General features: G+C 46.5%; 1 long non-coding RNA gene across 1 annotated transcript; it reads right to left on the bottom strand.

Moving 5' to 3' along the window:
* Window positions 1–11,917: 11,917 nt before the first annotated feature.
* Window positions 11,918–46,255, bottom strand: LOC149467726 (uncharacterized). The gene is made up of 3 exons (XR_016311858.1): window positions 45,826–46,255; window positions 33,463–33,535; window positions 11,918–12,115 (listed from the first exon to the last, which is right to left on the bottom strand). It is a non-coding gene; the product is annotated as an uncharacterized LOC149467726 (long non-coding RNA).
* Window positions 46,256–72,089: the final 25,834 nt, after the last annotated feature.

The raw sequence follows: 72,089 nt of genomic DNA, 5'->3' as shown, positions 1-72,089 counted from the left end.
ATCATTGCATGTAAGGGGGCACTCCGATGGTATCAGTGCATTTAAGGGGGCACTCCGATGGGAACAGTCCATGTAAGGTGGCACTCCGATGGGAGCAGTCCATGTAATGGGGCACTCCGATGGGATCAGTCCATGTAAAGGGGCACTCCGATGGGATCAGTGCATGTAAAGGGGGCACTCCGATGGGAACAGTCCATGTAAAGGGGGCACTCCGATGGGAACAGTTCATGTAAGGGGGCACTCCGATGAGAACTGTCCATGCAGAGGAGCAAACCGATGGGAACAGTCCATGTAAGGGGGCACTCTGATGGGAACAGTCCATGTAAAGTGGGCACTCCGATGGGATCAGTGCATGTGAAGGGGCACTCCGATGGGATCAGTGCATGTAAGGGGGCACTCCGATGGGATCAGTGCATGTAAGGGAGCACTCCGATGGGAACAGTGCATGTAAGGGGGCACTCCGATGGGAAAAGTGCATGTAAGGGGGCACTCCGATGGGAACAGTCCATGTAAAGGGGGCACTCCGATGGGAACAGTCCATGTAAAGGGGGCACTCCGATGGGAACAGTTCATGTAAGGGGGCACTCCGATGAGAACAGTCCATGCAGAGGAGCAAACCGATGGGAACAATATATGTAAGGGGGCACTCCGATGGGAACAGTCCATGTAATGGGGCACTCTGATGGGATCAGTCCATGTAAAGGGGCACTCCGATGGGAACAGTCCATGTAAAGGGGGCACTCCGATGGGAACAGTCCATGTAAAGGGGGCACTCCGATGGGAACAGTTCATGTAAGGGGGCACTCCGATGGGAACAGTCCATGTAAAGGGGGCACTCCGATGGGAACAGTTCATGTAAGGGGGCACTCCGATGGGATCAGTGCATGTAAAGGGGCACTCCGATGCGATCATTGCATGTAAGGGGGCACTCCGATGGTATCAGTGCATTTAAGGGGGCACTCCGATGGGAACAGTCCATGTAAGGTGGCACTCCGATGGGAGCAGTCCATGTAATGGGGCACTCCGATGGGAACAGTCCATGTAAAGGGGGCACTCCGATGGGAACAGTCCATTTAAAGGGGGCACTCCGATGGGAACAGTTCATGTAAGGGGGCACTCCGATGAGAACAGTCCATGCAGAGGAGCAAACCGATGGGAACAATGCATGTAAGGGGGCACTGCGATGGAATCAGTGCATGTAAGGGGGCACTCCGATGGGAACAGTCCATGTAAAGTGGGCACTCCGATGGGATCAGTGCATGTAATGGGGCACTCCGATGGGAACAGTCCATGTAAAGGGGCACTCCGATGGGATCAGTCCATGTATGGGGACACTCCGATGGCATCAGTGCATGTAAAGGGGCACTCCGATGGGATCAGTGCATGTAAGGGGGCACTCCGATGGGATCAGTGCATGTAAGGGGGCACTCCGATGGGATCAGTGCATGTAATGGGGCACTCCGATGGGATCAGTGCATTTAAGGGGGCACTCCGATGGGAACAGTCCATGTAAAGGGGGCACTCCGATGGGAACAGTCCATGTAAGGGGACTCTCCGATGGGAACAGTCCATGTAAGGAGGCACTCCGATGAGAACAGTCCATGCAGAGGAGCAAACCGATGGGAACAATGCATGTAAGGGGGAACTCCGATGGGAACCGTCCATGTAAGGGGGCACTCCGATGCGATCAGTGCATGTAAGGGGGCACTCCGATGGCATCAGTGCATGTAAGGGGGCACTCCGATGGGATCAGTGCATGTAAGGGGGCACTCCGATGGGATCAGTCCATGTAATGGGGCACTCCGATGGGATCAGTGCATGTAAGGGGGCACTCCGATGGGATCAGTCCATGTAAAGGGGCACTCCGATGGGAACAGTCCATGTAAGGGGGGCACTCCGATGGGATCAGTGCATGTAAGGGGGCACTCCGATGGGAACAGTCCATATAAGGGGGCACTCCGATGGGAACAGTCCATGTAAAGAGGCACTCCGATGGGATCAGTCCATGTAAAGGGCACACTCCGATGGGATCAGTGCATGTAAAGGGGCACTCCGATGGGATCAGTGCATGTAAGGGGACACTCCGATCGGATCAGTCCATGTAAGGGGGCACTCCGTTGGGAACAGTCCATGTAAAGGGGGCACTCCGATGTGAACAGTCCATGTAAAGGGGCACTCCGATGGGATCAGTGCATGTAAGGGGGCACTCCGATGGGAACAGTCCATGTAAAGGGGCACTCCGATGGGATCAGTGCATATAAAGGTGCACTCTGATGGGATCAGTGCATTTATGGGGGCACTCCGATGGGAACAGTCCATGTAAGAGGGCACTCCGATGGGAACAGTCCATGTAATGGGGCACTCCGATGGGATCAGTCCATGTAAAGGGGCACTCCGATGGGATCAGTGCATTTATGGGGGCACTCCGATGGGAACAGTCCATGTAAGGGGGAACTCCAATGGGAACAGTCCATGTAAGGGGGCACTCCGATGAGAACAGTCCATGCAGAGGAGCAAACGGATGGGAACAATGCATGTAAGGGGGCACTCCGATGGGAACAGTCCATGTAAGGGGGCACTCCGATGGGAACAGTCCATGTAAGGGGGCATTCCGATGGGAACAGTCCATGTAAAGGGGCACTCCGCTGGGATCAGTCCATGTAAGGGGACACTCTGATGGGAACAGTCCATGTAAAAGGGCACTCCGATGGTATCAGTGCATTTAAGGGGGCACTCCGATGGGATCAGTGCATGTAAGGGGGCACTCAGATGAGAACAGTCCATGTAAGGAGGCACTCCGATGAGAACAGTCCATGTAAGGGGGCACTCCGATGAGAACAGTCCATGTAAGGGGGCACTCCGATGGGAACATTCCATGTAAAGTGGGCACTCCGATCGGATCAGTGCATGTAAGGGGGCACTCCAATGGGATCAGTCCATGTAAAGGCGCACTCCGATGGGATCAGTCCATGTAAAAGGGCACTCCGATCGGATCAGTCCATGTAAAGGGGCACTCCGATGGGATCAGTGCATGTAAAGGGGCACTCCGATAGGATTAGTGCATGTAAAGGGGGCACTCCGATGGGAACAGTCCATGTAAAAGGGGCACTCCGATGGAACAGTTCATGTAAGGGGGCACTCCGATGAGAACAGTCCATGCAGAGGAGCAAACCGATGGGAACAATGCATGTAAGGGGGCACTCCGATGGGATCAGTGCATGTAAAGGGGCATTCCGATGGGATCAGTCCATGTAAAGGGGCACTCCGATGGGATCAGTCCATGTAAAAGGGCACTCCGATCGGATCAGTCCATGTAAAGGGGCACTCCGATGGGATCAGTGCATGTAAAGGGGCACTCCGATAGGATTAGTGCATGTAAAGGGGGCACTCCGATGGGAACAGTCCATGTAAAAGGGGCACTCCGATGGAACAGTTCATGTAAGGGGGCACTCCGATGAGAACAGTCCATGCAGAGGAGCAAACCGATGGGAACAATGCATGTAAGGGGGCACTCCGATGGGATCAGTGCATGTAAAGGGGCATTCCGATGGGATCAGTCCATGTAAAGGGGCACTCCGATGGGATCAGTCCATGTAAAAGGGCACTCCGATGGTATCAGTGCATTTAAGGGGGCACTCCGATGGGAACGGATCATGTAAAGGGGGCACTCCGATGAGAACAATTCATGTAAGGGGGCACTTCGATGAGAATAGTCCATGCAGAGGAGCAAACCGATGGGAACAATGTATGTAAGGGGGACTCCGATGGGAACAGTCCATGTAAGGGGGCACTCCGATGGGAACAGTCCATGTAAAGGGGGCACTCCGATGGGATCAGTGCATGTAAGGGGGCACACTGATGGGAACAGTCCATGTAAAGGGGCACTCCGATGGGATCAGTCCATGTAAGGGGACACTGTGATGGGATCAGTGCATGTAAAGGGGCACTCCGATGGGATCAGTGCATGTAAGGGGGCACTCCAATGGGATCAGTACATGTAATGGGGCACTCCGATTGGAACAGTCCATGTAAAGGGGGCACTCCGATGGGATCAGTGCATGTAAGGGGGCACTCCGATGGGAACAGTCCATGTAAAGGGGCACTCCGATGGGATCAGTGCATGTAAGGAGGCACTCCAATGGGAACAGTCCATGTAAGGGGGTCCACTCCGATGTTATCAGTCCATGTAAAGGGGCACTCCGATTGGAACAGTCCATGTAAGGGGGGGCACTCCTATGGGATCAGTGCATTTAAGGGGGCACTCCGATGGGATCAGTGCATGTAAGGGGGCACTCTGATGGAAACAGTCTATGTAAAGGGGCAATCCGATTGGATCAGTCCATGTAAGGGGACACTGATGGGATCAGTGCATGTAAAGGGGCACTCCGATGGGATCAGTGCATGTAAAGGGGGCAATTCGATGGGAACAGTCCATGTAAAGGGGGCACTCCGATGGGATCAGTGCATGTAAGGGGGCACTCCGATGGGAATAGTCCATGTAAGGGGGGCACTCCAATGGGATCAGTCCATGTAAGGGGGGGACTCCGATGGGAGCATTCCATGTAAGGGGGGCACTCCGATGGGAGAAGTCCATGTAAAGGGGCACTCCGATGGGAGCAGTTCATGTAAAGGGGCACTCCGATAGGATCAGTCCATGTGAGGGGACACTCCGATGGGATCAGTGCATGTAAAGGGGCACTCCGATGGGATCAGTGCATGTAAGGGGGCACTCCCATGGGATCAGTGCATGTAAAGGGGCACTCCGATGTGAACAGTCCATGTAAAGGGGCACTCCTATGGGAACAGTCCATGTAAAGGGGCACTCCGATGGGAACAGTCCATGTAAAGAGGCACTCTGATGGGATCAGTGCATGTAAGGGGACACTCTGATGGGAACAGTCCATGTAATGGGGCACTCCGATGGGATCAGTGCATTTAAGGGGCACTCCGATGGGATCAGTGCATTTAAGGGGGCACTCCGATGGGATCAGTGCATTTAAGGGGGCACTCCGATGGGATCAGTCCATGTAAAGGGGGCACTGTGATGGGAACAGTCCATGTAAGGGGGCACTCCGATGGGAACAGTCCATGTAAGGGGGCACTCCGATGAGAACAGTCCATGCAGAGGAGCAAACCAATGGGAACAATGCATGTAAGGGGGCACTCCGATGGGATGAGTCCATGTAAAAAGGCACTCCAATCGGAACAGTCCATGTAAGGGGTAGAGGCGGCTTCATGTCGGTCAATCAGATAACAAATGGCTGAGGGTCCGGCAGTCTGTGTTCTTTATCAGAGGGGTCACCTCTATGCTGCAGATTCAAAGCAGGGAGCCGGCCTGTGCAGATTGCCAGTGACCTCTGACCCCCAGGTCCCATTAAGGGAACCTGCCTACAATACAGCCGCCATTACTAGGTGGTCCTGGATGTAATAGAAAGGTCAAATTGTGGAGGATTGTATGAGCACAGCACACATTGTCAGATCGGATTGGTGGAGATCGCTGTTCAATCATGTCTGACTTTCGCCCAACACCATGATGGTCACATGATTGCTTGGGTGGGCGCTAACCATGGCGGATCGTCATACAACTCACTGTTTATGTCTTACAGAGCCCCTCCCCCATGCTGGCAATCTGATTGGACGTGAAGTACCGTCAGCCTCATAGTGGAAGAGCCGTGAGCCGCCAACATGGACGCCAAATGCGTAAAGGTGGTGGAACGATGTCGGCAAGTGAAGGGCGAGGGGACGGACATGAAGTATCAGATGATGGGTGCAGTGAGCAGCAGGCGCTGTCAGTACTTCATCCAGAAGACAGGTGGGTGGGTGAGGATGGGAGCAAAGGGGTCCTCACTGGGGGAAGGAATGGTGTGTCACCCATATACAGAGAGGGCTCCCCATACTCATGTATGAGCTGGAAGTTGGAGGAGATCAGTGCTGGTAGTATCCATCACAGACAACACTGACCCATCCTCCCATCCACCACATACTGACCCATCCCTGCAATCCCCACATACTGACCCATCCCTGCAATCCCCACATACTGACCCATCCTCCCATCCACCACATACTGACCCATCCCTGCAATCCCCACATACTGACCCATCCCTGCAATCCCCACATACTGACCCATCCCTGCAATCCCCACATACTGATCCATCCCTGCAATCCCCACATACTGACCCATCCCTGCAATCCCCACATACTGACCCATCCCTGCAATTCCCACATACTGACCCATCCCTGCAATCCCCACATACTTACCCATCCCTGCAATCCCTACATACTGACCCATCCCTGCAATCCCCACATACTGACCCATCCTCCCATCCACCACATACTGACCCATCCCTGCAATCCCCACATACTGACCCATCCCTGCAATCCCCACATACTGACCCATCCTCCCATCCACCACATACTGACCCATCCCTGCGATCCCCACATACTGACCCATCCCTGCGATCCCCACATACTGACCCTTCCCTGCGATCCCCACATACTGACCCTTCCCTGCAACCCCCACATACTGACCCATCCCTGCAACCCCCACATACTGACCCATCCCTGCGATCCCCACATACTGACCCATCCCTGCGATCCCCACATACTGACCCATCCCTGCGATCCCTACATACTGACCCATCCCTGCGATCCCCACATACTGACCCTTCCCTGCGATCCCCACATTCTGACCCATCCCTGCGATCCCCACATACTGACCCGTCCCTGCGATCCCCACATACTGACCCGTCCCTGCGATCCCCACATACTGACCCGTCCCTGCGATCCCCACATACTGACCCGTCCCCGCGATCCCCACATACTGACCCATCCCCGCAATCCCCACATACTGACCCATCCCTGCGATCCCCACATACTGACCCATCCCTGCGATCCCCACATACTGACCCATCCCTGCAATCCCCACATACCGACCCATCCCTGCTATCCCCACATACTGACCCATCCCTGCGATCCCCACATACTGACCCTTCCCTGCGATCCCCACATACTGACCCATCCCTGCAACCCCCACATACTGACCCATTCCTGCAACCCCCACATACTGACCCTTCCCTGCAATCCCCACATACTGACCCATCCCTGCAATCTCTACATACTGACCCATCCCTGCGATCCCCACATACTGACCCATCCTCCCATCCACCACACACTGTCCCATCCCTGCGATCCCCACATACTGACCCATCCCTGCAATCCCCACATACTGACCCTTCCCTGCGATCCCCACATTCTGACCCATCCCTGCAATCCCCACATACTGACCCATCCCTGCGATCCCCACATACTGACCCTTCCGTGCAATCCCCACATACTGACCCGTCCCTGCGATCCCCACATACTGACCCGTCCCCGCGATCCCCACATACTGACCCGTCCCCGCGATCCCCACATACTGACCCGTCCCCGCGATCCCCACATACTGACCCGTCCCCGCGATCCCCACATACTGACCCATCCCTGCGATCCCCACATACTGACCCATCCCTGCGATCCCCACATACTGACCCATCCCTGCGATCCCCACATACTGACCCATCCCTGAAATCCCCACATACTGACCCATCCCTGCGATCCCCACATACTGACCCATCCCTGCGATCCCCACATACTGACCCTTCCCTGCGATCCCCACATACTGACCCATCCCTGCAACCCCCACATACTGACCCATTCCTGCAACCCCCACATACTGACCCTTCCCTGCAATCCCCACATACTGACCCATCCCTGCAATCCCCACATACTGACCCATCCCTGCAATCCCTACATACTGACCCATCCCTGCGATCCCCACATACTGACCCATCCTCCCATCCACCACACACTGACCCATCCCTGCGATCCCCACATACTGACCCATCCCTGCAATCCCCACATACTGACCCATCCCTGCAATCCCCACATACTGACCCATCCCTGCAATCCCTACATACTGACCCATCCCTGCGATCCCCACATACTGACCCATCCTCCCATCCACCACACACTGTCCCATCCCTGCGATCCCCACATACTGACCCATCTCTGCAATCCCCACGTACTGACCCATCCCTGCGATCCCCACATTCTGACCCATCCCTGCAATCCCCACATACTGACCCATCCCTGCGATCCCCACATACTGACCCTTCCGTGCAATCCCCACATACTGACCCGTCCCCGCGATCCCCACATACTGACCCATCCCCGCGATCCTCACATACTGACCCTTCCCTGCGATCCCCACATACTGACCCATCCCTGCAATCCCCACATACTGACCCATCCCTGCAATCCCCACATACTGACCCATCCCTGCAGTCCCCACATACTGACCCATCCCTGCAGTCCCCACATACTGACCCATCCCTGCAGTCCCCACATACTGATCCATCCTCCCATCCACCACACACTGACCCATCCCTGCGATCCCCACATACTGAACCTTCCCTGCAATCCCCACATACTGACCCATCCCTGCAATCCCCACATACTGACCCATCCCTGCAATCCCTACATACTGACCCATCCCTGCGATCCCCACATACTGACCCATCCTCCCATCCACCACACACTGACCCATCCCTGCGATCCCCACATACTGACCCATCCCTGCAATCCCCACATACTGACACTTCCCTGCGATCCCCACATTCTGACCCATCCCTGCAATCCCCACATACTGACCCATCCCTGCGATCCCCACATACTGACCCTTCCGTGTAATCCCCACATACTGACCCATCCCCGCGATCCCCACATACTGACCCATCCCTGCAATCCCCACATACTGACCCATCCCCGCGATCCCCACATACTGACCCATCCCTGCGATCCCCACATACTGACCCATCCCTGCGATCCCCACATACTGACCCATCCCTGCAATCCCCACATACTGACCCATCCCTGCAATCCCCACATACTGACCCATCCCTGCAGTCCCCACATACTGACCCATCCCTGCAGTCCCCACATACTGACCCAACCCTGCAGTCCCCACATACTGACCCATCCCTGCAGTCCCAGCATCGACCCTCCGCATAGTAGTGTATTTTACTTTTTTGCTGCCCTAGGCAAGACTAAAATCGACCACCCCCATCTACATTTATCTCTCCTTTTGCTGTTTAAGATCCACCTCTTCAGTACAGGAGCATGATGGAGGGCAGTGTGACATGGCAGGGGGAGGTCGTGGGACAGGAGGGGGTCAGCGTGATGGGGGCAGCAGGACAGGAAGGAGGCAGCAGGAGAGGAGGGGGGCAGCAGGAAGGGGGAGATCAGGACAGGAGTAGGCCATCGAGACAGGTAGGAGGGTAGCAGGACAAGAGGGAGGCATCATGACAGGGGGAAGGCGTCATCTGTTTTCACAAGTTGCCTTGTGTTGATGTAGGTGCTACTGCCATTGATGAAAACTGGTGACTCTTCCTTACCTCCTCCTAGAAACAACAGGAGGAGTTCTTCACTGCCAAATAATAGGATAATGTAGCATTCAACAGTGGGAACAGATCAGCATTGGCAAAACTGTAAAAGGGACCTAACTCCACTATGGAAGCTATTATTATATTAAAAAAAATAAATTTTGAGTTACACTACCAGTGACACCAGTTTTGTACCTAAATTCTCAACTCTGCTTACCCACCAGAGCCATTATCAGGAGGTTCCCTGTTCACCTGTGGAATATTCCATTTATACTTTATGTACCGTTGAATGCAGCAGAAGTGGTGAGACTTAGTGGAGGGGGGAAAACTGGGATCTGTAAAGAGGAGATTTTGCCCTTGCTGTCAATAAAAAATGTAATAAACCAGCAAGTTGGTTAAATTGACCTTTTCTCATCATCAACATTATCATTATCAATGTTTCTGTGATGGCCAGCTCTGCAACAATTATTCTTTCTTTTCTTTTATCTTCAGCTATTCAGTGCTATAGAAAAATATTTGTCATCTTTGGTTTCACCTGTAAGTGCTGAAGCTGTAATCACTACATGGAAATACCAGCATCATTTCCTTCTGCCTTTGTAAAGTTCCTCTTTTTGGGTCTATAAAAGAAGATGGCTCCATGTGGCTATCAGTACTCAGCAGCTCTGCATACAGGAGAAGACAAGAGCCCTAAAGGTCAAAGATACCCCAACATCATGTGCTCCATGAAGACCATGCTGTGTATGGCACTCCTTGCAGTTGCAGTAGTCACCGTATCTGCTGGTAAGTGGCGACAGAAGAACACACAGTAAGCAGATAGATAATATGCAGGTGGAAGGATGTATGGTTACATGTGAACTGATTTATGGAACAAGTGGGTCAGTAAAGATTTTTCCTACATAAACTAGTGAGTTTTTTACTTCAGCCTCTAATATACACAAGGAAACTAAGCAAGGACAATGGGAGGAATCTGTGAGAAAATCTCCCAATTTGTATCACTTTTTATAAAATGACTTAAATGTTTGGCACGGTTTAAGGAGAAAGAAGAGTAGAAGACAATACAGTGTTATAACTATTTATTGGGCAATATTTTCCCTGTTTGTTTCTGCATCCCATCTTTTATTAATAGATTTTTTGCAACACTGAATGTATTTAATCATGCAGCCATAAAATGACGATTTTCATATGACTGACTGGTAAAGACTACTCAGGACCTCTTCTGAAGATTTTTATATACAGATCCTTCACCATTTTTTTTTAAAAGGCAATCTTGCCATTAGTAAAATATTCCCTCTAAATTCTCAATTTGGACCAATTGGCAAAGCCATTATCCACTAGCTAAATTGATGTGTCATGTTATGTAGCAGATTCCTCATTTGAAAGAACAAACAAATATCTTGGGAATCTGGATGTAAGAAAGTGATACCTTTTATAGGCTTGCTGTTGTAGACTAAGGCACAAAAGCAAGCAAGCAACCAACCAACCCAAAAGCTGAATTGGTGGGGATTTCTTCATTTTGGTGGAGATATTGCTTTATGAAATATCAAATGGTATGTATATGAAATGCAGTTTGCTGTCACCTTACATTTTGTTTTAATAACATAGAATTTCACGTGATGGTTAATTCTCTACACTTGTTATTATTTGCAGACACTGATAAATTTAGCACCTGCTGCACCAAGGTCTCCTCAGCTAAATCCAAAGTTCCTATAGTGGACTTCCTCCTACAGCAGCTCCTCCTTGTGTTGAAGCTGTGATGTAAGTATTAAGATTAGAATTTATTTACTATTTGTTACAGGTACTTGTATAGGGTCCTCAATTTACGCAGCGCTTTACATTTATATTGTACATTCACATCAGTCCCTGCCCTGAAAGAGCTTACGCAGGCACAGGGAGAACATGCAAACTCTATGCAGATAGTGTCATGGTTGGGATTCAAACCAACGACCCTAGTGCTGCCAGGCAGGAGTGCTAATTACTTAGCCACTGAGCTGGAAGAGAATGGAAGTGGGGCAAAAATACCCATTATTGGGGATAATTGCACCCCATGTGATTGTACTGGATCCTGGTGATGGGCTGCTGAGGTCCTAAGTGGTGCATTGTGGGGAGGGTAGGTGCTGTGCTTTGTGCTATATTCATACAGTATATTTGTAGAATTAACTTTTAACAAATGTTTACATTGATATGAGCAAAAACTAGCCAGTTTCTGATTATATGCATATCTGCTGTTTATATCTTAATGCTAATAAACACTTATGAAGTGTTCTCAAATACTATGTATTTCTTCCAGGTTTATCACAAAAGAAGGCAAGATTCTTTACTCCAGACCTAACTTGCCCTGGTTTATTCAGAAGGTGAAGGAGATTGGGTAAGTTAAGACGATTTAAACCTCAGATTCAAATGCTTAGATTCCAACTTAAAGTGGAACTGCACTGCATCTGAGCACCACAAACCAAAAATGCTATACAATTCATTTTTAATATTCAAAACAAACTCCTCCATCCATTCATGCCTCCATGCTTTATTTTGCTAAGAAAACATTTTGAAAAACACCTCCTGGCATTTCTGGCAGTGGTCATCTTGAGTAAGGGCAGATGTTTCACATAGCAGTTACTTCCTGGAATCCATCTGTCCTTCGCTCAGGCATTGGCTGAGCTCCTTCCCCTCCTGAAGACTCCTGGGATGCATGACATCATTTCCTTAGGCACGGAAACCAGGAAGTTAATGAAGGAATACAAAAAAAGAAAAGGTTAAAACAAGTAAATATGATATACTTTACTAATGCTAGCAGCATAAGGATTAGAAATAGTCCATGCTGATTGAGAGAGTGAAGTTTCGTTTTAAGTATTTAAAAAGCCTCTTGTATGTGCAGATGATCACAGGGAAAGCTCATTTTAGGCCCTCTGTCTTTAACTGGTCTATTTGTAGGCTAATGACTGCTTTTCCAGGGCAAGAGCTTGCCACGCAGATACAGAACTGTCTGAATAAATTATTTATGGCTAGAGGGCATCCAGAAACGTCTGAACGAATGTAGACTCTTGGTAGCCTCCTGGCCTGTCTACATCTACCTAACTTGGCTATTGCCATGAATGGCCAGATTTGTTACACACTGAGTACCTGTAGCCTAGACGAAAGTCAAGTGGTTCAATATGTATGCTAGCCAAAGTGTTGCCCTAATTCATGTCTTACACCAATGCCAAGGCTTCTGTAGTGAGAGAAAATAGAATAGAACAGGGGTGTCTAACCGCATCAGCATGTCTAGCTGCATCAGCATTATGGTTGCCCTCAAAGGGCCAGTTGTACCTGTAAGACTAGATGTCCAGAGCTCCCCACCCTCCCTTACATCAGATGTCAAGAGCCCCCCACCATCAGAAGTCAAGAGTCCCCCACTCTCCATTGCATTACAGTGCACCCCCCTTACTGCTGCTGCAGGGAATAAACTTGGGGCAGAGCTTGGAAGCAGAAAGGGTAGGGTCTGGAGAAGGACTGGAGTCTGCTGAATGCTGAGACCAGGGGAGGCAGAAACGAGGGAATGCTGCAACTGCACAGAGAGGCACAGCATATGTAGGAGATCTGTCATCCTCTCTACTGTGGACTGCTGAGATGGGAAAGGGGGTACAGAGACGATCCTGTCCATGGCTGCATGGAGAAATGCAGGATCTGGCAAAGAAGGTCTGTACTCCTCTCTGCTGCTGAATGCTGGGACAGAAAAGGGGGTGGGGGGTGGAGATGGCCTGTCCTAAGCTGCAAAGAGAGACACAGGATCTGTAGGAGGAGCTCAATCCTCTTCTTTGCTACTGACTGCTGAGACAGGAGAGGAGGGGATGGAGATGAGCCTGTCCCTGGCTGCACAGAGTGACGGAGGATCTGGCTGAGGGGTTCTGTCTCCCTTCCAGTTACTGACTGCTCAGGCAAGGTGGGGGCAAAGACTAGGGGGGTGCTGCAGCTGACGGCCACATGAAATGACCTGGAGGGATGGATTCGGCACATGTGGAATAGAAGTTGGGGCTTATTTAGACTGTGTCAAACACACTGCAATTATAAATATGATTCAAACATGGCGTTTACAAACAAGTCTCCCAAGATGCATTATGTCATATTTATATTTTAACCTTTGGTTTTTTTTTGGTTTTTTTTTAGAGGTAAAGAAAAGAAGCACAACAAAATAAAGAAAATGATGACCATGACAGAAACACTGGGTATTCCCATGCTAATTAGTATGAACAAAACTAAGAAGAACCTCAATGACAAAAGCGACGTCTCTAGTTGAACTATGTGGCGTTCAATTAATAGATATTTGACTTTAATTCTAGTAATATATTTGTGTGATTTAAATGAGTGCAAAATTAATTGTATGTACGTGTAGTTAGAGTTGTGATTTATGAATGTGTATTATTTTTACAGTATCATGTACTGTAAAATAGTTTAGCTCTGAAACCACTTAAAATGGTCCTCGTGTATAAAAATGTGTATGTCACCCAGAGCAATTTGACATATTTTTCTTTCAGCGGCACTAAAATATGAAAATATATTTTTTTACCATAATTCAGACCCTTGTACTTTCATTCTTTTTTTACTTTTTCTCCTGGTTTAATGTAATTTTTCCTGAGTATTTTGCTCATCATAATTAGCAAATGAATCTGTTAATTTAATTGTGAAATGTATTTAGTTGCAGCAAGATATGAATAGTGCTATGCCTTCCTGAGCATGTCACTTATTAGGGTAATATCCCAACAACCAGACTGCTGTAGTGATGGTAAGAGGATGCCAATACTTTGTAAGCATTGCCGTCCTAGCTCATGGTATGCTGTCCTGCCCTCGGTGCCTCTAGCAGTTAGTAATGTTTCCAATGGAATTGGGAGGGGCCAAAGCATAATAATTCATTTATCACCTAGCACTTTGCACATTCCCCTCGCCATCATAGCTAAGTTAGTTCAGCATTCTTTAATCACTTCATATGACACTTTAATGAAGTTGTTTTACATCATTTTACCATTTTGTGTACCGAAACATCTTTATTTTTATTGAAACTACCTTTTTGTCTGTTTTAAGACATGAAAAATCAACTGGAGAATCAGCACACAGAAAGTTGATATTGTTACAACCAATTATGATTTTTGTTAATTTGTTATTCTCTCTATTTAACTCCACCATTGATTTTACCCAGCTTAATTACAACTCAAAACAGGTTCAAAGTATCTCTTGACAATAGCCTCTGTATGGCAGTTGTCAGAATTCCCCTTGCATTTATTGTTTAATTCCCCTTGCCTGAATAGTTTAATTGTCAATCTATTGTGATGGGCTGTTTTATAATCCTAGTAAAAATTACAAGGCAGTTGAGAAAGCCATCGCAATTTAGTAAGCAAGATATACACGTGTTGGCAGTCAACATGTATGAATCAATTTGCTGCAACGTAGATGCATTCATTTTTTTGCACTGTGGTAAAAAAAAGGTATTGTCATTTGAATGCATGCTGGGATTGTATCTGTACTGCAATGCAAATGTAATTCCTTACTCGATTTTTTGAGTTTGTTTTTGTTAATGAATGTATGTATTTTGTCATATTTATAAAGACATATTTATATAAGACCTTATTCACTGGTTCAAGATAAAACTGGATGATTTATTAACCTCTTGCCGACCGCGCATAGCCGAATGACGGCTTCACCGCGGCCGGCCAGTTCTGACGTCCTCCCAGAACGCGCTCTCCTGCGCGCCCCAGGGGGCGCGCACCCGGCGATCTCCGTGATCGCTGTGTCCTACGGACACAGCTGATCACGAGATGTGGTAAAAGGCCGATCATACCGGCCTTTTACCACGTGATCAGCGGTGTCCAATGACACGCTGATCACATGGAAATGCAAGTGCCGGTTCTCGGCTGCACTTTCCTCACGCTGTCAGATCGTGAGGAAAGTACTGCCGAGAACCGGCAGTTGTCAGAGCGGGGATCGGCACCGATCATCAGGGCACTGATGATCAGTGCCCTGATGATCGGTGCCCAGCAGTGACACCCGCAACTTCCGCCCAGCAGTGCGCCCACTAGCTCCGCCCACCCGTGCCCAGCAGTGCACCCACCTGTGCCCAGCAGTGCCCCCACCTGTGCCCAGCAGTGCACCCACCTGTGCCACTCTGCAGTGCCACCTACCTGTGCCCAGAAGTGCCACCTACATGTGCCCAGCAGTGCCACCCACCTGTGCCCACCCACCTGTGTCCACCAGTGCCACCCACCTGTGCCCACCAGTGCCACCCACCTGTGCCCACCCACCAGTGCTGCCCACCAGTGCCACCCACCAGTGCAGCCCAGCAGTGCTGCCAGTCAGTGCCACCAGTCAGTGCCCAGGGGTTTTGCCAGTCAGTGCCGCTAGTCAGTGCCCAGCAGTGATGCCAGTCAGTGCCGTCTATCAGTACCCATAATCAGTGTCACCTATCAGTGCCGCCTATCAGTGCTGCATATCAGTGCCGCCTATCCGTGACCCCTAATTAGTGCTGTCTATCAGTGCCGCCTATCCGTGCCACCTCATTAGTACTGCCTATCAGTGCCCTTTAGTGCTGCCTATCAGTGCCCATCAGTGCCGCCTATCAGTGCCCATCAGTGCTGCCTCATCAACGCACATCAGTGAAGGAGAAAAAATACCTGTTTGAAAAATTTTATAAAAGAAACAAACTTTTTTTTTTTTTCAAATTTTTTGCACTTTTTTTATTTATAGCACAAAAAGTAAAGCGCCCAGTGGCGATTAAATACCACCAAAAGAAAGCTCTATTTGTGAGAAAAAAATTATCAAAATTTCATATGGGTACAATGTTGCATGACCGCGCAATTGTCAATCAAAGTGCGGCAGCGCTGAAAGCTGAAAATTGGCCTGGTAAGGAAGGGGGTATAAGTGCCCGGTAGGCAAGTGGTTAATACTTTAATTAATACTTCAGTACTTTAATGGAAAGTACAGAGAAAAAAATGATGTTTTGTTATTTCAGTATTTCATTCTATAAGATGAATTGTTATATGCAGTGATGTACTTTGGTTTTGTGTTGCCCTAGGCAAGACTAAAATTGGGCGTCCCCTCCTTCCCCAGAAAGACTAAAATCGGGCAACCCCCACCATCTGAATTTGTCCCACTCCAGTCATGGTATACCATTTGGTGCCAAATTATGGTACCTAAAAATCTCCATAGGCAAAATTTAAAAGCCTTTACAAGTTACCTGTTTAGAGTAACACAGGAGGTCTGGTGCTAGAACTCTCACTTTGACTTTCATGGCAGTACCTCACATGTGTGGTGCGAACTCCATTTACATATGCGTGAGGGACCTATGTGCCTGTGAGCATGGGGGAACGGGGGTGCTTTCATTTTTTTTTAATTTTATTTTTTCTTTATTTACATTTTTTTTGTACACTGTACCTTTTTAACTTTTTTTTGATCAACTTTATTTCTATTACAAGGGATGAACAACATCCCTTGTGATAGCATACGCCATGACAGTTCCTGTTTATGGAGAGATCTAGGGTCTATTAGACCCCAAATCTCTCCTCTGGCCTCCCAATGCATGCGATCAGACACAGATCAGTCTGATCATTTGCATTGGGACTGCATGGTAGAGCCTGGTAAAGGCGTCGGTGGCAGGAGGGGGAGGGACACCCTTCCGCCGCCTGTAAAAGTAATCCAGAGGCTTGTTAGCCCCCAGACTACTTTTATCTTGTGCAAAATGAGAGTGAGGAGAAGAGAGAGGGAGGGAGGGAGCGACAGGGAGAGAGAGGGAGAGACAGGGAGAGAGAGGGGGGAAGAAAGGGGGATACAGGGAGAGAGAGGGGGAGACAGGGAGAGAGAGGGGGGAAGAAAGGGGGAGACAGGGAGAGAGAGTGAGGGAGAGAAGAGAGGGGGGGGGAGAACATAGAGGGGGGGGAGAACAGAGAGGGGGGAGAAGAGAGAGGGGAGGAGAGAGAGAGGGGGAGACTCTCTTTGACAAGTAAAGGGGCCCTTATCTGGGGTCCGTGGTGTCTGCGGCTGCACTGATACCTGCCATGCAGCGATGGTCTCCTCTTCTGCACCCCCTCTGCACTGTCAGCTGACCTCTAGGCTCCGCCCTCCGGCCCTATGCAGTGAATGGAATAGACAGCCGGCTGGCTGCAGAGAGGCCGGGTAAGCGGAGCATAGCTGCAATGGTCAGTCCGGCTCTGGGCTTCTTGCCGGATCTTAATGATGGCAGTGGGTACAACAGGGAATCAGAGCTCCGGGAAGGCACAGAGAGGGTAAGACAGCTGGCTTGCCATTAACTCAAGATGACATAAGCCGAGCCCACCTTCCCCTGCTCAAAACTTGCTGAGCCCACCCCTGTCTAAACCCTGCCTTCCACCTGAGCCTGCCTCCCGCCCGAGCCCTGCCAAGCTCTCCTAACCTGCCAAGCCCTGGTCCTTTGTCCCTTCTGCTTGGGGGCAGGGCCTCCCCCCTGAAAACTGCTGCCCTAGGCAAACGCCTTGTTTGCCTTGCAGCAGATACGCCCCTGGTTATCTGCAGTAAAACAACACAAGCTTTTGAGGTTTCTGTCCTAACATCCTGCTAGACTAACCTTTTTATTCAATAAACCAACGCAAGAAGCAAAGAAATAAATACAATTGCCAACTGATAACCGATCAGAATCTAGCTTATGTTGGCCCTACGTTAGTCATTTTAATGAGTTGAGTTGTTATAGGTTGCTGTGTTTTGTAATTTATTTCTTGAACTCTTTATTTCTTTTTTTAGACTGCTGGCCTTTATTATAAAACTTTTTAAAGAAATCTTAAGGCTTGCTTTACTCATACAATAAAATACAGAGGGAAGTAATATTCCAGATGTGGTTTTCTGGGCTGGTTGCTACATTCAGAGAGGATCTGTTTTTGCATTCTGAAGCAGAAACACTTACTACTTAGTCACTGGTTATCAGACTTACACACCTGTACAATGACACAGTACAGCTAGCTGCTCTGAGTGTTCTAATATACAGGTCTTAAAACCTCAAAAGATCTTTAATCACTCTCTGCTTTATTTAGGTACAGTAGCTGGTATAAGCAAAATCCCCCTCCACTAAAGCTAGCAATACACATTTAGATTTTTCTCATTCATTCCATAGATTGAATGAGAGAAAAGCAATCGATTTCTACTTCCACACTACATGCCAAGCATAGTATTCAGACAGCCACAGCAACCGCGGCTGTCTGAATACCTGAATAGGGCATGCATCTGATAGGATGCAGTCACTCTTTGACGGAATATTTTCCACCTAACTCAGTTGATTTGATCAACCTGGGTGGTGTTGTCAGAGCCATTCACAGCCTAAATGTAGACTGATTCAGCCCGTCCATGTATGCCTACCTTAATAATAATAGTCAGCATTTACAGCACTCTTCAGTCTGCACCAAATCAGCACCTCTTTGTTTCCCATTAGAATCAATAGTCCCTGGGTTTTCAAAAGAAGCCCCTCAGGTGCTAGTAATGCTAGTAATGGCTGCAATAGTAATAAAGTCCAATCATGGGCACTAAGACACTCTATGCAGGCTTTTTACTAACAGTTTCTGGAAATTGGAACTTAAACGGTGGCTATAAAATTAAAAATTAATAATCATCTTTTCTTCTCCTTAAAATGATTCTAGAGGCTGAAGGTCTTTTTTTAACCTAATGCCTTTACTGCATAAAGGTAAAAAAAACCTTCCGAGTGCAGCTCCCCCCCAACATGCTTACCTAAGTCCAATCTCGATCCAGCACTGAGGCTCTCTCCCTCAGAGACAGTAGCAGGAGCCATTGGCAACTGTCAATCGCAGCCAGTGCGGAGAGAGCAGGGGGCAGAGCCGAGCAACACTCTACTCTGTGTGTCAATGGACACACAGATGTGTCTTAGGAGTGAGCCTGCATGAGTGCCCCCATAGCATTCGGCTTGCTATGGGGGGCACTTGGCAGAGGGGACCCCAGAAAAGTAGGATTGGGGCTACTCTGTGCAAAATGATTGCACAGAGCAGGTAAGTTGGTGACATGTTTTTATTAAAAAAATATAGGTTTCCAGACACTTTTAAGTGATCACTTTAATTGTTGGCTGGACCTGGGTATACAGTGGGGAATGCAATTATTTGATCCCCTGCAGCTTTTGTAAGTTTTCCCACTTACAAAGAAATGAAGGGTCTATCATTTTTTATCATAGGTATATTTTAAATGATAGAGACAGAATATCAAACAAAAATCCAGAAAAAAAAATATGCTTTAAATTGAGTTGCAGTTCAGTGAGTAAAATAAGTGTTTGATTCCCTACCAACCAACAATAATTCTGGCTCCTACAGACTGGCTATGTGCTCATGTGGGCCACAGATTAGTCCTGTCAATTTAAGAAGGTGCTCCTAAAGACACCTGTGCACAGAATCTCTTTCTTCCATTCAAACCTCACCATCATTATGGGCAAATGACCAAAGAGCTGTCAAAGGACATCAGGGACAAGATTGTAGACCTGCACATGGCTGAAATTGGCTATAAGACCATCAGCAAGAAGCTTGGTGAGAAGAGACAACTGTTGGAGTGATTATTCGCAAATGGAAGAAATACAAAATAACCATCAATTGCCCTCGGTCTAGAGATCCAAGCAAGATTTCGCCTCATGGGGTAAGGATGATGAGACAAATGAGGGATCAACCCAGAATTACTTGGGAGTAGTTTGTGAATGAGCTCAAGGCAGTTGGGACCACAGTCACCAAATAAACCATTGGTAACACAATATGCCTCCATGGATTGAAATCCTGCAGCGCCCGCAAGGTCCCCCTCCTCAAGAAGGCACATGTAAATGTGAAAGTCTGACGTTTGCCAGTAAACATCTAAATGATTCAGAGAAGGAGTGGGAGAAAGTTTTGTGGTCAGATGGGCACCTGAAAAAGTGTACTTACACGAAACGCGTCAGAAAGGTGCCCCCACACAGTGACCTTAGCCCGCACGGTCCTTATGAACGACCGGTGGCCATCTTGATATTTTATGTAAGTTGTTTACCTGTTTTTATATTACATCCTTTAATAAAAATACTACACTATCGGATACCTCTCTTCTGGGCTTGTTTGTCCTGCGAGCCCCCCCTAAGGTGATTCCTGACATATGAGAGCGGCTTAACATTCCTCTGGTGGCTGATGACGGAATACCTGATGATGAGCTTTCTACCTTTGGACGCATAGTACCTGAATGCTGGTGACCTGGTGACGAGCCACGTTGCAGTGCTCCAGATCCAGATGACCAGGAGTAGGTCCTATTTACTCCAATGCGCAATAATTGCGCTATCTGGTTAGTGCAATCAACATTCACTTTCTAAGCCACAGATGTCACGGATTGTTTTTATCATTTTGCAATACGACCGAATAGACTGGCTTTGGCACTATTGTCACTATATGCACCTTTTTCCTTCAGGATATTTGAGATTGCTTTACATCATTGGTTTCAGCACTAAGTTATGTTGCTCATTTGCACACGTATATCATGTACATTTTATTATCTATTTTAATATCCAATTTTTAGTGATGCATATTTTATGTTCATGTATTACTGGAGAGGACTGAGTGAGTAATCCTACACCCCCTGGGCCTGATAAGGGGAGAGAGCATTCTGGTGGGAAACCTGACTAGCTCCTCATCTGGGACTGCTTTCATCTAAAGTGGCAGCTTCTTGTATTCTTGCCCAGGGATTCCCTCAGGCAGCTGGGTGAAGAAAAGAATTAATCTTGGATCTGGGGTGATACACCAGGAGAACTCTCCAAGAAGAGATTTTGCTGTATAGAGACTTGTACATAGTTGCTAAGGAGTTTGTCCTCAAGTTGTAGTTCCTTGGGCATCCCATACACCTCTCAACTCCATCGAAGTTCAAACCCCTTAATAAAACCTAAAAACCAAGCTCAAAGACTGTTTATTAACTCCAGTGTGCAAGGTCTGAAGAAAATGCGTGTTGCCTGACTGTGCAGGACTATAGGGGGACCCAAATCTTTAGCAACTCCTAAGAGGGTAGTGCTACATTCTATTACATCACTTCTGAATTTTTATTCAAGAATTTTCGTAACTTTAGTAACCTCTTCACTTTCGATATGATACTAGCATGCAAAAAAAAACGGACGATCATTCGTCCGATATTTTCAACGTGTATACAGGGCTTTACTTAGCTCGAAACTAAGATCTAGTGACCTATACAATAAGCAGTCATTCTCCCTAGTCCAAGCGCCTAAAAGTACAGGGAATGATTAACCATCATTAAATACTTGGAGTGTCACATTCAGTGCTTTGCCAATATGTCCCTAATAGCTCATTCACACCATTGAGGTGTCACAGTGCACATGTCTAAATGTGTGGTGCATTAAGGCAGTCCATTCATTGAAATGGGTGGCCTAACACACCAAACCAAACCAAAAAAGGTGCTTGACAGACAGGCACTGCCCTTTGACAAGGTGCATCGGGGTGCCACTCAGAATGAATGACTACGTAACACACAATGTGACATTCAGTGAGAATTTACAGGCGGTTAATTATTCCATGTAAAATGGGATGCTATTCAGACTAAATAACTTTCTTTTGCATAATGTGACATGCACCATGCACTTATAAAAGGTTAATGTAGAACTAGGCACAACTTTTTTTTCATACTGGATAGAGCAAGGGAGGAATAACCTCTGCCAGATTTTTTTTTGTTTTGACATCTGTGTCCCATTGCAAAGATTTACCTTCACTTCCTGTCCCATAGCTAAACAGGAAGTAAAAGGAAATCCATGCAAATTAAGGGAATTCCTTTGGGACCCCCAGGTAACCAGAACTAGTGTCCCTATTGGAAGATTTCCCATCTTTTACTTTTCTGGGGACAACCCAAAATTTGGGATTTTCTTTTATTTTCACTTTCAATGATAATGATAAACAGCAAAAATAAAGAGGGTGAATCTCTTTAACAGGGGGCACAGGCAGCAATAGAAAGTGATAAGTGTTCTAATCCATCTCCACTCTATCTAAAACTAAAGAAAACATTTTGCCTTTAGTTATACTTTAATTAGTCCATATATTTTAAAACACATGCACTAGAAAGATTGACTGCTTTATTCAGAATGAATGGCACCACATTGCACCAACACTGATAATTGTGCATTACTGAGCGTTAACACAACGCACTAATGTGAATGGGCTCTGAGTGTTGACAAAGAGGTTGCTCTATGAATTTGCACAGTGATACCTGTAACAATTGTGCGCAATAAAGACATGGAAGTTGTACTCAAAAGCCATCGTGTGAAAGTCTCATGAGCAGTGTTCCTACTGCCTCCCCCCCTTTGCAAACTATGGAATTTGTAGCTTAAACTTTTAACAAACTTCAAAAGAACCTCTTATCTTAATTAAAACACAAAAAGATGCAGTGTCCAGACCTGACCAGAGCTGTAAACAGCTAATTAGTCTAGGCAGGATGTCTATTTCCACAAACCATGAAAAACACTTTCCACTGCCCTATCGTAAAACAATAATAACTCAGTCAAGCCGTCACATGTGACCTTTAAGGCTCTAGGAATATAGAGCATGCCATAAAACGTCTATCCCACAACGTAACAATTCCACATACAATTAATAGAATTCAACAGGAACAGGGCACATTAATTTTGGGTATATATTTGAATGGGGAATATCATACTGAACAAATCAAGGTCATACATAACTATGGTATTACATAGGGAAGGGGAGAAAGCAGTCTCCTCCCTCCTGGGTGACAAAGGTATGCTGTGCTGTGTTTGGTATCCCTGGGATCTAAATATAATTCTGAATAATAATCTGCCAGTTGCTAGAATACCACCTGCACATATTGGAAGTTGTTAATATTAGTATGAAACTGTAGTTGGAACTTGGTAATAAATTTGGTGACCTCCTAGCACCCATCCCCTAAACCGGATGATTGGTCAGTTGTTCTCAGGCAACACCTCTTTGATATCATAGAAAAGGGACTGACCAGATCTAGTAGGGGAGCTCTCATTTACCATCAACCAAGAAACACCCAAGAGAGCCAAGGCAACGTTATTTGCTTGGACAATTGGACTCTGCTAAAACCAAGGACTTTGCAAGTATTCTGCTTTCTTACCTCCTTTCCTTTTTCTCTGTTACTTTATTGTACTCTTTATTTCTTTGTAACATCTTTTTCTGTAAATAATTTAATTGCACCATTTGACTTTTTCATTAATAAACTCTATTTTTAAAAGTGTTAAAATTATCTCTAAGACTTTTAATGCAAACTAAAGAATCCCTGTCTCTTGAAAAGTGCTACTGTATATAATAACCCTCTTAATATACCTGTCTCTGGTGACAGTGTGTGTTACAGACATTTATTGTTCATGTTTGTTCTTGCTAACATTGTGAAGGGTTGATAGTCCCAAAGCTATCTGGTGGCAGTTTGGAGTTTGAAGGGTTAATTGCATAATTAACTTAACCCAGTGGCCATCGCTCTGAGGCTGCTGGCACCTAGGTTGTGGTCAGGGGCGGACTGACCATTTGGAAACTCGGGCACTGCCCGAGGGCCCGGGGTCAGTAGGGGGCCCCATGAGATGCCCCTGGTACCTTTTTCATAGGCTTTTTTGAGTTTGGGCAAGGACACAGGAGCCCCATGATCCCCTATTGCCCAGGGGCCCCATGAGATGTCAGTCTGCCCCTGGTTGTGGTCCTGCGAGCTGGAAAATCTTTGTGCAGGGTGCAGCTGAGAGTGGCATTGTTACGCAAGTGACAGCGCGGTGTGAGATCGGCTGGTGCTTTGTCACAAGTTGGTGAGAAGGGCAGGGGTCGGGCACCGCGTTCGTCACAATACTCACTGAATGAGAAGATGATTTTCAGCAGCCTAATACACATACAAAATGGGTGAAAAGCCTTGGTGAAACATATTGCACTGTATAAAGTAGTTCAGAAAATCAGTGCTGGCATTGATGAAAAAAGGAAAGATCGCAATAATTATCAGCCAAACATTTTTACTGTTTTTGTGGGTTATGAATTTCAAATAATGCCATGGATTATAAAGTTGTGGGTACCAATGGTATAACAATAGCCATGTTAGCCCATGCTGCTGATATGGGGCCTGGGAGTAAAAGGGGACCTATTAGGGGGGTCCTTAAGTCAAATTCAACATTAAAAATTGGTGTATATGTGAAGATACCACAAACCCAGTACTTTATTATTAAGGATTGCAGAGGTTTCTGTTGACACCGACTCTGTATCCCCTGTGATGTCTCCAGTTAAAAGAGCTGACATCAGACACACAGGAGGAGATTTAAGCATTATTGTTGCTAGTAACAAATCCCCCTTTGCAGGCTGTGCAGTAAGGAGAAACCGGGTCAGCAGGGGCGTCCTAGGGTTGGTGTCACCCGGTGCGATAACACTTGGTGAGATCCCCTCCGACGATCTCCACAGAATGGATCGGATCTGCGGATTGAGCATAATGGTTCGGACTCCAATCCATTATGCTCCCCGATCCGCAGATCCGATCCATCCTGTGGGGATCATCGGCTTTCTTTACAACTTACCTTTTCGTGGAGCGGGTCTGGTGTCATCCCGTATAGGTTGCATGCCGACGATCCCCGCAAGATGGTTTGGATCTGTGGATTGAGCATAATGGATCGGAGTCCTATCCATTATGCTCCCCAATCTGCAGATCCGATCCATCCTGTGGGGATTGTCGACTTGCTTTACAAGTTACCTTTTCGTGGAGCAGGTCCGGTGTCACCCCATGCGGTAGGTGTCACCTGGTGTGGCGCGCACCCCCCGCACCTGCCTCGAGACGCCACTGCGGGTCAGCACTGTAATTAACTCCTTATGTCTAAAGCAAGCATTCCAGAGTGTCTCCTCAGGAAAAAACTGGCAAGATGTGCAGATGAATGACAACCATCCCAATCTATAACTAGCCTTTACAGTAAGGAGCACATGGAAGGTGCTTTGCACATTACAAACAACAGAAAATTTCCAGCACACTTACCAGCTAGCCTGCAACAAAACCAATTTAGCCCTGTCTAACAGTTTGCACGGAAAGAGAAGCTTTTTTTGCACACACTTGCAAATGTATGTGAAAGCCGCAGTGCCAAACCTCTTCTAAGGTGGTTGGCATTTATCTGCACAATTGAATTTAATGCGGGGACACATTGAATGCTTTCAGCTGCCATTGTGCGCTTGCTGGGTGTCTGATGTGTTCCTGTACCTTTAAGGAGTTGGCTCCCTCCAGGCAAACCTACCCTTCATTTTTTCATTGCTATATTTGTTCCAACTCGGAACCTCAAAATGATGAGTTAAGACCACAGTATACAGAGGAGCCTTGGCAAGGCACTGTGGCTTTCACATATACAGTATTTGCAAATGTGTGTAGTGTGATTTAATACCAACAATTATGCCATAATATAGAATATTATAATGGTCATTAGTGTTGCTACTACAAATCTTGTGTTTGAGATTTTTTTTTTTACTTACTAGTAGGCCTTCTCTTTCAGCACTTGCTTGTTGTGGTGGTGGAAGGGTTACAAGGGCTTAAAATTTACACTGTGGCCCTGAGATCTGAGATACTGAAAAAGACTAGTGAGCTGCTGCATTCAGGATAGTTGGCTGAAAAATGAAAGTTAAAAGTTAAAGCAGAACTTAACTCCTAAAAAGAAGTTCCACTTTTATGCCTCCTCCTGCCCTCCTCACCTTTCAGACACTTTCCTTTTTTTAGGGGCTGTGGGGACTTGGTTTTAACACTTCCCGCTTCAGCTTCCCACCCTCTCTGCATGCAACCTTTTGGAATACGTCACAGGTCCCAAAAGGCTGCAGGACCATCTCTAGGGCATAGCATGGCACAAGCATGTGTAGTGGGGAGCTGCCTGCAAAGCTGCAGAGTCACACCCGGCTTCCCACAGTTAGCATGGAGGTGCCTGGGGCCCAAAGACTGGTGAAGAACCAGCCAGGGTTTAATAAGCCAGGGACTTACTTAAAGTCAGCAGCTACAGTATTTGTAATTGATGACGTTTATTTTTTTTGGTCTGGGACTGAAGGACCTCTTTAATTTTATGTACTGATACCCCTCTTACCTGACAACTTCTGTCCACAGAACTGGTCCCTAGTCCTACTACCTCACTTCAATATAGACATGCTTTATTTTAAAGTGAAACTAAAGGCTTGTTTTTTTTGTACATACAGTATATATTTAATAAAATACTTACATGCTCTACTCAGTGGTTTTGCACAGAGCAGCTCTGATCCTCCTCTTCCTGGGTTCCCTGTCGGCACTTCTGGCTCTCCCCACCTGAGAAGTGCCACCACAGCAAGCTGTTTGCTATAGGGGCTCTGGTACAAGCTCGCTCCCCAGCCCCACTCTCTGCGTTCATGAGTGTAGCACTACATCCTCAGGGGATGCTGAGTTTTGGGTCCCGTAAGCTTTGCACGGTCAGGCAACATGCATTTTTCCCACATCTTCACATGCACAGAGTTAGTAATTCAGACTTTGAGCTTGTTTTTAATTGTTTTTTATTAAGGACTGAACAACTTGGATGGGGTCTAGGGGTATATTGGATGCCCAAGGAACTGCAAACTTGAGGACAAATGTCTTAACAACGTGTACACTGTACAAAAGCTGTACATCCAAAAATAGCACTGTCTCTGTTAAGGAGCACTGAAGTCCCCTTGGTGTACCTCCTCAGACCCCAGATGAGTCCCCCTCTTGACCCAGCTCCACTGAGGGTATCCCTGGGCAAGATTCCAAGATCTAGCAGCACAGTGGGTAAATGGTTAGTACTTCCACCTGGCAGTATTAGGGTCGTTGGGGCCAAATCCCAACCACGGCACCACCTGCCTGGGGTTTTCATGTTCTCCCTGTGCCTGCGTGGGTTTCCTCTGGGTACTCCAGTTTCCTGCCACACTACAAAGACATGCTGGTAGGTTAATTGGCTCCTGTCTCTGCTTGTGCCCACCTATTTCCTCTGGATCCTTAAAGAGCATCTACACACTGAAAAATGCTGCTGACCTTAATTTTCCCAATGCAACGCAGGTGTTCAGTGGTGTATGTGTTATGGTGCATTTTTTAGTGTGTGGAGACACAACATGAGCCCTTTAGAAATTAACTGATGTACCTCTAAAATGCATGCACAAGCTGCCTACTGAGTAACACCACAAATATGTGGCTAAATGGTTAGAACTTCTGCCTGGCAGTATTAGGGTCATTGGTTCAAATCCCAACCACGGCACCACCTGCCTGGAGTTTGCATGTTCTCCCTGTGCCTGCGTGGGTTTCCTCTGGGTACTCCAGTTTCCTGCCACACTCCAAAGACATGCTGGTAGGTTAATTGGCTCCTGTCTAAATTGGCCTTAGTATGTGTATGTATGAATCTCAGGGATTTTAGATTGTACACTCCTTGAGGGTTAGAGACTGATGTGAGTGTACAATATATATATATATATATATGTAAAGCGCTGCGTAAATTGATGGTGCTATATAAGTACTTGCAATAAATAAATAAACTGACTAACTAGTTGGGTCTTGCACCTGACCACTCTCTCCTTTTATCTAGCCCAGGGGGTGTAAAAGTACTCACACTGTCCTGTCAGTTTGATGAGTTAAAGCTGCTTTCAGGCCTTACCCTGGGCTGGCTGCTTCCCAGCTGACAGGTTGTCCTCCCTCGGAGATGGTGGAGTGGAGATACTTTTGTCCAGCAAACAACCTGTAGGTAGGCTCCCCTCCCTGGGGCCCCCTCCCAGGATTCACACTCCCACCTTCCTCTCCATCCATCAAACACACTACTGCTGCACAAACTCTGCCACATTTAAGGGTTGTCCATGGTCACTTTGCCTGGCCTTCTGCCAGGAGATTAGCCAAGTTCCCCTAAACATGCAGACCTAGGCCTCCTCCACCCCTCTTCCAGAAACTTCTATAAGTTTCTGGAATGGTGGGAGGGCTCCAGAAGCCCTGACCTGTAGTGCCTCCCAGCCTGTCCTGAGGTGAACTCACTACCTCACTCCCAGGCTGACTCATCCCAGGCTGCTACCCAGCCTCTGTCTTACAGAAATAACAACCTAGCTACTTAGAGGGCGCTACATCAGACACAGCAGAGCGGGACTCAGCCGAACCCCCCGCTCCCTCCTCACAAGCTGTGATTGACAATGGCTCCCACTGCTGTGTCTCAGCCAATGAGGATGGAGAGGCCCAGGAAAGCTGAGTCTCCTATGCACATCGCTATACAGAGATCGGGCTCAGGTGAACATTAGGGGAGCTGGGAGGCTGCTGCACAATGAAGGGTTTTTAGCTTCATGCATACAATACAAGAAGGTAAAAAACCTTAAGCCTTTAGAACAACTTTAAGATCAACAATAGCAGGGAGGCCACCAGGGTGCTGCATCAAAATTCTGCATTGGGGCACCATGATCTGCAGTTACACACCTGATAGATACCATTAAAGTCCCGTTTTTCTAAAACTGATTGAAGTAATATGACATTTAGGTAAATGTGTCATCAAAATATACAGAGAACTTTTGGAGAAAGTGGTGAGCAAAAGTAAAATGTAGTAACTTGTTTATTTCCAGTGTAACCTTTGAAGAAATCAAATTAACTATTTTAAAAGAGAAGTATGGACTTTGTAAAAAAAAATATACACCCCTCACATTTTGTAAATATTTTTTATATCTTTTTCATGTGACAACACTGAAGAAGTGACACTTTGCTACAATGTAAGTGTACAGCTTGTATAACAGTGTAAATTTGCCCTCCCCTCAAAATAACTCAGCACATAGCCATTAATGTCTAAACTGCTGGCAACAAAAGTGAGTACACCACTAAGTGAAAATGTCCAAATTGGGCCCAAAGTGTCAATATTTTGTGTGGCCACCATTATTTCACAGCACTGCCTTAACCCTTTTGGATAAGGAGTTAAGCAGAGCTTCACAGGTTGCCACTGGAGTCCTCTTCCACTCCTCCATGATGACATGACGAAGCTGGTGGATGTTAGAGACCTTGCACTCCTCCACCTTCCATTTGAGGATGCCCCACAGATGCTCAATAGGGTGACGTCCTCCCACTCTACTTGCGCATGCACGCCCTCGGGATGGACACAGTGGATCACCGATCACTGTAAAGAGCAGATAACGTCGGCTCTGTCATGTGATCAGCTGTGTTACACTACGCTAACCTACTCAATGCTAGTCATCGTAATTTTAGTGTTAGATGCCTGTTTGTAATAAGCCTCAACCTAGAACCTGCAAAAAAAAGAAGAAAAAAGACCGCACACCTAAAAAACTAACCTCAAATAAAATTTATTATGCACCATAAACAGTAATAGGCCATCGGAGACATGATAATCCTGCATGACAGAGGACTCTACCCCCCGAGATATAAAGAGGGAACCATCAGGGATGGACAAAGGATGGAGTCGGTCCACTGGGACTAACCTGACCCAACCCTCCAACACCCAATCCCTGACCCAAACCACCCCACCAATCCTAACCAACCCCCCAATACCCCCACAAGGAACTCCTCCCCTAGATAGAGGACCCTCACATCCCACCATCCCACTCACAAAAGAGAGAGGAGAAGCTGAGGGAGATAGTACCAGCCCACTGACACCCCCAACCCCCCAAAACCCACTAGATGGAGAGTAAGCCTACTGCACACACCGGGGGTTCCTGGAAGTGCCAACCAAATAGATATATTACACAGCTAAACAACAAACATCAATGCATAAACAGATAGCATTAGAATATATAGCAATATGCAAAGGCCAGTGTGGACATGGCTGTTGGCCAAAGAGGATCACAAGGTATAAAGTCACTGTACAGGGCAAAAGCCTCAAAGTCCATGCAATACGTGGTATAAATAAACTCTTGTGTGACCAGAACCAGATGGATGGAGGCCGTAATGAAGGTAAGGCAATGGAAGGTATTGCATGAGAAAAATGGATGAAACCTGCTGAAATCAATCAGCTGATAGCCAGAGAAGGAATGACAGCCATGGAGTGAGGATGGTCAGCTTGTAACTGGGAGTTCAGTACTATAGTACACAGTAGCCAACCTATGTGATAGAGGATATTGTAGGAGTAAATAAGCAACATGAACTCGTATGACCAGTCCAGCCCGTGATCTGTACAACTGATATGATTAAAGTAGCATCACAAATCGCTATAACTCACAGTCTGATAGGACCCCTGGGTCCTGTGATTATAAAGGCTGAAATAACAATGGAACGTCCAAGTCCAGCAAAAAATCTGCCTGCACTCCCGTGGATGGTGGCCAGTCCTCAAGTTCAAGCCTAGCAAACGGCTCAAGAATAGATGTATGGCTGTGAAAGGTCTACATATGAACCACAGCATGTGGAGATGGCATGTGGATGTCAGAGAGAGTGGGTAGGCACGTGTCAGCTTACGCATTTTGTCCCGCCCACTTCGGGGACTTCTTCAGAACTATAGCTGTCTGTATCTTTTTTTCTAGAAATATAGACATATAACTATTTTTTTCTAGTCTGTTCTGGTCTGGTCTTAACCAAAAGATGACAAGCCTGCCCACCACGACAAGGTAGACTCTTTTAGGGCAGGGCCTACACTAAACTACACTACGCTAACCTACTCCATGCTAGTCATCGTATTTTTAGTGTTAGATGCCTGTATGTAATATGCCTCAACCTAGAACCTGCCATCTTCCTTTCCAGACTTGTTTACAAAGAACAATCCTTTTCATTCACAAAACAGAGAACAGTCTTGAAATGGCTGTTGCTGGTATTATATGACGGGTGATGCAGTGGTCAGCAATGGTAACCTGTAATGGCACATTTCCCCTTCTTTGATGAATTCTGAGCTCTCTTCCACATACATACATCCACATTAGCCTGCAATAAGGCAGGTGAAGTGTACAAGATGGGAGACTCCCCAAGATGTGTCTATTACCTGATTAGACTTGGAAAGACACTGGGGGTATTGTCCCCAATCTCCCACACATATTCATATCTCTAGCATACTGAAATAGAATAAAACAAAGTGTCCACTTTTTCCTTCACGTTTTAATGTACACACCATTGTGTAATGAACCACACTTCACTCTCTGACCAAGCATCAATGTCTGTACAAAACACTAATTGAAAATAATTGACCTTCAGTCTGAAAGGTCTAAAGCAGTTTAACCGCTTGCCGACCCCCCGCAGTGTTTTTACTGCGGCAGGGCGGCACCTGTACGCACAGCGCCATCTTTTAACGTCGCTGTGCAAAACAGGTAGGGGTAGCGCGCGAGGCACGTGCCCGCCCTACCCGTCCCACCGATCATGGCAGCGGGTGTCCATCACCGGCTCCCGACGGGTCATTTCCTGCCGGGTGCCGGCGATTACAAGTAATCACTTACAGATAGCATGGCTGCAGTGTTTACATTGCAGCTCTGCTATCTGTCAGTTCCCAGCACCTCAACCTGAGAGAAGACTTTATCTCTCGGGATCAGCGTGTTCCTGTGAAGTACACACCCCCGCCCCCTAGTAAAACACTCCCCTCACACATTTAACCCTTTCTTTACCTAATAAAGGTTAACCCCTTCCTCCCCAGTGCCATTAATACAGTGTCAGTGTTTTTTTTTTTTGGTGTCATTGGGGATGTCAGTGACCCTAGTCAGTTCCCCCCCCCAGTGTCAAAATGTCCACCGCAGTCCCGCCATAAGTCGCTGATTACTGTCATAAATCGCTGATCACCACCATAAGTCGCTGATGGCCGCCATTATTAGTATAATAAAAAAAAAATCCCAGTATCTTTCCCGCCATTTGTAGATGCTATAACTTTCACGTAAACCAATTCATTTATGACTAAATTTGGTTTTTACATTTTTTTTACTGGACATGTTTTATAGCAAAAAGTCCAAAATATTGTTTTTTTTTTTTGTCAAAATAGTCAGCCTTTTTTTTTTTATAGCGCAAAAAAAAAAAACGTACAGGGGATAAAATACCACCGAAAGAAAGCTCAATTTGTGGGAAAAAAAAGATGAAAATTTCATTTATATACCGTATTGCATGACCGTGCAATTGTCCATTAAACTAGCACAGCGCTGTATAGCAAAAAATGGCGTTAATTGCAGTATCTATACCATAGTTTGTAGACGCTATAACTTTCACACAAAGCAATCAATATACTATGATTTTTTTACCAAAAACATGTAGCAGAATACATTTTGGCCTAAATTTATAACTAACTTTGAGTTTACTATATATTTTTTATAGCTGAAAGTAAAAAACATTGTTTTTCTTCAAAATTTTTGGTCTATTTTTGTTTATAGCGTGAAAAATAAAAAGCGCACAGGTGATCAAATACCACCAAAAGAAAGCTCTATTTGTGTGGAAAAAAAGGAAACAAATTTCGTTTGGGAGCAGCATTGCATGACCGCGCAATTATCAGTTGAATTAGTGCAGCGCCGAGTAGCAAAAAGAGGCCTGCTGACCGGAAGGGGGGTAAATCCTCAGGAGGGCAAGTGGTTAATTATAGTGAAGTTTGTTCACAGAGAACTGCCTTTGTCGCCCTCCTCATCTCACCAGTCCCCAGTTTTACTGACAAAGAAAAATGCTCACAATAGTGTATTACAATAAATAATTGGATGTTAAATTAAAAAAAGTTTTTTTAGAAATAAAATTCCAAAACATCTGAACAGAGCCCATGGCAGCAACAGGGGAAATGACAACCCTCAGGGTACTGTGGTCAACCCCTGAAGGAGGACACCCCACCCATATTCCACCTATCAGGCCATGCACAACACCCCAGTTATCCCACCAGACCGCACCCAACTGGGAGGAGGTGCAATCAACCCTGAACTTCGTGAACCCAACAGGAAGGCCGAGACTTCCTCAGAGTTATGCGCCACCAACATTCCTGTCCTGCCGCAGTTTCAGAGCTCCCCAAGAATTAGCCTCACTCCATTCCTCCAGATGAAGAGTGTCTACTCTCCGCTTAAAAAACCTGTGCTAATACACTATTACAAGCATTATTTCTATGTTGGTAACACTGAGGACTGATCAGAGGAGAAGAATGACCAAGGCAGTCCTATGACAGCAGACCTAACAGCATGAGGACCCAAAGAGAAAGCTGCCACCCTACCTGGACACCTGATCAACATCCGTGGGTCAGCAGAGAAATCTCCAGAGTCGTGTCGTGGCCAGAGAGTATACCCCTGTAAACATTAGATCAGAGAAATGTTGCCGGCATGAAATAGAAGGAATAAACGTGTAACATTAAAAATGCTGATAACATACAAAGCCACTTTAAAATAGTTTGTACAGATTACTGTCTGCATCTTTTTTTCTCTATAGACATATAACTATTTTTTTCTGGTCTGTCTATATGAAATCTAGGAGTCTTTTAGTTGAATCCCATGGTCAAAAATGAAACTGCCCAGAGACAATACATTCTTTCTCCAGTTTTGATATTTGTAACCAAAAGATGACAAGCCTGCCCACCACGACAAGGTAGATTCTTTCAGGGCAGGACCTACACTAAACTACACTACGCTAACCTACTCCATGCTAGTCATCGTATTCTTAGTGTTAGATGCCTGATTGTAATAAGCCTCATCCTAGAACCTTCCATCTTCCTCTCCAGACTTGTTTACTAAGATCTACATAAGAACAACCCTTTTCATTCACAAAACAGAGAACAGACTTGACATGGTTGTTGCTGTTCTCTTATGGTGGGTGATGCAGTGGTCAGCAATGATCACCTGTAATGTCTCTATATATCTCCTTTTCTTTGATCAATGTTTCTTCTCTAAAATACAACGTGAAGGAGAAGAAATGAACAAAACACGGACACTTTGGGGTTGATTTACTAAAGTTAAATAGCATGTGCACTTTGCAAGTTCTATTGCTCCAGAGCTTAGTAAATGAAATAAAGCTGCAGCTGGTAAAGAATACCCAATCACATGCATGAACATGAAGAAGAACAACACTTGTTCTCGCACTCAATGGGGTGATGGATGTCAGCAGTGCTTCCCCGTATTTAGTAAGCTGTGGAGCAACTGCAATTGCAAAGTGGACAGTCTATTGATGAATAATAGAGTCACCCCTTGGTTTTATTTTGTTGTATTACATTTTATGATGCTACAGATTTCCTTATGAATTCACCGAGACACTTTCACTAATGTGTTGATAATGATTTCGGTGGACTCGTTTGGATTATAACACTGTTCAACAAATATTTTATTTTTTGCCAGTTTTGGAAACAAAAGGATCCATTTCTTAATGAATTTCACATTCTGAGTTCAAATATAACAATGAAATTTGTCAATTGGCTCTAGTTTTTCTGTAAACGGAAAGTTTTCTACTATAGGCGTAATGACTACATAATGCACAATAATTATATAGATAGATGTCTTTCCACAAATATAAAGCAAGTGATATTGACTACATAACAAAGCCTAAATGGCATAATATATTGCATAGGATTACCAAGAAAAATTATAGCCATAAGCTAAGTTGAATCATTTTAATACTTAGGATTCTCACTAGTTTTGTCTTCAGTTTGTGTCGGTTTTGCTTCTCTTGGCTTTTCTCTTGTATTCGAGGAAAGGGCTATCTCTTACAACTGCACGTGACTACACGCTTCAGGTTCTTCCTCACTTGACTCAACCACGAAGGATTCTGGTGCTTTAGGAATTGGTAGCCCCTCTCCATGAGGAACTGGACGTATTGCCGATGGAATATTTGGATAGTGCACAGATAACTTTTTCTTCTTATTTAGCCCTTTTACAATTGGAGGCACCATACAAAAGTAACAATTACTAACATGATCTGTTGGCTCTCTCCAAATCATTGGCACAGCGAAAGGCATAGATGCCTTTTTTTGCATTTAACCATTGCTCCAGTGCCGTCCCACAAGAATTGCAGCATATATGTGGTGCCCAGCTCTTGTCCTGGTCTCCTATCTTGCAGCCAAAATACAAGTTGTAGGCTTTCTTAATCATTCCTGTTATCCTCCTTTTTTGTGAGATAAAAGTTATTTCACCGCAGATATAGCAGAAATTATCTGCTTTATTCACACAAGTTCGAGGCATTACTGAGTAGCCTATATAAGCATAAAACGAAATGTAAAGACGCTGTCGAACTACAATCAGCTACAGATACTGCAGCTTTTATGCAGTGAAGTGATGCAATTAAAGGCTAATATTGCATCATCTCAGTATACATGCAATTTTCTATTGGTCACCAGTATCAATTGCGCAATATGCAGCTGAAGTTGCATCATAATTTTGAATGGCTTACGTCATTAGATGGGTGAATATATCATGGAAACTAGAGCCAATCAACATTTTTTAGGGTCATTTTCGTTTTCAGCACCCCAAAATTATGTAAGATTAGCTAATTTTATGCCCAAAACTTTTTACCTGTTGAACAGTGTAATCTGAAGAATCGTGGCCAGAAAGTTCCCCCTTCACATATCGGATACTTAGTTCCAACATCTTCCAGACATCAGCCTTCTGATAAGAAAACAATGTTATAGGGGGACACAGATTTATACATTGATATTACGGGGGGCTGTGGTAATGTTGGTGACAGGCTGTATCATATAGTTATGTATGATATGTACCATTTCTGTAGATAATAAAAGATTAAAAAAAGTCAGAGGGGCCATGATGTCACCATTGTGTGTGAGTGACTGACAGCTGTTCACACTGTGCGCTAGAGACACAGAGAACCAGTATTCCCTCTTCACACTTCTGTCCCACCAGACATGACCCGGGATCCACTAGTCTGTATTAGACTGTCATTAGGATGAATAAACAGAACCAACACCCCTTATATCAGGTCTCCCCATCACTGCGCCCCATTATATCAGGTCTCCTCATCACTGTGCCCCCTTATATCAGGTCTCCCCATCACTGTGCCCCATTATATCAGGTCTCCCCATCACTGCTCCCCATTGTATCAGGTCTCCCCATCACTGTGCCCCATTATATCAGGTCTCCCCATCACTGTGCCCCATTATATCAGGTCTCCCCATCACTGCGCCCCATTATATCAGGTCTACCCATCACTGTGCCCCATTATATCAGGTCTCCCCATCACTGTGCCCCCTTATATCAGGTCTCCCCATTAGTGTGCCCCATTATATCAGGTCTCCCCATCACTGTGCCCCATTATATCAGGTCTCCTCATCTCTGCGCCCCATTATATCAGGTCTCCCCATCACTGTGCCCCATTATATCGGGTCTCCCCATCGCTGCGCCCCATTATATCGGGTCTCCCCATCGCTGCGCCCCATTATATCGGGTCTCCCCATCACTGCGCCCCATTATATCGGGTCTCCCCATCACTGCACCCCTTATATCGGGTCTCCCCATCACTGCGCCCCATTATATCGGGTCTCCCCATCACTGCGCCCCTTATATCGGGTCTCCCTATCACTGCGCCCCATTATATCAGGTCTCCCCATCACTGCGTCCCATTATATCAGGTCTCCCCATCACTGCGCCCCATTATATCAGGCCTCCTCATCACTGTGCCCCGTTATATCAGGTCTCCCCATCACTGTGCCCCTTATATCAGGTCTCCCCATCACTGCGCCCCATTATATCAGAAGTCCTCATTAAGGTCCCCCTTACATCAGACATCCTTATCACAGTCCCCCTTACATGGATTGTCCCCATCGGAGTTCCGTCTTTTATCAGGAGTAATCCACAAAGGCCCTCTTTATATCAGATTCTCCAAGTGTCCCCTTAAATCAGTTATCCTCATCAGAATTCCCATTTCATGGACTGTCCTTAGTGGAGTGCCCCTTTACATGGACTGTCCCCATCATGGTGGTTCCTTATATCAGGAGTCCTCATCAAAGTTCCTCTTACACCAGATGTCCCTACAGAGTCTCCCTTACCTGGATTAACCCCATCAGAGTGCCCTTTTATATCAGAGTCCCCAATACAGTTCCTCCTTACATCAGTTGTCCTCATCGGAGTGCCCCCTTATATGGACTATCCTAATCTCAGTACGCACTCACATGGACTGTTCCCATCAGAGAACCCCTTTACATGGATTGTTCCCATCAGAGTGCCCCCTTACATGAACTGTTCCCATCAGAGAGCCCCCTTTAATGGACTGTTCCCATCAGAGTGCCACTTACGTGGACTGTTCCCATCAGAGTGCCCCCTTACATGACCTGTTCCCATCAGAGTGCCCCCTTATATGGACTGTTCCCATTGGAGAGCCCCCTTACATGGACTGTTCCCATCGGAGAGCCCCCTTACATGGACTGTTCCCATCGGAGTGCCCCCTTACATGGACTGTTCCCATCGGAGTGCCCCCTTACATGGACTGTTCCCATCAAAGTGCCCCCTTACATAGACTGTTCCCATCGGAGTGCCCCCTTACATGAACTGTTCCCATCGGAGTGCCCCCTAACATGCAGTGTTCCCATCGGAGTCACCACTTACATGGACTGATCCTATCGGAATGCCCCCTTACATGGACTGATACCATCAGAGTGCTCCCTTACATGGACTGATCCCATCGGAGTGCCCCCTTACATGGACTATTCCCATCTGGGTGCCCCCTTACATGGACTGTTCCCATCAGAATGCCCCCTTACAAGGACTGTTCCCATCGGAGTGCCCCCTTACTTGGACTGTTCCCATCGGAGTGCCCCCTTACATGGACTGTTCCCATCGGAGTGCCCCCTTACATGGACTGTTCCCATCGGAAAGCCCCCTTACATGCACTGTTCCCATCGGAGAGCCCCCTTACATGGAACGTTCCCATCGGAGTGCCCCCTTACATGGACTGTTCCCATCGGAGTGCCACCTTACATGGACTGTTCCCATCGAAGTGCCCCCTTACATGGACTGTTCCCATTGGAGTGCCCCCTTACATGCAGTGTTCTCATCGGAGTGTCCCCTTAAGTGCAGTGTTCCCATCGGAGTGCCCCCTTACATGGACTGATCCCATCGGAGTGCCCCCTTACATGGACTATTCCCATCTGGGTGCCCCCTTACATGGACTGTTCCCATCAGAATGCCCCCTTACAAGGACTGTTCCCATCGGAGTGCCCCCTTACTTGGACTGTTCCCATCAAAGTGCCACCTTACATGGACTGTTCCCATCGGAGTGCCCCCTTACATGCAGTGTTCCCATCGGAGTGCCCCCTTACATGAACTGTTCCCATCAGAGTGCCCCCTAACATGCAGTGTTCTCATCGGAGTGTCCCCTTACATGCAGTGTTCCCATCGGAGTGCCCCCTTACATGGACTGATCCCATCGGAGTGCCCCCTTACATGGACTGATCCCATCGGAGTGCCCCCTTACATGGACTGTTCCCATCGAAGTGCCACCTCACATGGACTGTTCCCATCGGAGTGCCCCCTCACATGGACTAATCCCATCGGAGTGCCCCCTCACATGGACTGTTCCCATCGGAGTGCCCCCTCACATGGACTGATCCCATCGGAGTGCCCCCTTTACATGGACTGTTCTAATCGGAGTGCCCCATGCATGTATTGTTCTCATCGGAGTGTCCCTTTATGTCACCTGCCCCCCCTTCCCCCCCCCGGACTGAACCCATCGGAGTGCCCCCTTACATGGACTGTTCCCATCGGAGTGCCCCCTCACATGGACTGATCCCATAGGAGTGCCCCCTCACATGGACTGTTCCCATCGGAGTGCCCCCTTACATGGACTGTTCCCATCTGGGTGCCCTCTTACATGGACTGTTCCCATCAGAGTGCCCCCTAACATGCAGTGTTCTCATTGGAGTGTCCCCTTACATGCAGTGTTTCCATCGGAGTGCCCTCTTGCAAAGACTGTTCCCATCGGAGTGCCCCCTAACATGCAGTGTTCTCATCGGAGTGCCCCCTTACATGCAGTGTTCCCATCGGATTGCCCCTTTACATGCAGTGTTCCCATAGCCAGCCCTTCCCCACCCCGGACTGATCCCATCGGAGTGCCCCCTTACATGGACTGTTCCCATCGGAGTGCCCCCTTACAAGGACTGTTCCCATCGGAGTGCCCCCTTACAAGGACTGTTCCCATCGGAGTGCCCCCTTACATGGACTGTTCCCATCGGAGTGCCCTCTTACAAAGACTGTTCCCATCGTAGTGCCCCCTTACATGGACTGTTCCCATCGGAGTGCCCCCTAACATGCAGTGTTCTCATCGTAGTGCCCCCTTACATGCAGTGTTCCCATCGGATTGCCCCTTTACATGCAGTGTTCCCATTGGAGTGCCCCCTCACATGGACTGTTCCCATCGGAGTGCCCCCTCACATGGACTGATCCCATCGGAGTGCCCCCTCACATGGACTGTTCCCATCGGAGTGCCCCCTCACATGGACTGATCCCATCGGAGTGCCCCCTTTACATGGACTGTTCTCATCGGAGTGCCCCATGCATGTATTGTTCTCATCGGAGTGTCCCTTTATGTCACCTGCCCCCCCCCCCCCCAGTCTGTCCCAGAGATGATTGGACGGTCCTCTCCAGAGTGTCCTTGCTTTCTGAGCAGAGCTTCCTCACAGTCTAGACTCCTCCCCCTTTGGAAACGTCCAAAGGGGGCGCTGCGGTACGATTAGCCAGGAGGCGGGGCTGAGGAGCGCGCGGGTAGGATCGTAGACTACATAGGTTGCTAGGAGACCGACGCTGTGCCTTCCAGGAGATGAGTGGAGGGGAGGTGCCTAGCAGCAAAATGGAGCTCCACTCTAGATAGGACATGTGGCCTGCACTCCATCTTTAGTTCAGGTCTCCTTTTTTTTTCTTTTTGTTTATTGAAATTTAATTCAATAAACAACCAACAATCGCAGCTCAATGAAGTGGATGTCACATATGTCCTGTGTAGATTTGTACAGAAACTGAGAAGTCTGGCTGCAGAATGGAACTCCATTTTGGAGGTCACATGTTTCCTGTCTAGTGGAGCTCCACTCTTTAGCCTCTGAATATTTGTTAGTTCATTAAAGTTCATTAAAAAAGGGGCGGAGTGCAGGTCATGTGTTTCCTCTCAAATTCTGCAGCCAGCTTGTCTGAATAGAGCCCCGCCTCAGTCTAGTCTCCTCCCTCCAATGATGCAGTAAGAAAGGGGCGGAGCAACATTGAGCAGCTAGGAGGCGGAGCTGAGGAGCGTGAAAAAGAAATGTGTGTGATCTGTTCTGTAGTGTTTACATCGGTTGCTAGGAGACCGGCGCTGTGCTTGGAGCAGCTGCCTGCACGGTGCTGATGGTGATGGGATCAGTCCATGTAAGGGGGCACTCCGATGGGAACAGTCCATGTAAGGGGGCACTCCGATGGGAACAGTCCATGTAAGGGGGCACTCCGATGGGAACAGTCCATTTAAGGGGGCACTCCGATGGGATCAGTCCATGTAAAGGGGCACTCCGATGGGAACAGTCCATGTAAGGGGGCACTCCGATGGGAACAGTGCATGTAATGGGGCACTCCGATGGGAACAGTCCATGTAAGGGGGCACTCCGATGGGAACAGTCCATGTAAGGGGGCACTCCGATGGGAACAGTACATGTAAGGGGGCACTCCGATGGGATCAGTCCATGTAAGGGGCACTCCGATGGAATCAGTGCATGTAAAGGGGGCACTCCGATGGGAACAGTCCATGTAAGGGGGCACTCCGATGGGAACAGTCCATGTAAGGGGGCACTCCGATGGGAACAGTCCATGTAATGGGGCACTCCGATGGGAACAGTCCATGTAATGGGACACTCCGATGGGATCAGTGCATGTGAGGGGGCACTCCGATGGGATCAGTGCATGTGAGGGGGCACTCCGATGGGATCAGTGCATGTGAGGGGGCAATCCGATGGGAACACTGCATGTAAGGGGGCACTCCGATGAGAACACTGCATGTTAGGGGGCACTCCGATGGGAACAGTCCATGTAAGGGGGCACTACGATGGGAACAGTCTTTGTAAGAGGGCACTCCGATGGGAACAGTCCATGTAAGGGGGCACTCTGATGGGAACAGTCCATGTAAAGGGGCACTCCGATGGGATCAGTGCATGTAAGGGGGCACTCCGATGGGAACAGTCCATGTAAGGGGGGCACTCCGATGGGATCAGTGCATGTAAGGGGGCACTCCGATGGGAACAGTCCATGTAAGGGGGCACTCCGATGGGAACAGTCCATGTAAGGGGGCACTCCGATGGGATCAGTGCATGTAAGGGGGAACTCCGATGGGATCAGTGCATGTAAGGGGACACTCCGATGGGAACAGTCCATGTAAAGGGGGCACTTCGATGGGATCAGTGAATGTAAGGGGGCAAGCCGATGGGATCAGTGCATGTAAGGGGACACTACGATGGAAACAGTCCATGTAAAGGGGGCACTCCGATGTGAACAGTCCATGTAAAGGGGGCACTCCGATGGGATCAGTGCATGTAAGGGGACACTTTGAATGGAACAGTCCATGTAAAGGGGCACTCCGATGGGATCAGTGCATGTAAGGGGGCACTCCGATGGGAACAGTACATGTAAGGGGGGCACTCCGATGGGATCAGTGCATGTAAGGGGGCACTCCCATGGGAACAGTCCATGTAAGGGGGCACTCCGATGGGAACAGTCCATGTAAGGGGGCACTCCCATGGGAACAGTCCATGTAAAGTGGGCACTCCGATGGGATCAGTGCATGTAAGGGGACACTCCAATGGGAACAGTCCATGTAAAGGGGGCACTCCGATGTGAACAGTCCATGTAAAGGGGCACTCCGATGGGAACAGTCAATGTAAAGGGGCACTCCGATGGGATCAATGCATGTAACGGGGCACTCCGATGGGAACAGTCCATGTAAGGGGTAGAGGCGGCTTCATATCGGTCAATCAGATAACAAATGGCTGAGGGTCCGGGCAGTCTGTGTTCTTTATCAGAGGGGTCACCTCTATGCTGCAGATTCAAAGCAGGGAGCCGGCCTCTGCAGATTGCCAGTGACCTCTGACCCCCAGGTCCCATTAAGGGAACCTGCCAACAATACAGCCGCCATTACTAGGTGGTCCAGGATGTAATAGAAAGGTCAAATTGTGGAGGATTGTATGAGCACAGCACACATTGTCAGATCAGATTGGTGGAGATCGCTCTTCAATCATTTCTGACTTTCGCCCCACACCAGGATGGTCACATGATTGCTTGGGTGGGCGCTAACGATGGCGGATCCTCATACAACTCACCGTTTATGTCTTACAGAGCCCCTCCCCCATGCTGGCAATCTGATTGGACGTGAAGTACCGTCAGCCTCATAGTGGAAGAGCCGTGAGCCGCCAACATGGACACCAAATGCGTAGAGGTGGCGGAACGATGTCGGCAAGTGAAGGGCGAGGGGACGGACATGAAGTATCAGATGATGGGTGCAGTGAGCAGCAGGCGCTGTCAGTACTTCATCCAGAAGACAGGTAGGTGGGTGAGGATGGGAGCAAAGGGGTCCTCACTGGGGAAGGAATGGTGTGTCACCCATATACAGAGAGGGCTCCCCATACCCATGTATGAGCTGGAAGTGGCAGGAGATCAGTGCTGGTAGTATCCATCACAGACAACACTGACCCATCCTCCCATCCACCACATACTGACCCATCCCTGCAATCCCCACATACTGACCCATCCCTGCAATCCCCACATACTGACCCATCCCTGCGATCCCCACATACTGACCCATCCCTGCGATCCCCACATACTGACCCATCCCTGCAATCCCCACATACTGACCCATCCCTGCAATCCCCACATACTGACCCATCCCTGCAATCCCCACATACTGACCCATCCCTGCAATCCCCACATACTGACCCATCCTCCCATCCACCACATACTGACCCTTCCCTGCAATCCCCACATACTGACCCATCCTCCCATCCACCACATATTGACCCATCCCTGCAATCCCCACATACTGACCCATCCCTGCAATCCCCACATACTGACCCATCCCTGCAATCCCCACATACTGACCCATCCTCCCATCCACCACATACTGACCCATCCCTGCAATCCCCACATACTGACCCTTCCCTGCGATCCCCACATACTGACCCATCCCTGCGATCCCCACATACTGACCCATCCCTGCGATCCCCACATACTGACCCATCCCTGCGATCCCCACATACTGACCCTTCCCTGCGATCCCCACATACTGACCCATCCCTGCGATCCCCACATACTGACCCATCCCTGCGATCCCCACATACTGACCCATCCCTGCAATCCCCACATACTGACCCATCCTCCCATCCACCACATACTGACCCATCCCTGCGATCCCCACATACTGACCCATCCCTGCGATCCCCACATACTGACCCTTCCCTGCGATCCCCACATACTGACCCTTCCCTGCGATCCCCACATACTGACCCATCCCTGCAATCCCCACATACTGACCCATCCCTGCAATCCCCACATACTGACCCTTCCCTGCAATCCCCACATACTGACCCATCCCTGCGATCCCCACATACTGACCCATCCCTGCAATCCCCACATACTGACCCATCCTCCCATCCACCACATACTGACCCATCCCTGCAATCCCCACATACTGACCCATCCTCCCATCCACCACATACTGACCCATCCCTGCGATCCCCACATACTGACCCATCCCTGCGATCCCCACATACTGACCCATCCCTGCGATCCCCACATACTGACCCATCCCTGCGATCCCCACATACTGACCCATCCCTGCAATGCCCACATACTGACCCTTCCCTGCAATCCCCACATACTGACCCATCCCTGCAATCCCCACATACTGACCCATCCCTGCAATCCCCACATACTGACCCATCTCTGCAATCCCAGCACTGATCCTCCTCACCAACCCAACACTGCCTCACTCTCCCATCCACCACACACTGACCCATCCCTGCAATCCCCACATACTGACCCATCCCTGCAATCCCCACATACTGACCCATCCCTGCAATCCCCACATACTGACCCATCCCTGCAGTCCCCACATACTGACCCATCCCTGCGATCCCCACATACTGACCCTTCCCTGCGATCCCCACATACTGACCCATCCCTGCGATCCCCACATACTGACCCATCCCTGCGATCCCCACATACTGACCCATCCCTGCGATCCCCACATACTGACCCATCCCTGCAATCCCCACATACTGACCCATCCCTGCAGTCCCCACATACTGACCCATCCCTGCAATCCCCACATACTGACCCATCCCTGCAGTCCCCACATACTGACCCATCCCTGCAGTCCCAGCATCGACCCTCCGCACAGTAGTGTATTTTACTTTTTTGCTGCCCTAGGCAAGACTAAAATTGAGCACCCCCCATCTACATTTATCTCTCCCCTTGCTGTTTAAGATCCACCTCTTCAGTACAAGAGCATGATGGAGGGCAGTGTGACATGGCAGGGGGGGGTCGTGGGACAGGAGGGGGTCAGCGTGATGGGGGGCAGCAGGACAGGAAGGGGGCAGCAGGAGAGGAGGGGGGCAGCAGGAAGGGGGAGTAGGCCATCGAGACAGGTAGGAGGGTAGCAGGACAAGAGGGAGGCATCATGACAGGGGGAGGGCAGCATGATGGGGGGTAGCATGGTGGGGGCAGAGGGACAGGAGAAGTGCAGTGGGACAGGAGGAGGAGCACAGAGGGACAGATGGGGGGCATGGAACAGGATCGGGGCAGCGGGACAGGAAGAGCGCAGTGGAACAGGTGAGGGGCAGTGAGACAGGAGGAGCGCAGAGGGACAGGTGAGGGGCAGCGTGACGGGGGGCATGGGACAGGATCGGGACAGGAGGAGGAGTGCAGAGGGACAGGAGGAGCGCAGAAGGACAGGTGAGGGGTAGTGGGACAGGAGGAGCTCAAAAGGAGAGGTGGGGGCCAGCGTGATACGGGGCATGGAACAGGATCGGGGCAGCGGGACAGGAGGAGCGCAGAGGGACAGGTGAGTGGCAGTGGGACAGGAGGAGCACAGAGGGACAGGTGAGGGGCAGCATGACGGGGCATGGGACAGGATCGGGGCAGCGCGACAGGAGGAGCGCAGAGGGACAGGTGAGGGGCAGTGGGAAAGGAGGAGCGCAGAGGGAAAGGTGAGTGGCAGTGGGACAGGAGGAGCTCAGAGGGACAGGTGGGGGGCAGCGTGACAGGGGGCATGGGACAGGATCGGGGCAGCGGGACAGGAGGAGCGCAGAGGGACAGGTGGGGGGCAGCGTGACAGGAGGCATGGGACAGCATCGGGGCAGTGGGACAGGAGGAGCGCAGAGGGACAGGTGAGGGGTAGTGGGACAGGAGGAGCACAGAGGGACAGGTGAGGGGCAGTGGGGACAGATGGGGGGTAGTGGGACAATGTGGGGGGACAGGAGGGGGGAAGTGGAACAGGTGTGGGAAAGGGTGACAGGAGGGGGCAGCGTGACAGGGGGCAGTGTGACAGAGAGGGGGCAATGGTACGGGGGAGGGAAGTGGGACAGGTGGGGGGCTGTGTGTCGGGGGGACAGGAGTGGGGAAGCACCAGTCCTCCAAGCTCTTACCTGTCCAGCAGGGGCTCCTCCAGACAGTGTCAGGATCACTCCAGGAGGGACGCTTGTGTCCCATATCCCTCAGGATCTCCGGCGGCGGCTGCAAAAGAGCGGGGGGCTACTACACCCTGACCTCGTTCTTTTCTTTTTCCTCCTCCGCTGGCACCTTCTGGCCATCCTGCACGTCCCAGCGCACACTGACAGTGGGCCCCGCCCTCACGCGCTCCGAACGCACACCAGGGATCCGCCCACCACTCTTCTCTCCTCTGCAGCCGGTCCCTTAGCCCGGGTGACCCTCCTTGTGTGTCGGCTTGGCTGTACACTCATCCATGGCAGCACTGTTGCTGACACACACAGTGTCCCTTCTGCCTGGGGGGCGTGCCGCCCCCTGTAAACTGCCACCCTAGACAAACGCCTTGTTTGCCTCATGGCAGATACACCCCTGCCTCCTCACCACCCCCCAACACGAACACAGTCCCATCCCTGCAACCAAAATCAGAACATTAACCCTCCTGGAGCCTTTGCCAGGAAATTCTCTCGTAGACATTCCTCACCAGAACACGTAACCTGTATGCATAGCCAAAACTTTTTTTTCTGTTCTTGGTTAAGTGGGAAGGATCGGCGCCCCTGTTGTGTTTTATTGTTTTTTTTTTCGCACTGGGGAGAGTCTCTATTTTTCTTGATGGCTGTTGTCACTGAAGCAGAACATTATGAGAAATGTAAAATTGTAAAGCTGTTCCCAGAAAAGGAATAGAGAAGTCCTCCAATGCAGACATTTGTTCTACTCTATCCAAAAGTGAAAACGATTTGGCTATAGATACAGTTAACTCCATTTAATCCCTCATTATATGTCACTTACTGTTACCAGGACATAGAAGGTGAATCTCCCCAGGGGGAACACAGATCGCAATAACAATTTCATAGGGAATCTAACCCATGACTTGCTTCCATTGTGAGGATCTTTTAAGAGATCAATAGGAAGGATTTTCCCAACAAAGCTTGAATGATGATCCACCAGGCCAGAGAAAACCTGGTGTTTGGTGACAGGTGCATCAGTTTGTCCCGAGATTGAACCGATTTGTCCCAGGATGAACTAGCAAAAGAAAAGAGAAATCATTTTCCTAATGACACCAGTGTAATGGAAATTATTTTTGACTCCAATTTAAGGCTCGTTCACACTTGACTGTTTTACCAACGCTTGCCAAATGCCCCTATAGCGTTTGGCATGTGTTGGTCCGGCGTTTGCGGAGTGTTTTTTAACGCTCGGAAAATGCCGCATGCGCGGTTTAGCGGCGGTTGCTAGGTGTTTTCCGAGCATTAAAAATGCCCCACAAACGCCTATAATGAAGTTTGAATGGTATTACCGCTCCGCAAACACCCCGCAACCGCACCGCAAATGCCAGTCGCGCGTTTGCGGAGCGGCACCATAGACTAGAATAGGAGGCTTCAACGTCTGTTTTGCCTCGATGCTAATGCTCCCGTTAGAACAGCACCATGTGCTGCAATGTGCAGAATTGTCCGAGGCGTTTGGGAAGCGGTAAAAACGCTTCCCAAACGCCTCTCTTCTGCCTGCACACAACGCTAGTGTGAACGTAGCCTTACTGGCAATTTTTCCACTGACATCCATGTATGTGAAAAATATTACCAAAGGGATGCTCACATAAGGGGAATTATTTTCCCACTGACACCAATGTAATTATTTTTTTTTTTGCACACTGTCACTGGTATGTTGGTGGGGAATAGTTTTCCCATTGACACCAGTATAAAGGGCATTATTTTACAATCTTTACCAATTTAAAGTAGCAGTAAACTTGTTATATACACGCACGCACACGCACACGCACACACGTGTTAAAGGGAGTTCTTCATTGCTGTGCTGTCAGTGTGTGGTGATTTCATGTGATCTTCCTTCCAATGTGAGGTTTCCCATCCACACCAAATAAACCCCTTCCCACCGGCTGTACACTTATGTAGCAACACACTGACACCAGTGAAACAGGAATTATTTTCCCATCTACAGCAACTTGAGAGCATTATATTCCCAGTGACATCGATGTAAGTCACATGTACAAGCAGGCATTATATTTTAACCGACATCAATGTATGAGGAATTATTTTCCCACTGACATCAATGTTAGGCACATTGGGGAGATCCAGATTGCCTTTAAAACATCTGCACATAATTAAGGAAAGCCTCGTAAAGTTCCAAAACATGCAACAGACTTGGGTAGTTCCTATTTTGGGAATTTTCAAATGTAAGAATTACTGACAGTTTGTAGATAACGTATCAGGAGGTAATTAAAACCACCTCCAATTTGGTGTACAGAGACAGGCCAGACCATGTTTGCGCTGCAAAGCTGTTGTGAATGTTACGCTTCCTCCTTAGGGCTTGCTGGTTGCTAGAATGCTGGAGGCTGCTGCTATCCTAGCAACCAAGGATGCATCTCTGGCTCCATTCAGCTGACAACCAGGAGATTCTCCAGGTGACAGCTGATTGTAAATGAAGGGGCTAAGAATGCCGGCTGATGTAATAAACCAAATATGGCTATGGCACTTTTTGAACAATGACATCAGTCAGCATCCCCAGCACCCCAACCCTTTGTTTACATTCAATTGTAGGCTGGGGAACATTACAATCATCAACTGAATGGGGCGAGGGATGCGTAATTATTTGCTAAGGCACTGCCTACTGCACACCTAACAGCATCTTACCAACCAATGGCACTGTGCGGCTCAGGAGCTCAGTATGGACTGAGGACAGGGTGTCCGTAGTTTGTACACTGTGGCCTCATTGCTGCACCCCTCACCATGCCTCTATGTGACTCATTGTTGTGCCTGTTTCTTACGTTAACAAAAATGGCAACTGTCCCATTTTATAGCTAGTTTTAAAGGATAAGTTCACCTCTAAAAAAAAATAAATAAATAATACATGTACATCTTTTTGCAGGTAAGAAAATGTGCATTTATTAGAAAGCATCGCTCCTGCAATCAGCAGATCGCGGGTGCTATGCAGGACTTCTGCAGACTTGTCAGTGTATGTGTGCTTTTACTCCGTACGGGCAAGCAGATACACACTGACGGGAAGAGACAACGAACTATCACAGTGCTCAACAGTGCTGTGGTAATTCACTGAGGACTACAAGCCGAGAGTGTCGTTTCCCATTCACAGAATTCTGTGACTGAATGACACTGCCGGGCGGGCGAGCAATAAGTATCCCATGCCTATTATGTGGTATAGGTATCCTAATTAAGGAAGCTGCTTACACCAAAAAACGTGTATCTCCTCTCAACTGAAGGATCAACAGTTATTAAAGCTAAAATCAGTGCTACCCATAAATCAGCATAATTAACAATGTGTCTCATTAATAAAATCATACAAGTTAGGCCTCGTTCACACTATACGTGCAGAAAAACTGATGGAAAAGTTTTCACTCGCAGAGCACAAGTTTACGTCTGTTTTCATACGCATATCTGTGCGTTTTATACAGGGAATAGGGCACATAGAGAACTATTGTTTTCTTTGTACCCTTGCAGAACGTATGCAGAAAAACTCAGAAAGGTATACAGAAACAAATGGCATGAACAAGGCCTTAGGTTCTATGACTATTCGTAACAATGTAACATGACAATATAAATACATGCAATAAAGGAAAAAAATAAATTAAGATTAAAATGATAAAAAAAACTTTTTATATATTAATAATATATTTTTTAATTATTATTTTTATTTTCATTTTTAGTAATTTTTTTTTCTTTATTGCATTTATTCACATTGTTACATTACAGTTTTACAAATAGTCACAGAACTTTATTGTTGTATGATTTTATAAATGAGACACATTGTTAATTATGTTCATTTATGGGTGGTGCTGCACTTGCTTAATTTTGGGGATTTGCTGTTTTTGCCACCCTTCGTCAGACCCCTGGTCACACTTTTTTCTGGTCTGCCTATATGAAATCTTAGGAGTCTTTTAGTTGAATCCCATGGTCAAAAATGAAACTGCCCAGAGACAATACATTCTTTCTCCAGTTTTGACATTTGTAACCAAAAGATGACAAGCCTGCCCACCACGACAAGGTAGACTCTTTCAGGGCAGGACCTACACTAAACTACACTACGCTAACCTACTCCATGCTAGTCATCGTATTTTTAGTGATAGATGCCCGATTGTAATAAACCTCATCCTAGAACCTGCCATCTTCCTCTCCAGACTTGTTTACTAAGATCTACATAAGAACAACCCTTTTCATTCACAAAACAGAGAACAGACTTGACATGGTTGTTGCTGTTCTCTTATGGTGGGTGATGCAGTGGTCAGCAATGATCACCTGTAATGTCCCGACACATTTCCCCTTCTTTAATCAATGCAGAGCTCTCTTCCACATAGATGCCTTCAGTCTGAAAGGTCTAAAGCGATTTAATTGTAGTGAAGTTTGTTCACAGAGAACTGCCTTTGTCGCCCTCCTCATCCTACCAGTCCTCAGTTTTACTGACATAGAAAAATGCTCACAATAGTGTGTTACAATAAATAATTGGATGTTAAATAAAAAATTAGTTTTTTTTTAGAATTACAATTCCAAAACATCTGAATAGAGCCCATGGCAGCAACAGGGGGAATGACAACCCTCAGGGTACTGTGGTCACCCCCTGAAGGAGGACACCCCACCCATATTCCACCTATCAGGCCATGCACAACACCCCAGTTATCCCACCAGACCACACCCAACTGGGAGGAGGTGCAATCAATCCTGAACTTCGTGAACCCAACAGGAAGGCCGAGACTTCCTCAGAGCTATGCGCCACCAACATTCCTGTCCTGCCACAGTTTCAGAGCTTCCCCGAGAGGTAGCCTCACTCCATTCCTTCAGGCACAGAGTGTCTACACTCCGCCTAAAAAAAAACCTGTGCTAATACACTATTATGAGCATTATTTCTCTGTTTTTTAAGGGTATATTTGCATTTTTAATTATATTAATAAAAGGTAATTTTATTTTGGTTTATTCACATATATTATGGATTGGCAATATGAGATTATTAGTATACAGTATTTGATTAAGGGTTTTGTATATTAAAATATTTTTTATATACATGTACTTATTTTTTATATACATATAATTCTGTATACTAATTTTTATATTAATGGCATCGGGTTGGTATCACCCGTTTTTTTTTGAGGATTAGGGGGTGAGTTTTTTTATTTTTTTATCTAGTGTATTTTTATCAAATTTATAATTATTTAGATTATTAAAGGTTTTTTGAGGCTGTCCAATTTATACTGTCCAATAATGATGTTGGGAGCCATTAAGGGATATATACTATATAGTGCCATTAAGAAGTACTGCCCTGTGATCTATAGGGTCTGTGGAAAACAGGCTTCTTTTCACTGCGAGTCCGACGGTAGGGTTGCCTAGTTACCGTTCGGACTACGCTAGTATGGCAGTGGTTGTCCCGCCCAGCGGTCTGATTGGCAGATCTTCAGCCTATAAAATGGAGTTCTGTCTACCAATCACGCAGTCCTGAAGAAGTCAATTGCATTCCTGTTCAAAATGCATGCTATTCTTTGCGGTGCAATTTGCGTCCATACATTTTGTATGAACACCAATGGCATAGCAAAGTATCGGTAATTGGTAACGGCGAGTACTTGAGCGACAGTATCGATATCACACTTGCATCCCTAGTTAGGATATGACAGTGCTGTATCTGATGAATGTTAGACAATGTGGCCAGTAGATTAGATCCATCAGCATTTAGAGCCCGGAATTCAAATGTTGGAATTGTGTCCCTGGTGGTGGGTGTTTATTGGCTAGAATAGTTTTCTCACACCTTTATTTGCACAATCTACCTGACTCACTTCACTCCTGATGCTGCTGACAACCGCCAATAATCCAGACGGTACGGCTTTATTCTTTCATGCACAAATCTGAGACCGCAGAACTGAAAGCAAATGCTGCACAAAAAATAGATGACTGGAGTGTTAACTAGTGGATGTGTATTTCTTATTTCTGAAAGATAAAGATCTCATGTAGGGCCAGTTCACACCACAAAACGCACTCTCCATGCATTCCGGATACGTTTTTGCTTACAGTTCACACCACACTCTGTTGTGGTGCAGTTTTGATGCAGTTTGCCATGTTCCAGTATGGTTCTGTTTAGAACAAAATGCAGCATTTTCTCTTTTTTTCCTGCACCAGAAGCTGAAATAGTCTGTGGGATTTGCAGTGTGCATAGAACAGTGCGTATGATCACAACTAGTGCGCATGCTTGTTTCAACAAACAAGTGGTGGGGGGGGGAGCATAGGTGTGGGAGCTCATGGAGGATGTAACAAGGAAGCAGAAAAACACAGTAAGAAATTATTTCATAAAAAATAGATTATTACAGGGCTATGAACTAGCGGATGTGTTTTTGGATTTTTTTCTGAATAATAAGGATATTGTTTGTTTAGTGTCACAAAATAAAATCCATCTTCCTCCTTCCCTTTATAGCCGGCCAATCCTCTCCTTTTTTGTAAGATGTTAAAAATGTGATACTAAGCTTTGGAGTAAAAAAATGTGTTAACCTTAAAAATGTATTTTTACTGTTTCAAATCTCCATTTGTTTTTTGTGATTGGGCCGTGGGCTGTGTAGTGTGTGTAGAGCAGCGTACATGGCCATAACTAATATTCACTGCTATTTTCACATGAATAGAAGTCTGGGGGATAGGAGACATTCAGGAGTTTAATGGCGGATGTCACAAGAAGGCAGATACACAGTAAGAAGCAATTTAATGGAAAATAGATTATGGGAGCATTAACTAGTGGATGTTTAATCTATATATATATATATATATTTTTTGTGGAAAATAAAGATATCATTTAGTGTCACAAAAAAAACAGGCCCCTCCCCTCCTTATAGCCGGCCAATCACGCTCCTTCCTTGGGAGATGTTAAAGTGACAGTCCTGAGATGGGCTATGGGATTTGCAGTGTGCATAGAACAATGCACATGATCGCAACTAGTGTGCATGCTTGTTTCAAAGAAACAGGTCAGGAGGAAAAGCATAGGTGTGGGAGCTCATGAAGGATTGGGGAAAACCTCCTGCGCTCAATCCTACTAAACTAATAATAAGCTGCTACACCTGCACCTTATTACCGAAAGTGAAAAACCAAAATATAACAAACAATAAGTGTAGCGCTCTGGTGAAAACTAACTAAATCTCAACATAAACAACATGTGACATAATGGTGGAACAAACCGTGAATCTTAATGAGAATGAATGCTAAAACAGTGCAACATCACAGGATATTGTGCATATGGTGGACATGACTAATATTAAGCCCCCTAATACAGGGATATACCCTATAAAACAAGTGCTCTGTGTCAACACACTTTATTCATACCATAGATAAACCGCTGAAATCAGAAAATATATATATATATATACAGCAAGTGAATATAAATGAACACATCACTGAAAGTAATATCTCATAAACAAAACGTGCCACCAGTGTCCACAACAATAAATGCAATCATGCAGGTGAATCTTGTGCGTTTGTAGGCTCTGGTGATGACTCCACACACAGCTAGATTAGCTCCTCACCTCCTTGCTGTGACCCTAAAAGGGCCTAAATGCCTTATGGATCACTCCTGGATCCCCCTTGGGTTAAAGCGTATCCTCTAGGAATATCCTAAATGGCTGTTATTCAGAAAAATCATCTCCCACATGGTCCACAAAGAGAAAAGCCTCCATAGTGTATTATCATTTATTAACACAGTAATTAAAATAATATACACAGGACACTCACATGATACATCTTCTTCTATACAGCATTTTGAACCTGATGTATGGGTGTACTTGCATGGGTTCTTTAGGGAGTCCAAAGATGGCGTCCGCGCCAAAAATGACGTCACCTATGCCTTGCATCACCTCTCACGTGACTTCCTCAGGGACCCTGACACCATTATGTCACATGTTGTTTATATTGAGATTTAGTTAGTTTTCACCAGAGCGCTACACTTATTGATTGTTCTAGCTCATGAAGGATGTTACAAGGAAGCAGAAAAACACAGTAAGAAATGATTTTATGAAAAATAGATTATTACATTAACTAGCTGATGTGTATTGGATTTTTTTCTGAATAAGGATATTGTTTAGTGTCACAAAAAAAATCTGGCCTCCTCCTTCCCCTTATAGCCAGCCAATCCTCTCCTTTTTTGTTAGATGTTAAAGAAGTGACACTAAACTTTGGTTTAAAAAATGTGTTGTTAACCCAAAAAGTAGTTTTTACTGCTTCAAATCCCAATTTTTTTTTTTTTTGTGAGTGGGCTGTGCAGTGTATGTAGAGCAGTGTACATGGCCATAACTTATATTCACTGCTCTTTCCAAATAAACAGAAGTGAGGGGGATAGGAGACATTTGGGAGTCAATGGCGGATATCACAATGATACACAGTAAGACACAATTTCTTGAAAAATAATTGTTTTTTTTTTTTTTGTTAAATCAAGATATCATTTAGTTTCAGAAAAAAAAAATCTGACCTCCTCCCCTAATAGCCAGTCTATCACGTTCTTTTCTTGCAAGATGTTAAAGTGGCACTCCAGTGTGCATAGAACAGGCGTATGATCACAACTAGTGTGCTCATTTCAAACAAACAAGTGGGGGGGAAAGCATAGGTGTGGGAGCTCATGAAGGATGTTACCAGGAAGGAGAAAGACACAGTAATAAATTGTTTAATGAAAAATAGTTTATTACAGGGCCATTAATTAGTGGATGTGTACAATTATAAACAACAAATTCTCGCACAGTCACAGATGCTACTAAAAATATTCCCTTCTTGTGTCAAATACAAAACTATATATCAGAAAGCAGCTCACACTAACACATACTCATGATGTGCGTGGATTCTAATACATAAAACACACAGTGCCGCGCTCTCTTTTAGTATGTGAGAGCAAACAAATTATGTTATAAAACAGTGAACATATGTGAAAAAAAGTCTCTAAGTATAAAGTTTTTCTTCAACTTGAAACAAACTTCACAATTTCATATCTTCATGCAATATAAATCCTCCACCACAAACGCCAGATGTGCCCTCACCAGGGGTTTTTGACCTCACATATAGTTTGTTCAAAAAACGCTTGTGTTCCTTGAGGTGGACATAAATGGTCAGATGTATCCTGAAAAAGGTATCTTCCTCCAAAGATTAAAGGGATCGGTGATCTTTCCTCTTCCATTTAGCATACATGTCAAAAAACGAGTAAAACACAATAGTGCGTTATCCTTTAAAACACATTACTTTACTAAAAGCATAAAAAGTGGCCAGTCACATGGTACAGGTACTAGATCGCACCAGATATATGCGCAATTAAAACCTGCAATACTCTTGTATGAGCAAGCAAAGGAAACTGCACTCCTGAAATGTAACAATGTGGTTGTAACGATGAAGGGGGGGCTTGGTGACGTCATGAAGCTCGCTGTTCATCGTTACAACCACATTGTTACATTTGAGGAGTGGAGTTTCCTTTGATTGCTCATACAAGAGTATTGCAGGTTTTAATTGCGCATATATCTGGTGCGATCTAGTACCTGTATTATGTGACTGGCCACTTTTTATGCTTTTAGTAAAGTAATGTGTTTTAAAGGATAACGCACTATTGTGTTTTACTCGTTTTTTTATCATGTATGCTGAATGGAGGAGGAAAGATTAAAGGGATCGGTGATCTTTGGAGGAAGATTCCATTTTCAGGATACATCTGACCATTTATGTCCACCTCGAGGGACACATGCGTTTTTTGACCAAACTATATGCGAGATCAAAAACCCTGTTGAGGGCACATCTGGCGTTTGTGGTGGAGGATTGATATTGCATGAAGATATGAAATTGTGAAGTTTGTTTCAAGTTGAAGAAAAACATTATACTTGGAGACTTTTATTCACATAGGTTCACTTTTTCTTTTTTCACATATGTTCACTGTATTATAACATAATTTGTTTGCTATCACATACTAAAAGCGCGGCACTGTATGTTTTATGAACTAGTGGATGTGTATTGGATTTTTTCTGAATGATAAGGATATTGTTTAGTGTCACAAAAAAATCCGGCCTCCTCCTTCCCCTTACAGCCGACCAATCCTCTCCTTTTTAGTAAGATGTTAAAGAAGTGACACTAAACTCTGGTTTAAAAAATATATCCAACTCAAATATGTGTTCTTAAACCAAAAAAAAGTCATTGGTGCTCTCAGACCCTCCAAATCTCCATTTTTACTTTTTTTAATTTGTGATCCAACTTCCTGATATGGGCCCTGGGCGATGGGTGATGGGGCGTGCAATGTGTATAGAGCAGTGTACATGGCTACAACTAATATTCACTGCTGTTTTCAAACAAAGAGAAGTGGGGAAAAGGAGAGGTTTGGGAGTTAATGTAGGATGTCACAAGGAGTTTAATTTTCAAAAAGAAGTTGGAGGGAAGGTGTGGAATCTCATGGAGGATGTTACAAAGAAGTAGAAAAACACAGTAAGAAATTATTTCCAGAAAAATAGATTACAGGGACAGTAACTAGCTGATGTGTTTGGGTTTTTTTTCTGAATAATAGGGATATTGTTTAGTGTCACAAAAATAAAAAAATCTGGCCTCCTCCACCCCTATAGCCAGCCAATCCTCTCCTTTTTTGTAAGATGTTAACGTTAAGATGTTCTAAAAATGTATACAATAACCCAAAAAAGTGACTTTTTCTGATCCAGATCTCCATTTTTTGTAATCTAACTGCCAGCTGTGGGTGACAGGTGGTGGGTTTTGCAGTTTATATACATAAAATATAATATTATATATAACATTTTCTTTTTTAAACAGAAATGAGAAGAAAAGGAGAGGTTCAAGGATTAAAGAGGATGTTACATGAAGTCAGAAACACACCATAATATCTTACATTAACTTACCACTATTTTATCTATGTTAAAAATTAAAATCTATTTTTTTTTTTTTTGTATTTTTTTTTTTTTTTTGTAATTTTTTTTTTTTCCAAACAAAGTGAGAAGAAAAGGACAGATTCAGGAGACAGGGAAGATGTCAGAATCAGAAACATACAGTCTAGAGAGAGCTATGGCTAAAAAATGGACTTTTTTCCCCCTTTAAGCCAGTAATTAGGGGGAGGTAAGAGAGATGGGCTGTAAACATAAAAAACCCATAATTGCCTGATGTTACTTACCTCATTCGGCCCTTACCTGATGTTACTTACCTCATTCGGCCCTGGGTCTTTTGGCTCCTTGAGGCTTGCTGTACGCTGCCTTTCTTTTGGGCTCTTTGGAGTTCAGGGCATCCAGGAGACCTTCAGCTACCAGCTCTTTGTATTTAGCCCCTTTGCTTGCTCGGGAAGAGCATCGCTGGGTGCTGGTTGTAGGCTCCTGGGATGCCAAGCTGGTGGTGATGTCCCTCCTCTTCACCTTGAGGGCCTTTCCATCTTCAGCCCTCTTCCCAGATGTCTTTGGGAACCTCACTGGATAGTGGAAGATGGGAGCCATGGTGAAGGTAGTAGCCATGTCCAGAAGCTGTCCCAGGGCCTCAGTCTTCTCAGCCTTTCCTCCCTGCAGGTGAGTCACAGCGGCCATGATGTCCTCCTCTCTGTCCTTCCCGGTGCAGTCCGACGATGCGAATCCCAGAAGCAGAAGAGGGTCCGCTGATCCCCAGTCGAAGTCTCCGGCCATCATAATAGCAGAAATGCTGAAAACTTGCTGAAATCCACAGAAATCCTGGAGCTACAGGTGTCTGTGTCCTCTCAGCAGCACAGCTATCAACAGCGATCAACTGTCACTTTTGGTGTGAGGTTGTTTACTCAAATCTCCCCCCCCCTCCCCCCCCCCCCCTCCAACCGACCTGATGCTTAGAAATTCACCTGTTAGCCCATTTGTTTAACACATAAAACCATATTTTACCCCAAATACTACCAGAAATATTGTTCTATAGACACACCCATTAATATCACCATACATTTAGACTAGGAGCATTTAACCCTTTTTCTGCCAGAGACGTTTTTAGGTTTTTTTTTACACATATTTTAAAAATGAATTAAAGGTGATTACTGAAGATTACAGAAAACCCCCAAACATGATATATTTTCTTGCAGCAGAGACCCTGGCAATTCAAATATCAAAAATTATATCAAAAATTAGACAATTTATGTCACATAATATGTGTGCAATGGTTTTTCAAGCTCAAATTTTTAGTAAAAAATGTCACTAGAGTTCATTTTAGGGCACACAAACACAATATATTCCCCAAATGTTTGGTAAAATATAAAAGATGAAGTTGCACCAGGTAAATAGATGCCCAATATGTGAAGCTTTAAAACTGAGCGTGCCCATAATACAAACATGTACTTCAGCACCCTATATTTTCTCCAAGGGGACACATTAAAAGCCCCTCCAGGTCATTAGGTTGGAAGTAACACAACACGTAACACAACACGTGTAGCACCTGCAATGTTTTCATATGTGGGTGCCATGACCGGTGTGCTCAGGTTGGTATGTACATAGAGGCGGGGGGGGGGGACCTTTTGGAGGTTTAAGTGCTTGGGTGTACGTTTATTTGTTGACACTTTTTATTGATATCACAGAGAGGACACCGTCTCCTATGTGATGTAATGCCTTTGTGACAGGTGCTGCTTCTTCACACATCAGGAGTCTATTTCAGCAGCAAGCCGACAGACAACTTGTGATACATTGTTACATACAACACACTCCCAGCTCCTGGTGTGTACCCCCCCCCCCCCCGGCAGTGAGAGGGTTAATGATGCCGTAACAGATGTTGGTGTTTCTGGGGGTTGGAGGGGCATTGGGGGCCTCTTACTATATGGCTGATTCATGATTTGGCTGCCTTGTCTTGGCAGTGTGTATTTCCCTCCTGGGATCCAGTTTGTGTTTTTCTGCTCCTGATAGTTGTCTGTGAGTATGGCTGGGGAAGACAGGAATGGAGGGCACTCACACTCTATTAGTTTCACTGCAGGCAGGTGAGATGTCGGGTCTTTTAGACCCCTGTCAGCAGTCACTGTGAGCAGGGAAAGGGCCACACTCGAAATGCGTTGTCATGGTGACAGTGGAAGCCTCCATCTTGTTTGGTCCAGCTTGCACTCCACCTTGATCCCCGGATCCAGTTAACTTCCTTTGTTGATGTCACTTCTGGTGCACCGCATCCGAGCCCACGCAGGTTACCGAGTGACTCCCAGAATCCTAGTGGACCCAGCCGGAGACCCATTGATGGTGGATCCTTACTAGCGGAGTCACTAGTGGTTATAAAACAGTCCTGTTTGCTGACATGGGCTCACCGCTGACACTCCTGAAGCTCTGTGAGCTTCTATCTCCCTGGAAGGCTTTCCTTTAATGTGCAATGTTGCTGTTTTTATTGAAGTTCATCCTCTCTTGTTCTGACTGGTATATTACCATTGATCAAGCAAGAGAGCACGTGTTTTATCTGCCATAAATATGCTTGTGCCTTGTTATAAACGTTTAGTGCCACAGTGACCGAATTGTTGTTCTGATTTTTGATTTGACATGGTGACTCCTTTATACAAGTCACTTTCCTCGAATCGCTTTTGGGACATTTGGTTTCATGTTTGCTTTTTCACCACTCTTGGTGATTTTCATGCGAAGCAGCTGAGGACTAGCAGCCACTTTAGACAATCATTCTATGTATACCTCACTGCCCAGCCTTAGCGCCTAAACTTCAGGATATATATCCAAATTTATTCTGCAGAAGGGCAATGACCCCAAACATACATCCAATGTCATTATAACCATCTTTACTGTAAAGAAGAACAAGGAGTCCTGGAAGTGATGGTTTGGCCCCCACAGAGCCCTGATCTCAACCTCATCAAGTCTGTTTGGGATTACATGAAGAGTCAGAAGGATAAAGGGCAGCCTACATCCACAGAAGATATGTGGTTAGTTCTCCAATCTGTTTGGAACAACCTACCTGCCGAGTTCCTTCAAAAACTGTACAAGTGTACCTAGAATTGATGCTGTTTTGAAGGCAAAGGATGGTCACACCAAATATTGATTTAATTTGGATTTCTCTTTGGTTCATTTACCTTCCATTTTGTTATTTGATAAAAATAAACTATTAACACTTCTATGCCTGAAAGAATCCATAGTATAAGTAAACCCTCATCTTGTAAAACAGCCCATTTAGTTTGAAATAGAAATGAAAGGCAAAACATTTATGTATACTGTGGGAACTCGCTTCAACGTGGTAGAGCTTTTAAACGCAAACAGCTACTCTCTTTCTTTTTCAAGGGCCTTTTTAGCCCACTTTTATTTAAATGAAAGTTCAAACATAATGCTTCCCACACAGGGGTATCCACCAACAAAATCAGCCTCCTGGCTTACACACAGTTCAATGTCAGTCTCCTGCAGACTCTTCCCAAATTTTAGCCACTAGCACACAGCTAGTCTGGCTTCCACCTGACTCCAAGGCAGAGACCTCCCATCTGACTCCTATCTGCTGGGGTGGAGCCCTGCTGACTCCTAGCTGCCGGGGTGGAGCCCTGCTGACTCCTAGCTGCCGGGGTGGAGCCCAGAACCCTGGTCCTGACTCTCTCTAAAGGCCTGCACACACCTGTGCAATCAGTCTCCTGGCCTATCCCAAAACCTGGTCCCAGGATTGGAGATTTCATCCCTCCCAGATCTCTTTGAAATCTCTAGGCTCCAGATCCCAAAACAGACCTTACAAACAAAGGAGGAAAGTGAAAAGCCACTTTCCTCCGTATCAAACACTTACCCTGGAGCCCCTCAACCTGCCTAGTTGAGAATCCTGGGTGACAGATCGTCACACTGACACAATACATATAGAAAAAGTGAAAATATATCTTCTGTTCTCAGCTTCATATGGAACTCAGGGAGGAGAAACAGCAGCACACTGGTCTTCCCAGTGAAAGGCTGTGAAGGAAGCATGTCAGCACAGTTTAATCCATGGAGGAGAACAGGCTGAGTTGTCAGCAGAACCAGAAAACTGGCCACGCTGTGCTCTCATGCCTGGTGTGGTCAGTTTTTAATAGGAAAGCAGAGGAACTGGCAGGAACACCAACAATTTCACACAAAGCAAGCAATTCAAGGAGAACAGGATACTTTTTTTTTTTGGTACAAGCACGTGCTACAACAGTTGTATGTCAGGAGTATGCAATGTTGGGCTTACATATTTAATTTACAGCATTTTTTACACCGGCCTAAAATGTTTGCACAGCAGTGTGTGTAAATAAGTGTATGTGTACGTGTGTGTGTTTATAAAAATATATTTTAAAAAATTGTACTATCGCCGAAATAAAATTCCCAACAATGTTTTTAATGGTAGTTGGATGTTTTGGATATGTTCTATTGGTGTAAGACTTGTGAATGTTACCCCTCCCTATCCTAAAACAGGACATTCAGAATAAAGGCAGTCGCTTACTTTGGAATTGAATGCATGAATGGATTTCCTTCTCTGAAAACTTTCAGCCAGAGTCTGGAGTGGTTGGGACATTGATATAGATGTAAAGCTGGGTTGGGTGAAGATCTGCTATTTGTGCCTCTAATGATTTTCTCCTTGTTTTTTTTCACTTTTTTGATCATTCATTTTATCTTGGAGATCCACATCTGTAATAACACATTCACCTGCTATTTATCTTGTTTTTCTAGCTCACCACTTTAGCACCTAAACAGAGAAAGGGAAATCAACATGGGGGATGAAAGTGAATGGTTGAAACGTCCTGTTGGCCAGAAGAGTGAGCACAAGGTAAATTGTGATTTATGATGTTTAAATATGATCCACGTCATCATGCATGCCTAAAGGAGAACTTCAACTCCCTTTCCCACTTCCAGTCCGGACACTTTTTTACCCTCGTCCTGTCCAGGCCAATTTTCAGCTTTCAGTGCTATCACAGTTTGAATGACAATTGCGCAGTCATGCAACACTGTACCCATATGAATTTTTTAGCATTTTTTTTTAGACAGATAAAGCTTTATTTTGGTGGTATTTATTCACCACTGGGATTTTTATTTTTTTTGCTATGTAAATGAAAAAGTCCAAAAATTTAGAAAAAAAGTGTTTTTCTTATAAAAGTTTGGAAATAAATAGTATTTCAGTATAAATCTTGGCCAAAATGTATTCTGTTATCTTTTTAGTAAAAAAAAATAACCCAAATTAGTTTATAACCAAAAATTAAAAGTTTTAAACATTTTTTTTTTTTTTTTTACATATTGTCACCCTAGCAGTACAGTGTCACTGTACTACATGTGAGGGGTGATGAAGATTTTTTTTTTTTTTTTACACTGATTGCTTTTACACCCGTAAAGACTGTAAAAGCAATGATTTCTCCTTCTCACTAGCTGCATTCTTGCAGCCATTGAGAACTACTGTGTGAGCTGTGATTGTTTACAGCTTGTCACAGGGTACAAGGCTGTTGTGAATAGCCTTGTACCATGTGATCTCTGTGATCATTAACAGATTTCACACGTAGTAAGCAATGTCAAAAGTGACATCTTGCTTACTACTCTGCATGTGATTACTGATTGGCCAATCAGTGATCACATGATCGGGACGTCACACAGAGGTCCTGTCCGACGATCAGTGTTTCACTGTGTCCGGAGGCGGATTGCGGTGCTGCGTGCTCCCAGGGCGCACAAGCAGGGTGCAGGAAGGCTGTTTATAAACGGCCACACGACCCTGCACTGCCACTGTCCGGCCGTTTATATACAACAGGCGGTTAATGGCACTTTTTGGTTAATGGCTGGGAGGTGGCACAGCTTCACTATCATGAGCCCACTAAAGTTGGTTGTCACAGTGGATACATGATTGGGAACCCATCCCACAGGCTGCTTGTCAAAAGCTGTGACTGAGAGCTGTCTTTGACGGCTCAGTTAATGTGCAGTGAGCTTGCTAATTGCTGTTGTGGGTGCATATGTGCCGACGCGGGGTGCTGAGGCCCACTTTTTCTTGCTATTGCAGATATGGGCTACATGGTTGGCAAAAGGTTACGTGAAGGGAGGATGATTATGGTACATGCTCAGTTTTGCTACCAATGTGAACCTCCTTCAGCCCTACTTCGGGATCTTCACTGTGTAGCCCTACCTGGCACTGCAGAGCCTTTGCCTCAGTTTTTACTTGACTAGAAGGATAAAATGTGTCTGACGGAAATCCAATACATCTCACCATCCAAATACTACTGTTCCTACAGTAAAGCATGGAGGTGGTAATATCCTGTTCTGGGGGGCTTCTGTGCAGCAGGGATTGGAGCACTTGTCAGGATAGAAGGAAAGATGGATGGGGTGAAAAACCATCAAATTCTTGAGGAAAATGTGCTGCCTTCTGCCAGAAAGTTGTCAGTGAGAAGGTTTACCTTCCAACATGATAATGACCCAAAGCACACAGCAAAAATGGGCACACAGTGGTTGGAGGAGAAAAAGGTGAACGTCCTTGCATGGCCTAGTCAGAGCCCAGACTTAAACCCCTTTGAAACTCTGTGGAATGATTTAAGACTGCAGTCCACAAACAGTCACTGTCAAATTAAAGTGAACTTGAGTAGTTCTGCAAAGAAGAACGGGCAAATATTGCCAAGTCTAGATGTGCAAAGTTAGTGGAGACCTATCCCAACAGACTAATGGCTTTAATTAACCGCTTGCCTGCCGACCCATAGCAGATATACTGCTACAGGGCAGTTTTGCAAAATCATGTAAATATATGTGATTTTGTAGTTCCAGGTAGGGGGTTTTCGTGTGCGGTGCCCTACCCGTTCTGCTATTGGCTCCTGAGGATGTCAATCACCAGGTCCTGGCTGGTGATTTTTGGCCAGGACTAGGTGATCATCTGCAAAGCTGAGAGGGGAGAGACCTATGTGTAAACAACACAGATCTCTCTCCTGTCAGCATTGACATGCTGCACAGCACAGATCTAGAAAGCAGCAGGTTTGCTTAGTAAAACACAACATAGTACACAAAAAAATCACTCCCTAACCCACAGTTAACCCTTTGATCGCCCCAGATGTTAACTCCTTCCTGCCCAGTGTCATTAGTACAGTGTCAGTGCTTTTGATTAGCCCTGATCACTGTATTAGTGTCACTGGTCAGTGGCAGTTAGTCTCCCCCAGTGTTAGATTGCCCACTGCAGTCCCGCTATAAGTCGCTGATCACCGCCATTACTAGTATATATAAAAAAAAATCATTATACGTATGTGCCGCCATTTTGTAGATGCTATAACTTTCACGTAAACCAATTAATATACACTTATTGGGATTTTTTTTTAGCAAGACATTTAGCAGAATACATTTTGGCCTAAATTTATGATGAAATGTATTTATTTTTTTGTAATTAATATGTTTTATAGCAAAAAGTCAAAAATATTGTTGTTTTGCTTTTTCAAAATTGTCAGTATTTTGTTTTCTTTATAGCACAAAATATGAAAACCGCAGAGGTGATCAAATACCTATTTGTGGGGAAAAAAATGACATAAATTTAATTTATGTTCAGCGTTGCATGACTGCACAATTGCCAGTTAAAATAACGCAGAGCTGTATCGTAAAAAATGGCCTGCTTAGGAAGGGGGGTAAATCTTCTGGAAGGCAAGTGGTTAAAGCAAAATTTGATTCAACAAAACACTGACACAAGCGGGTGATCCTTTTTCCAACTCGGTGAATCTGTTTTTGACTTTTTCAATTCTTTTTCTGACCTGTTGGTGTTCTATCTTTCACTTGGATGTTGTAACAAAAAATCTTTTTACTTTCTATGCCTCGATCACATGGGTGTGCTGCAGTGTATACCTGTGAGAGGGCCATGTATGACCACAGGGGGATGCCCAGGTGTTCAGGTGGGTGCCATGCAGATGCAGGGGTGCAGTCCAAAATGCAGAAGTGTGCGTTTGGGGCTGTACACCCACACAGCTGTCAGATTGAGAGCAGTGGCTGTGTCCATGCAGCTCTGTGTCCCAATTGACATGAATGGGACTGCCCCCATGGGGATGCATGAACACCTGTGGCTAAAAGCGGCAGTACGCCGGTGTGAACGAAGTCTAAATCTTTATTTATTTATTATCGATCCTATTTATTCACATGTGTTATTGAAAGATCGGTCCACCCGTAAAGTTTGGGTTTATGCTAAAGAGAGATCACCTGGCGGTTCTGTGTATCTCTTAAAGTATACCTACAGGCAAAACTTTGTAGTTTTCAATTGGGTGGAGAGGGTTTAGAACACCTGTCAGGTTTTTATTGCTGTCTGTGTCTCCCAGGGGCGGACTGACCATTTGAAAACGCGGGCACTGCCCGAGGGTCCGGGGTCAGTAGGGGGCCCCATGAGATGCCACTGGTACCTTTTTCATAGGCTTTTTTGAGTTTGGGCAAGGACACAGGGGCCCCATGATCCCCTATTGCCCGGGGACACCATGAGTTGTCAGTCCACCCCTGGTGTCCCCTTTAGGGAGATTCACCCTCTCTATTTGCCCGGTTTACTATTATCACCGAAAGTAAAAGAAAATCACAAATTTAGTTTTGTGACCAGAACAGGAATAGAGGGGAAATCTTCCAAGAGGGACACTAGTTTTGATGACAGCCACGGATTCCTTCACTTTGGATGGGTTTCCTTTCACTTCCTTTTTTGGCCATGGGATAGGAAATGAAAGGAAATCTCCCCAATGGGACACAGATGACCAAAATAAAACTGACAAGTGTTAAAACCCTCCTTTACCCTATTGGAAATTAAAAAAAAAAAGCTTTGCCTTTATTTCTACTTTAAGGGCTCTAAAGATGAGACCTCTGAAGTCCTGGGTCTATACTCTGCAGTGCCCATTATGAGGGGTCCCCACTTTTCTATTTTATACTATGGGAAATGTAACAGAAGGAGCAGGAACACCCATAAAATAAATATACGAGGCCAGGGGCTGATTCATGCAACACGGCTCAACCCACAACAACAATATCACCCTTGGGTGGACTGACCTTATGGGTTATGGCATCTTCAGTCATTTCTACAGGCTTTACTCATCTGTTTATGTCTCCTATGTACTTAAAATTGGTCTAAATTGTGTAATTTACTTATCCGCAGCATGTTCTACATTTGCAGTCAAATTTGTGAAACCCCCACTATATGTTTACTATGGGTTCCCAATTACAAAGCAAATCTAAAACTCTTGTTTAAAAAAAAAAAGATCTTACTATTTAGATGTTTGGTCTTTGGGCAGACTGCAAGCTATTCTGAACAATTTTAGCCCTTTCACTGCCAGAACCGTTTTTGCATTTTTTTGCACACGTTTACAAAATCATTTTAGGCCTGAAGATTACACAAAACCCCCAAACATTATACATTTTTTGAAAGCAGACACCCTAAAGAATGAAATAGGGGTAGTTCCAATTTGTTATGTCGCACAATATTACCACAAAGGTCTAGGAAATGCAAAATTTCATGAAGAAACTCACTAAGCTGAATTTTAAGGCAAACAAATGCAACAAATTACAAACAAATTTTTTGTAAAATATAAAAGAGGAGTGTGCCCTGAGTATATAGATACCTAGCATGTCAAACATTAAATTTACATGCACCTGTGAAATGGCGACAAACGTCAGTACCTTATATTTTCTATAGGCAAAACTTCAAAAGCCTCTACAGGTCATCAGTTAAGTGTTACAGAGGGGGCACTCCGATGGGATCAGTCCATGTAAGGGGACACTCCGATGGGATCAGTCCATGTGAGAGGACACTCCGATGGGATCAGTCCATGTGAGAGGACACTCCGATGGGATCAGTCCATGTGAGAGGACACTCCGATGGGATCAGTCCATGTGAGAGTACATTCCGATGGGATCAATCCATGTGAGGGGGCACTCCGATGGGATCAGTCCATGTGAGGGGACACTCAGATGGGATCAGTCCATGTGAGAGGACACTCAGATGGGATCAGTCCATGTGAGAGGACACTCCGATGGGATCAGTCCATGTGAGAGGACACTCCGATGGGATCAGTCCATGTGAGGGGACACTCCGATGGGATCAGTCCATGTGAGGGGGCACTCCGATGGGATCAGTCCATGTGGGAGGACACTCCGATGGGATCAGTCCATGTGGGAGGACACTCCGATGGGATCAGTCCATGTGAGGGGGCACTCCGATGGGATCAGTCCATGTGAGAGTACATTCCGATGGGATCACTCCATGTAAGGGGGCACTCCGATGGGATTAGTCCATGTAAGGGGACACTCTGATGGGATCACTCCATGTAAGGGGACACTCTGATGGGATCAGTCCATGTAAGGGGACACTCTGATGGGATCAGTCCATGTGAGAGGACATTCCGATGGGATCAGTCTATGTAAGGGGACACTCTGATGGGATAAGTCCATGTGTCAGGGATCACCACGGCGCTGGTCCCGGCGCAGGTGCATTGCGCCGCCTTGTGCAGGGACGTGGGCACTAGGTCCTGGCCGGCCGCGGCGTCCGAACTCGCACATGCGCAGTGGGAGCCGCGGGCGTGCACCTGGCACCAATGACAGCGCAGGGCGCGATATTTAAACGGCCCTGAACTGTCATTGAGTGCCTTCTGGTCTTACCTGCATTCGTGAACCTGTGAACCTGTATCCTGTAAGTTGCTGACCCGGATTGTACCTGACCACGCTGTATTCTCCTGCTCTGACCCTTGGCTTGCCTGACCTCTCTCCTGGATGCCCCCTATTGGATCTGTTCTTCTGTTACTGACCTGGCGTGTGACCCGACTATTTTCTGCTTTGTACCGCACCGTCCCCACGGCTACCGACCCGGCTTGTCTGACCTCGCACCTGCTCAGCCATCCATCCCGTCGGGGTCGCCCGACCTCCTCATATCAGGCTCTCCCCTGTTGGAGCCCCTGGCGAACACCCCTACCACTGACAGGTATACTCAGTAGTCACGACCTGGTCTCAGGGTGCTCCAAGTCCATCCCCACCATCAGGGGCCCTGGTGAACAAGTACTCTGGGGCTTATATTCCGTGCTCTGGGGATGCCTGATCAGTGGAGTGCTAGTGGTGCCGCCAGGCGGTCCCTTACAGTACCAGAAGGCCATGACTGAGCCTAGGAGAGGGGGACGAGTGGAAGACAGTGTTCCGTACTCGTTTTGGGCACTTTGAATATCTAGTCATGCCATTTTGGCTGTGCAATGCCCCAGCCACGTTCCAGCATTTTGTGAGCGATATATTCAGGGACTACCTTGATGTTTTTGTAATCGTCTACTTGGATGACATACTGATCTTTTCACCCTCACTTAAGGCTCACAGGATTCATGTGGCAAAGGTATTAGGGCGGTTGCGCCTGCATGGGCTATATGCCAAAGCTGACAAGTGCAGCTTTGAGCAGCCCAGTATTACTTTTTTGGGTCTGATTATCTCCACCACGGGGGTCGCGATGGACCCTCAGAAGGTCTCAGCAATTCTGGATTGGCCAGTTCCCACAGATAAAAAGGGCATCCAACGTTTTATTGGGTTTTCGAACTTTTACAGAAAGTTTATTAGGAACTTCTCAGGTCTGGTCTCCCCCATAACTCAGTTGACCAAACAAGGAACCCGCTTCAGATGGACACCAGAGGCCCAGGAAGCCTTTGAGGCCCTGAAAAAATTGTTCACCACAGCACCCATTCTCGGCCATCCAGACGCTTCCATTGCCTTACATACTGGAAGTAGATGCGTCTGAGAATGCGGTAGGATCCATCCTGTCCCAGCGAAAAGGCACCCTGTAGCATTCTTTCCAAGGAAGCTTACTCCGGCCGAGAAGAACTATGATATTGGCGATCGAGAACTGTTGGCCATTAAAATGGCATTAGAGGAATGGAGGTACCTGCTGGAAGGAGCCACGCATCCAATCTTGATCTTCAACGATCATAAAAACCTAGAGTATCTGAGAACGGCTAAACGGTTACGCCCGCGACAGGCGAGATGGGCACTCTTTTTCTCCAGGTTCTCCTTTCATATAACATACAGACCTGGTTCCAAGAACACGAAGCCCGACACACTGTCACGCATGTTTGAGGACCCCAAGGAAGAACCAGTACCCAATACCATTCTGTCCTCGGAACTTCTTGGCCCTCCAAACGGAGCTTCGGTCGAAACTCCTGGACGCATCCACGGCAATGTCAGCCCCATCTGGGGCGTCCCTGCAGAACAAGGGAGGACTCCTATGGAAGGAGGGGTTGATCGCGGTACCTGAAGAAGTCCGAACTTTAGTCTTGGGACATTGTCATGATCACCCGATGGCAGGACACTTTGTCCTAACAAAAACCCTGGATCTTCTCCAACGCTCATTTTGGTGGCCGAGCATGGCTAAGGACTGCAAACATTACGTTAAATCCTGCGCCGTCTGTCAAAGAAACAAACCTTCAAGAAACAAGGCTTGGGGACTGCTGCGCCCACTGCCGATACCTGAACGACCATGGCAAAGGATCGCAATGGACTTTATAGTCGAGCTCCCTCCGTCCCAGGGCCACACCGCGATCCTTGTGGTCATCGATCGACTATCTAAGATGGCCCACTTCTTACCCTTGAAAAATACTCCGTTGGCATCCGAGACTGCACGAATCTTCATTCAGGAAATAGTAAGATTACACAGAGTTCCAGAAAACATCGTCTCGGATCGAGGAGTCCAATTCACTTCTAAATTTTGGAGGGCTCTATGCAAGGCATTGGATATCAAACTGTCCCTCTCCTCCGCGTTCCACCCACAGACCAATGGGCAAACAGAGAGGACTAACCAGTTCCTGGAGCAATACCTGCGATGCTACACGTCCTTCCTACAGGATAATTGGCTGACGCTCTTACCCTTGGCAGAATTTGCCTACAACAATGCAAATCATTCAGCAACGGGGCAATCCCCGCTTTTTTTCAAACTATGGATTTCACCCTGTTTTCCTTCCTGATCTGGTCCCCGAGTGTCCAGTTCCGGCCACACAAGACGCGCTTACTTTTTTCTCCACCAACAACAAATTAATTCAGGAGGCCATCTCTCGGGCCCAGGAGGATAACAAGAAGGCTTTTGATAAGAAGCGAAGGGGGGACCTGGTGCTGCAACCTGGGGATAAGGTCTGGTTGGCGACAACGAATTTGAAAATGTTGTGTCCTTCAAGGAAATTGGGACCGAAGTTTGTAGGCCCTTTCTGTGTGAAGCGAATGATTAACAAAGTGGCATACGAGCTCATCCTCCCTGAGACGTTCAAGATCCACCCAGTATTCCACGTGTCCCTGTTGAAACCAGTGGTCCCAGATCCCTTTCCAGATCGAGAGTCCAGACCTCTGGAGGCCATAACTGTCGAAGAGCAAGAAGAATTTGAGGTAGAAGCAATCCTGAAGTGCCGAAGGAGGGGGGGTCAGACCCAGTTCTTAATTAAATGGAAGGGCTATGGTCCGGAGGACAATTACTGGGAACCGGCCCAAAATGTTCATGCACCTAGGCTTGTCCGTGGGTTTCTTCGTGATCACCCGTGGTGGAGAGATCGGGTGGGCATCTAGAGGTTGCCCGTAGGGGGGGCAATGTCAGGGATCACCACGGCGCTAGTACCGGCGCAGGCGCAGTGCGCCGCCTTGTGCAGGGACGCGGGCACTAGGTCCAGGACAGCCGCGGCGTCCGAACTCGTGCATGCGCACTAGTAGCCGCGGGCGCGCGCCTGGCACCAATGACAGCGCAGGGCGCGATATTTAAATGGCTCTGAACTGTCATTGAGTGCCTTCTGGTCTTACCTGCATTCCTGAACCTGTGAACCTGTATCCTGTAAGTTGCTGACCCGGATTGTACCTGACCACGCTGTATTCTCCTGCTCTGACCCTTGGCTTGCCTGCCCTCTCTCCCAGATGCCCCCTATTGGATCTGATCTTCTGTTACTGACCTGGCGTGTGACCCGACTATTCTCTGCCCGCTGCTTTGTACCGCACCGTCCCCACGGCTACCGACCCGGCTTGTCTGACCTCGCACCTGCTCAGCCATCCATCCATCCCGTCGAGGTCACCCAACCTCCTCTTATCAGGCTCTCCCCTGTGGGAGCCCCTGGCGAACACCCCTACCACTGACAGGTATACTCAGTAGTCACGACCTGGTCTCAGGGTGCTCCAAGTCCATCCCCACCATCAGGGGCCCTGGTGAACAAGTACTCTGGGGCTTAGATTCCGTGCTCTGGGGACGCCTGATCAGTGCAGTGCTAGTGGTGCCGCCAGGCGGTCCCTTACACCATGTAAGGGGACACTCTGATGGGATCAGTCCATGTAACGGGACATTCCAATGGAATCAGTCCATGTGAGGGGGCACTCCGATGGGATCAGTCTGTGTGAGGGGGCACTCCGATGGGATCAGTCCATGTGAGGGGGCACTCTGATGGGATCAGTCCATGTAAGGGGGCACTCTCATGGGATCAATCCATGTAAGGGGGCACTCCAAACTACAAAACAATAATAAGCTAATGCAGTTTGATACAACAACAAAAACAACTTACAGGAATCAAAACGATGAATGCGACTCTTTGGTGGTCAAGGCCACCCCTAAGGACCTCTATATCTAGTACAGTACCCACCACTGGCCTACATTTTTCTTCTGTTTGTAGACAGAAATAGAGACAATCACTTTGTTGTACACATAAGAGATATTCTTGTCTAAGTAGCAATCCACAATGGTCAAGGTCAACATAAAGAAACTGACAATACAATTCACACCATGTCCGGAGAGGAATCACACAGGAATGCGTGTTGCTTTCCTGTGCAATTCACATACGGTTGTTCAGTGCAGTGCAATTTCATGCCCATTCATTCCCGCACTGTAACCTGATCACATGTTACAAAAGTACCATGCAATCCAATGTGGGAAAAGCACTTTGTTTGCAACCTGCAGTTGGCGTGTCATTACATTTTTATTGACACCCACTACAGATGACAAAAGCAGTGCGTTTTACATGAGGTTGAGTCACACAGGAATGCACAGTGCGTTCCTGTGCGATGCAGATGCTGGCATGGTGTGAACCAGCACTAAATGTACATAGAAAAGGAAACTAGAACAGTCATTCTGGACTAATGAGCATTTTTCAGCCTGGGTTCACATACATGCGGTGCAGTATATTGCATGTGATTCACACAGGAACCGCACCGCATTCCTGTGCAAATCACATACGATTTGTGTGCGGTGCGATTGGAGCCATACATTTTGTATGGCTCTAATCGCACCACACCAGAAAGGTGCAGGACCCTTTTTCTGGGTCCACAATAGAATCAGATCACATGGGTATTCACACCTATGCGGTCCGATTCTGCACATTGCACCGCATTTTTCAGACCGCTTTCGGGCTGTTGTTAACA

The sequence above is a fragment of the Staurois parvus genome, unplaced genomic scaffold (genome assembly GCF_062004578.1).
Source record: "Staurois parvus isolate SC_StPar_1 unplaced genomic scaffold, SC_StPar_1.0 ptg000102l, whole genome shotgun sequence".
Classification (NCBI taxonomy): Eukaryota; Metazoa; Chordata; class Amphibia; order Anura; family Ranidae; genus Staurois; species Staurois parvus.
This window is presented reverse-complemented; position numbering and strand designations above follow the sequence as displayed.